The 71,669-nt window shown below is 40.4% G+C and overlaps 3 protein-coding genes across 3 annotated transcripts; 1 reads left to right on the forward strand and 2 right to left on the reverse strand.

The window, feature by feature from the left end:
• Positions 1-9,954: 9,954 nt before the first annotated feature.
• Positions 9,955-13,262, reverse strand: LOC125172008 (olfactory receptor 1361-like). Its single transcript, XM_047869403.1, has 3 exons — positions 13,229-13,262; positions 12,978-13,064; positions 9,955-10,889 (listed from the first exon to the last, which is right to left on the reverse strand). Exons 1-3 carry the CDS (start codon positions 13,260-13,262, stop codon positions 9,955-9,957), a joined length of 1,056 nt encoding a protein of 351 aa, XP_047725359.1.
• An 8,145-nt stretch (positions 13,263-21,407) lies between these two features.
• Positions 21,408-27,784, reverse strand: LOC125171105 (olfactory receptor 1361-like). Its single transcript, XM_047868228.1, has 3 exons — positions 27,751-27,784; positions 27,485-27,571; positions 21,408-22,351 (listed from the first exon to the last, which is right to left on the reverse strand). The coding sequence occupies exons 1-3, from the start codon at positions 27,782-27,784 to the stop codon at positions 21,408-21,410; spliced, it is 1,065 nt and encodes a 354-aa protein (XP_047724184.1).
• Positions 27,785-41,777: 13,993 nt separating this feature from the next.
• PROP1 (PROP paired-like homeobox 1) lies at positions 41,778-46,169 on the forward strand. Its single transcript, XM_047853773.1, has 4 exons — positions 41,778-41,910; positions 43,359-43,469; positions 44,663-44,895; positions 45,831-46,169. Exons 1-4 carry the CDS (start codon positions 41,778-41,780, stop codon positions 46,167-46,169), a joined length of 816 nt encoding a protein of 271 aa, XP_047709729.1.
• Positions 46,170-71,669: the final 25,500 nt, after the last annotated feature.

Here is a 71,669-nt window from a genome sequence, read left to right on the forward strand (position 1 = left end):
TGTCTCCCTCTCTCTCTGCCCCTCCCCCGTTCATGCTCTCTCTCTGTCCCAAAAATAAATAAACGTTGAAAAAAACATTTTTTTTAAAACACTCTATAAATCAGGATGGAAATCTGAAAATCTTAAGAGTAACCCACGAAATGACCAGAAAAGAGAAACAGAGGAACAAGAAGCAGGAAACAAACTGAAAACTAACTAAAATCCTTTGTCTCGCATTAATCAAATGGCTCTCAATAGGCTAAATACTGACTCTGTCCCAAGGTTTTTTGTTTTTCATTGCCTGATAAGAGTAATAATAATTGTGAAGAAAACATGCTGCTGTAATAAGCCAGTCACAGAAAGACAAATAGCCTATAAGTCTCCTTACATGAGGTACCTAAAGTGGTCATAATCATAGAAACAGAAAGTAGAATGGTGGTTACCAGGGGCTAGGAATGGGGAGTTAATGTTTAACCAGTACAGCATTTTAGTTTTGCAAGATGAAGAGTTGCGGTGATGGGTGGTGGTGATGGTTGCATAACACTATGAATGAATTTAAGACTACAGAACTGTACACTGAAAAGTAGTTAAGATTGTAAATTGTATTGTGTATTTTTATATTTGTAATTTACCACAATAAAAAACTTTTCAAAAAAAATTCTGCTGCTAAAAACATTCTGTACACACTGGTGTAACCTTCATAAGTTTTTCAAGGATTTGCAGATGACTATGGGTACATAAAGATTTTCCCTGGCACAAGAACAGACACTCAGATCAATGGAACAGAATAGAGAACCCAGAAATGGACCCAAAAACGTATGGCCAACTAATCTTTGACAAAGCAGGAAAGAATATCCAATGGAATAAAGACAGTCTCTTCAGCAAGTGGTGCTGGGAAAACTGGACAGCGACATGCAGAAGAATGAACCTGGACCACTTTCTTACACCAGACACAAAACTAAAGTCAAAATGGATGAAAGACCTCAATGTAAGACAGGAAGCCATCAAAATCCTCAAGGAGAAAGCAGGCAAAAATTCTTTGACCTTGGCCGCAGCAACTTCTTACTCAACATGTCTCCGGAGGCAAGGGAAACAAAAGCAAAAATGAACTATTGGGACCTCATCAAAAATAAAAAGCTTCTGCACAGCGAAGGAAATAATCAGCAAAAACTAAAAGGCAACTGACAGAATGGGAGAAGATATTTGCAAATGACATATCAGATAAAGGGTTAGTGTCCCAAATCTATAAAGAACTTATCAAACTCAACACCCAAAAAACAAATAATCCAGTGAAGAAATGGGCAAAAGACATGAATAGACACTTCTCCAAAGAAGACATCCAGATAGCCAACTGACACATGAAAAAATGCTCAACATCACTCATCATCAGGGAAATACAAATCAAAACCACAATGAGATACCACCTCACACCTGTCAGAATGGCTAACATTAACCACTCAGGCAACAACAGATGTTGCCGAGGATGTGGAGAAAGAGGATCTCTTTTGCATTGTTGGTGGGAATGCCAGCTGGTGCAGCCACCCTGGAAAACAGTATGGAGGTTCCTCAAAAAAACTAAAAATAGAACTACCCTACAACCCAGCAATTGCACTCCTAGGTATTTATCCAAGGGATACAGGTATGCTGTTTAGAAGGGTCACCTGCACCCCAAAATTTATAGCAGCACTATCCACAATAGCCCAAGTATGGAAAGAGCCCAGATGTCCATTGATGGATGAATGGATAAAGGAAATGTGGTATATATATCGAATGGAGTATTATTCGGCAATCAAAAAGAATGAAATCTTGCCATTTGCAACTACGTGCATGGAACTGGAGGGTATTATGCTAAGTGAAATTAGTCGGAGAAATACGGAAATCATATGACTTCACTCATATGAGGATTTTAAGAGACAAAACAGATGAACGTAAGGGAAGGGAAACAAAAATAATATAAAAACAGGGAGGGGGACAAACAGAAGAGACTCATAAATATGGAGAACAAACTGGGGGTTACTGGAGAGGGTGTGGGAGGGGGGATGGGCTAAATGGGTAAGGGGCACTAAGGAATCTACACCTGAAATCATTGTTACTCTATATGCTAATTTGGATGTAAATTTTAAATAAAATAGAATAAAATAAAATAAAATAATAGGTTAATTTTAAAAAATAAGTTAAAGAAACACTGAAAAAAAAGATTTTCCCAGGTGTACGTAGTTACTAGTTGTGTGGTTTTTTTTTAATTGAAGTATAGTTGACATACGATATTATATTAGTTTCAGGTGTATAGCAGTTAGTTGTGCAATGTTTATATAAGGAAGTGATCATATCATTATAAATCCAGTCTGACTTATTTCATTTAGCATAATGCCATCTAGATCCATCCATGTCACAATTTTGTTTGTGGTTGAGTAATATTCCATTGTATGTGTATACCACGTCTTTATCCATTCATCTATTGTTTCCATTTCTTGGACTATTGTAAATAATATTGAAATGAACATAGGAGTGTATATATCTTTTTTACTTAATGGGTTTTTTTTCCTTTGGATAAATACCCAGAAGTGGAATTTCTGGATAACATGGTAGTTCTATTTTTAATTTTTTGAGGAACCTTGTACTGTTTTCCACAGTGGCTGCTCCAGTTTACATTCCTACCAACAGAGCATAGGGTTCCCTTTTCTCAACATCCACACCAACACTTTTGTCTTTTTGATAATAGCCATTCTGACAGGTGTGAAGTGATATCTCATTGTGGTTTCGATTTGTAATTCCTTGATAATTAGTGATATTGAGCATCATTTCATGTGTCCGTTGGCCATCTATTTATCTTCTTCAGAGATATGTCTATTCAGGTACTCTGCCTATTTTTAAATTGGATTGTTTGTTTCTCTGATATTGAGCTGTGTGAGTTCTTTATATATTTTGGATATTAATCCCTTATTGGTTATATTATTTGCAAGTATTGTCTCCCATTCAGTAGGTTCCTTTTCATTTTGTTCATGGTTCTCTTTACTGTGAAAAATGTTTTTAGTTTGATGGGAGTCCCATTTGTTTATTTTTGCTTTTGTTGCCCTTGCCTGAGGAGACAAATCCAAAAAAATATTGCTAAGACCAGTGTCCAAGAGATTACTGCCTTTGTTGTCTTCCAAGAGTTTTCCAGTTTTCCAGCCTCAGACTTAGATCTTTAACCCATTTTGAGTTTATTTTTGTATATGGTATAAGAAAGTGGTGCAGTTTCATTCTTTTCCATGTAGTTGTTGAGTTTTCTGAACACCACTTATCAAAGAGACTGTCTTTTCCCCATTGCCTCCTTTATCGAAGATTAATTGGCTATATAAGTGTGGGATTATTTCTGGGGGTCTCTATTCTGTTCCATTTATCTGTGTATCTACATTTTATCTATGTTTTTGTGCCAGTCCCATGCTGTTTTGATTACTATAGCTTTGTAATATCGTTGGAAATCAGGGCATGAGATGCCTCCACCTCTGTTCTCTCTCAAGATTGCTTTGGCTATTTGAGGTTCCATACAAATTTTAGGATTATTTGTTCTTCTTCTGTGATAAATGATAGGGATTGCATTGAATCTGTTCACTGTTTTGTGTAGTATGTGCATTTTGACAATATTATTCTAATCCATGAATCTAGTCTACAGTATATCCTTCCATTTATTGATATCATCTTCAATTTTATCATTGTCTTATAGTCTTAGAGTACAGGTCTTTCACCTTGGCTAAATTTGTTCCTAGATGTTTTATTCTTTTTGATGCAATTGTAAATGGGATTGTTTTCTTAATCTCTTTCTGAGAGTTCATTATTAGTGTATAAAAGTGCAACAGATTTCTGTATATTAGTTTTGTATCCTGAAGCTTTACTGAATTCATTTATTATTTCTAAACTTTTTTGGTGGAGTCTTTAGGGTTTTGTATATATAGTATGTCATTTGAAAATAGTGACAGTTTTACTTCTTTAATTTGGATGCCTTTTATTTCTTTCTGTTGTATGATTGCTGTAGCTAGGACTTCTAACACTGTGTTCAGTGTAAGTGGCAAGAGTGGACATCCTTGTCTTGTTCCTGATTTTAGAGGAAAAGCTTTTAGTTTTCTCCCATTGAGTATGATGTTAGCCGTGGGTTTGTCATATATGGCCTTTATTATGTTTGGGTATGTTTCCTCTATACCCACTTTTTGAGCACTTTTTATTCATCTGTTGAGGTCATGATATGATTTTTATTCTTTTTATTAATATGGTATATCGTGTTGAATGATTTGTGGATATTGAACCATTCTTACATCCCTGGAATAAATCTTACTTGATCCTTGTAAGGATCTGTAATACTCTTCCTTGGATGTATTGTTGAAATCAGTTTGCTAATATTTTGTTGAGGATTTCTGCATCTATGTTCATTGGGGATATGGGCCTGTAATTTTCCTTTTGTGTGTTATCTTTGTTTGGTTTTAATATCAAGGTAATGGTGGCCTTGTAGAATGAGTTTGGAAGCATTCCTTCCTCTTCACATTTTTGGAATACTTTGAGAATGATAGGTACTAACTCTTCTTTAAATGTTAGGATAAATGTCCTATACTTTTGTTTGTTGGAAGTTTTTAAATTCAATTTTTGTTAGTAATTGGTCTGTTCAGATTGATCTTCTATTTTGATTTAGTCTAGGAAGATTTTATGTTTCTAGAAATTTACCCATTTCTTCTAGTTTGGCACATTTTTTGGTATATAATTTTTTATAGTAGTCTCTTATAATCCTTTGTGTTTCTGTTATGTTGGTTGTAACTTTTCTTCCATTTCTGATTTTATTTATTCGAGTTCTCTCTTTTTTCCTTCATTAGTCCAACCAAAAATTTATCAATTTTGTTTCTCTTTTCAAAGAATCAGCTCTTGTCTCATTGGTCATTTCTATTGTTTTTTCTTTAGTCTCTATTTCATTTATGTGTGCTCTGATCTGTATCAGCTCCTCAGTCTTTCCTTCTTTTTCATGACCTTTACACTTCTGAAGAGTTCTGGTCAGGTATTTTGTACAATGCCTTTCAGTTTTGGGTGTTAGAAATGTTCTCATGGTTAGGCTATCATTATGGCTTTGGGGGAAGAATCCCACAGAGGTGAAGGACCCTTCTCATCATGTCATATAGGGAGCACATGATATCATTGTGACTTTGAATGATGTTAACCTTGATTACTTGGTTAAGGCAGTATCATGGTCAGGTTTCTGTATTTTAAAGTTACTGTTTTCCCTTTTCTGTACGCTGGTCTTCGGAAGTAGGTCACTAAGTCCAGCCGCCATGAAGGAAGGGGAAGAGGATTAACTTCCACCTTTTGGCAAGTTGGGTTGGGAGAAGTATCTACATATAATACTTGGAGTTTTTCTGTAAGAAAAATGTACCCCTTCTCCCCCATTTATTTGTATATTCAATCATTTGTTTTTATTAGTATGGACTCATGTTTATTTACTTTATACTTTGGGTTATAATGCAGTACTACTTTATTTATTTGTTGCTTGACTTGCTCTAGTGTTGGTCATTGGGAGCTCTTTCTTGTTGCCTGCTATGTCTCTTTGTCATGCTCCCAACTTTTTTTTTTTTTTTAGCTTTTCCTTACTTTATTATTTTTTTAATGTTTATTTATTTTTGAGAGAGAGAGAACGCACAAGCAGGAGAGGGAGAGAGAGGAAGACACAGAATCTGAAGTGGGCTCTAGGCTCTGAGCTGTCAGCACAGAGTCCGACGAGGGGCTCAAACCCACGAACTGTGAGATCATGACCTGAGCCAAAGTCGGTCGCTTAACCGACTGAGCCACCCAGGCGCCCCTTTCTTACTTTCTTATACCTCATGTCATGTCTGCTGACAATTTCAGGAAACTGCTCTTTCAACTAAATTCTAAAAGGTATTAAATGGCAGATTGCATATCAACATCAGTTATGGGAAGTCTGTATTGTGCTTGCTTAAAATAACTTGGCTTAAAAGCTATTTATTTGTTTATACTCAAAGACCTAAGAAAGAATAAAAATAATGTCACATCCTTCTTGCCAGATATTTTCACAATACAGTAGCAGGGATCTGCCTACATATCACTGTATCTCACATTTAAAAATCAAGACACCCTGGGGCACCTGGGTGGCTCAGTTGGTTAAGTGGCCGACTTAAGCTCAGGTCTGATCTCACTGTTAGTGAGTTCGAGTCCCATGTTGGGCTCTGTACTGATAGCTCAGAGCCTGGAATCTGCTTCAGATTCTGTGTCTCCCTCTCTCTCTCTGTGACCCTCTCCTGCTCACACTCTGTCTCTCTGTCTCTCTTTCAAAAGTAAATAAACATTAAAAAAATTTTTTTAAGCTTTAAAAATCAAGACAAGCCTGGACCAGTAGTTTTTGGCCGTCAACATGATATGCCTAAAGTTTAGAGCAAATAAAAGATGGCCTGTCTCGAAAATGGGTTTGGCAAGATACTGATTCTTTGTGGCTCGTGAAAAGTTAGTATAGATAACTAGATTTATTAGGAATCAGAATTCATCAGTTAGGCCAAACTGGTTTTTAATATTCATGGGATAAAAGGACAAGGTCATCTACTGAAGGCCGATTGATGTTGTGAGAGACAAAGTCCACGTGAAGCTTAGCTTCTGGCCTCAAGCACAGGGAGACAAGATACTACATGCAGGACAGTAACAATCTTTATGAGGTTGCAATACCAGTGAAAGGCTTCAGCTCATAAGAGATAGTACCAGGCTCTCCTGGAAGGCTCCATGGGCTGGCATAGCCTTGGAGCAGACACTTGAAGCACAAGTTGGAGGGAGATGATCCCATGTCACTGGAAAACATCTCATTTGCAATGGCCAGTGTCTGGGGAAATATGCTGGGAAGAGGGATAAGCCTCTCTTTCAACATTCACTGAGCTGAAGTCAATTACCCAAGTTGTTTCAATTGTTTGCAAAAAGCTGGCCCCTAGTGGCTAATTAGTGCTGGATGGAAGTTGCCTATGAGGAAGGGGGATAGTGTCTGCTGGGAGTCCCACCTGCAGAGAAGAGGCCCTGGAGGGTGAATTCCCAGACAGATTCCTGATTTCCTGACTGCACCCAGGGTGGACTCTGCCAGCCTGGTCCTGCATCTGGTTCTATGGAGGAGAGGGCACTAGAGGCCCCAGATGATGCTGAGCTTTAATTTATGAGTTCAGAATTTCATGAGTTCATATCCTATGGGTGCCTCACATGCAAGAAACCACAATAAAGGCTGATTCTGCCCAGGCCCCTGGAGTAAACTCCTTTCACTGTCTCCCCTACAGTCCCCTTTTGTAGTCGGCCTGTGAAAAGTAATGCAGGGAGCCAGTGAAGATTCAGTAGAAGGTGGTCTGCAGAAGTAGGAAGATTAAAGTTCTGAGGCTCTGGTAAATTGACCAGCATATAACCTCTCATACCGTAGCCAGTCTGACCCAGACCAAGGCCTTTCCTCTTTCTGTTCACACCATGACGCTGACATTTTAGAGGATTCTTTTCCTCTTTAAGGCAAATTTGCTGTATGGTGAATGATGGCTTCTGCCCTAAGATGAATTGATGGGAACCATGTGGATACAGAGTGATCAGAGTCTGTACCATCTAGTATGTTCACTGACTTCCCTCTGTCTTCATCCTCCTTCTCATACCCAACCTTTGACTGAAAGTTGAGGGAGAGAGGGACTGAGGAATAAAACCATACCCCAAAACATGGCTCTTTCCATTCAACCCTGATGCCTCTTTGGGTCCTATAATTCAGTGAAATGTTTCCATGTTCCAGAGTAAATTTGTCAGTATTCTAGATCCCTAGATGTAAATTCTACTACTCTGATTTTTTGTGTCGAGGAATGTCCGCTTTCCAGTTTCCCATTACATTTGCCTACCACATCATCAATGATTTTTCAATACATGATTATTTGGGATGAAGAAAAGGTCTACTAAGCATTGTAGGGGATATGCCCATGCATAATCTATGGTACTTTCTTGAATAAGTGCATTGTGTGATAACCATATGAGACATGTATGCAGATAGATATGGGCAATGCAAAAAATATGATGAGCCTAAAATGGTCCTATAACCTTAAACACCAATGTTGGTCTGTTATATCTCGAACATTTGCACTAAACTACTTCTAAAGTCAAACTCCTAGTTCAGGAAGATACATCAGGTTTACCACATATAGTCAGGTTTCCATCAGCACCAACATACATTAGGAAGTCCACATGCTATATCTGAGAAGCACTATATTGTGTGCTCCATAAATGTCTGTGGGATGTGATCAGTAAATGGGTTCAGGGAAATGCACAAATATTTCAGTCTTAAAAAAATCTGGGGAGTCTTCCAGCAGAGAATGAAGGAAGGAAAGAGAAGGAAAATAGGAGAGACAAGTCATGGAACAGATGAATATGTGAGTTGATGACAAAATTGTAGGTATAGCTTGAGGCCAAATCATGTTAGACATTTTATTTGAAGGTAATATTTGGATTTATCCTGGCCTCTTCAGTATTTTATATAAGGACTGACTGAAAAATACAATCAATGATTTAGGGTGATCAGACAGATCCTGTGTGCAGGGTAGATGTGTAGGGAGAAGCAGGAGGCAGTCATATTTACCAGAAGGCTGTTGCTGTGGTCAAGGTAAGAGTTGGTCACTGTTAGGACCAAGTCAGAAAGGAGCTGATGGTGAGAACAATGAGTACTGATTAGCACTCAGTCCTATTGGAGTTTGGGGATTGGAGATTGGAGGAGTTTGGGAAAGGAGAGAAGCAAGGGCAAGAAGGCCAGTGAGGGGAGGAATATTGAAGATTGGCCACTGGAGATTAGATGAGTGCCCTCTGGACACCAGAAAAGAGGAGGTGGGAACTTCCTTGTGGGTTCTGAGCCCTCAGGTGTAGAGTAGAAGAGCTAGGACTCCTGGACACTTGGCCCCATGGAGTAGAACAAACTCTGGGCTTTGAATCAGAAGTCCTGGGTCCCAATCCAAATTCTATAATTAATTCATATTTTCATGTCCCTAAGATGCTATAGTAACTCTGGACACTTCAGCATCAAGGGATCCTAATTCCCTTAGCCCATTTTTAAAAAGGGTTTATATATTTATTTTGAGAGAGACAGAGAGAGTGCAAGCAGAGGAGGGGCAGAGACACAGGGAGAGAGAGAATCCCAAGCAGGCTTCACACTGTCAGCACAATGGAGCCCGATGCAGGGCTCCATCCCACAAACCATGAGATCATGACTTGAACCAAAATCAAGAGTCAGATGCTCAACTGACTGAGCCACCCAGGTGCCCCTTCCCTTAGACCATTTTGACTTTAAGGGATACCAAGAGTTCCGTGAGAAAGTGTAACTACTATCTGAAGTTTCCTGACTCCCATTCTGAGCAAAAAAGCACCAAAAATTTAGAATGGTAGTGAGGGAGAGTAGTGTACAGGTAGGGTTCTGAACTGTAAGAGGTTGGGAGATTGACTTAAGCCTAGGATAGAGGGAAAATTACCTAACTCAGTAACAACCAGTGACCCTGAGAGTCAACAGGACCATTCTGTAACCAACAATTACTAGTTGTACAGCCTTGGCAATGATAACCTTTCTGTGCCTCAGTAAATTGGGGATAATTTTAACATCTCCTAATGTGAAGCCAAGAGGGCATTGATTTAGAGCCAGCTCTAAAGTCCTCTGAAATTCCCAGACCATTGTGGTGGCCACTGTCTCATGGGGTTGCTGGAATCATCCCAAAACTATCCAAATATGTCTTGTCCTGAGTTTTTGGTTGTTGGTAAAATGAGTGTTTAGAATGAGCCCTTTTTATAATTAACAAACTTAACAGTTTTAGGACTTACAAGCAACTATCGGCCTCATATTAAAAGCATGAGCATGATCATGTATCATTAATTGGAGGAATAGTCATGAGTGAGTTTATATCTATCTGGGACTCAGTTTCTCTGTTTATAAAATGAAACAATGTATAATAGCCAAAAATCTTCTAAACGCTAAAATTTTCTAGAATTTGAGATCAGTTTCCTTAAGGCTCCCTTCATATCATGATTTCTCAGACTGTAGATGAAGGGATTGACCAGGGGAGTCACCACTGTGAAGATGACAGTGGCCACCGTGTCTTGGACTGAGTAGGAGGATGAAGGGCGCATATAGACCCCCAGGATTGCCCCATAGAAGAGGGACACCACAGTGAGATGGGATCCACATGTGGACAGGGATTTCCTTATTCCATGGGCAGATGGCAACTTCAGTACATTAGAGAGGATATACGCATATGAAATGATGATACATGTAAATGGTGTCAGAAATATCAGTCCACCCACAGTGAATACCATCAGGTCATTGATAAAAGTATCAGAAGAAGACAGCTTTAGAACTGCATAGGGGTCACAGAAAAAGTGATGCACAGTATTGTTGAAACAAAAGGTGAGTCGGACCATGAGAAGAGTGTGTAGGAGAGCATGCAGGTTTGTAATGACCCAAGAGACCACCACCAGAAGGATACAGAGTTTGGGCTTCATGATCATGCTGTAGTGGAGTGGGCAACAGATGGCTACATAACGGTCATAGGCCATCACACTCAGAAGGAACCCATCCATGTTGATGAAAGTGATGAAGAAGTAGATCTGGGTCATGCATTCCACATAAGAGATAGACTTGCTTCCCAGTATGTGATTCAGCAGCATCTTGGGGGTTGTGACTGATGAAAAGCAGATGTCGATGCAGGAGAGGTTAGCCAAGAAGAAGTACATGGGGGTATGGAGATGACTGTCACAGCTGATGGCCAGGATGATGAGAATGTTCCCAATGATGGTGACCAGGTACATCCACAAGAATAGCCCAAAGAGAATCTCTTCCTGCTTTGACTGCCCAGAGAGTCCCAGGAGAAGGAATTCTGTGACCGTAGTCTGGTTGTCTCTATCCATGTCTGCAGGGGAGAAAATATCATCATAGGGTTAGATCATATGTCAACATTTGAGCAAATATATTTTGGAACCACTTTTCCATTTGGTTGAGAATTACCTAAAGCTGAATAGTCTTTTTGACACTTTACTATTACAGGTTTACAGAAAAACCCTGGTTAATTTAAGAGTGTTGAATTACCAGTGGCTATAGTTTTATTTATTCTACTCTTATTTACTGAGTACCATATACAGATACTTTCATGTATGGTATTTAGCCTCATCTAATAATTGAGATATTTTATTTCACTTAACATATAAAAGAACTGAGGCTCAGGGAAGTTAAGTGATATTTCCAAATTCATGAGACAAGTTAGATATCCAAATTGGGTGAAATGCTTTTTTCTGTATGGTCTTTTTTGATTCGCTAACCATTTATTGTAAAAACTTAACCATGTGGCAGGTTCTGTACTAAATGCTGTATTACAAACCTGCAAATGTTATCTGTGGCATTTATATTTTCCCAAATTATGGAAAATTTGTTGGTTTTGAAAGACCTAGTTGGTGGTTTGTCCCTAAAATTTTAGCTGCTTTTAAGTTGACCTAAGCATAGATCACAGCTGTTGGGAAGGCTGACCTAAGCACACTGTTCAGGTTGCCGTGTGAAACATTCATCTGATTTCTGATAGAAGAACAAAGACAGATATATTTTTGAAAGTGATACACTCATGTGTGTATATATGTGTGTGTGTGTGTGTGTGTGTGTGTGTGTGTGTGTGTGTATAACCTTGGATGGTGAGTAATTTGTTCTGTGAGTGTTCTGCAAGACAAGCAAACATTTCTAATAAATTTTAACTTAATAAAGGAGCAATGTCTTGCAATACAAGTAGTACGTAAAGCCAAATGTCACATGATCACAACTGAGCCAATGGTTCTTGAAATTCACTTTGATATATGAGTGCTTTGGAATATAAGCATGTTTCTGAAATGATTTATGCTCGCAAACCAAGGTTTTACTGTGTGTATATGTATGTATACACACACACACAATAATTTAGTCAGATTATTTTTGCTATTGGACAAAAGGGATTTACTGATTGGTAAAGCAAATTCATGTGGTACCTCCAGCAGATAATCCCCGCACTAAGAAATCATTATAGGGAGGGAGGAGTCAAGTAAAGCACTGTGAATGAAATGTCCCTGGAAGAATTTATGGTATTGGAATAGTGAAGGAGAGGGAGTGCATTTGTTTGTCATGAGAACAAAGGCTTGAGGCAAAGGGAAGAAAGAGAGGCACGAACTGCTTTGTGATATGACTTGATGGCTAGGCCAGAGGATGTTGTAGGGAATATTCCTAGGAATTGGTTGTAGGATATATATAAAATGGAAAATCTCCATAGTGAGGTGCCTGCCACTGAGATTTCAATCCATAAAATCAAGGGAAAAGTGCTGAGACTGGAGGTTGTTTTTTACCTGGACTATTTCCCAGGACACAGGTAGGTAAAAGAGTACTAGACAGAAGCTCAAAGATGCTCCAGAAGGAACCTGGTTAATGTGGACTGGAGACGTTGAGGGGTGAGGGAGACCCGTCATCCAGAAGACAAGAGACTGGCTGGCCAGCGGATGTGAATATTCTGGTCTCAAAGACAGATAGTTTCCCATAATGGAAACAGAAGAGAAGATAAAAAAAAGGGATAACAGGATATTAAATGAGATTCTTCCTGTCATCTTTGAATTGCTACAAAGGCCAAATAGTGAGTAAAACAAGCTCAGAGTATCCCATGCTTCCTTGTTGTAGAGTTCCCCACTTCCAGCATTGGGAGTGTAGGTTACAGCCAAAAAAAAAAAAAAAAGAAAAAAAGAATTTCCCAGTTTAAACCTTCAAATTGAGACTCCCCAGGAAACCAGCCACATTTTAGTAGTCACCCACTGAATTCCTCTTACTATGAGTGGATATAGTGGGAGGAGGTAAGGTAGAGAGTAGGGGCAGCATGGGAGGGTCTTGAATGTCTGCCAGAAGAGTCTCTGTTGTGGGGAGGAAGGGGCAGCTCTTGGCCTGAGCTTCTGGACAGGATTTTTAGGAGCCTGCAGTCACTGACCCTAGCGCCACTAACCTGAACTGTCTCCTTCGTCTCCCACTGCTGCTTTTCCACGTCCTCCTTGGAAACGTGCCTGCTCAGTCCTGCAATGGGCAGCACGTCCTGAAAAGGGAAAGGCTTGTATGTGTCAAACCAGGACACATGCCCCCTTTGAACTTGGTCAGGTGCAGAGGGATTTCGTGTATCTGCTTATCTTCGTGTTTGTGTGCACATGAATCTGTTGTTGGAGGTCCCATGCCCTCACCTGCTTTTCCAGCCCTTCTTACCTGGCTGCTCTCTGCTGCTGTGAGATGTGGTCATGGTACCCCCATCTCCACTGGCTCCTTGCTTGACGCTGGATGATACAAAAGTGTCCGTCACGGCTGAGGCCTGAGGAATCTTTGTTGCTCTCCTAGGTCTGGTGTGGATGATTGGGAACAAACAAGCAGATCTTCCTTCCCTGGAGATTAGGACTTTCTTAGGGATCAGGGCAGAAATAGCTGCCAAGGTTGGGTGTCCCCAGGGTGGATTCCCCATAGAGACACACATTTTAAGTGTTTGTTTTTCATATTCTGTCCAGACACAAAAAATAGGAATGAGAGAGACTGGAATCTTGTTCAAATACTTGTTACACAATTTTGGATACTCACATCCTCCTTTCTTAGTCTGTTGTCTGTCTAGGAAATCAGTGACAGGAAGAGTGCTTTGTGATGATCAAATACATAATATACATAAACATTTAACCAATTAAGAAACTGTATGAAAAATATAACAAACACCATAACAGAAAAAGTCAAAAGCTCTTAAAAATACAAGAAAAAATTTACTAATTTACACTTTTATTAAAATACTTTATTATGCCTTTCTCAAAACTTAATGATTCTAGTAGGCAAAAATCATGTTAATCAGAGATTTGAATTACCAAATTTAAAGTATGATCTAGTAATTTTAAATAAGTATATATACACATATGCACAATTACACATACATAACATTTTTATATTAATTATATATAAGTAATTCCCTGAACCCAGGGAATATTAACTATTATTGAATATCTTATTGGTTATAAGAAAATTTGGGCACCTGGGTGGCTCAGTCAGTTAAGTGTCCGACTTCGGCTCAGGTCATGATCTCACAGTTTGTGGGTTTGAGCCCCATGTCAGGCTCTGTGCTGACTCTCAGAGCCTGGAGCCTGCTTTGGATTCTGTGTCTCCCTCTTTCTCTGCCCCTCTCCTGCTCATTCTCTGTCTCTCTCTGTCTCTCAAAAATAAATAAATGTTAAAAAATTAAAATAAAACTCTTAAAAATTTTCTTAAATCTAAACTTTGGAGACCACATTCTCTGGTCATAAAATAATAAAATTAGAACTCAACAAATATAATACAGAAAGAAAACGAGTTTTTGCTTGATTATTTTAAATTTAAGTATACTTTATATAGAGTAAAAATAATCTATTTTAGAGTACAGTTCTGCAAGTTTTTGACAAGTGCATCTAGTGTTGTGACCACCATGATAATCAAAATACCAAACGGTTTAATCATCCTTCAAAATTGCCTTGTGTTCTTTTATAGGTAACCCCTACCCAAACTCCAGCCCCCAGCAATCATGATATAAGTATATCAATATTGCTGTTCATTTTCCTGTTAAGTAATGTTTAATTGTTTTGATGTACCAGCATTTGTTAATCCATTCATTAGTTCAAGGACATTTGCACTGTTTTCTGTTTGATGGATTATGAATAAAGCCACTATAGTTGTTTGTATACAGGGTTTTCTGAACATAGCTTTTTATTTTACTTAAATAGATATCTAGGAGTATTGTAGACTGAATGTTTATGTCCCCCAAATTCATATGTTGGAGCCCTAACCCCACTGTGGCTGTATTTGGGGGTGTGTGTGTGTGTGTAAGCGAGTACTTAAGGTTAAATGAGGTCACAAGAGTACAGCCCTGTTTTTTTCAAAAAATTTTTTAATGTTTATTTATTTTTGAGAGAGAGAGAGACAGAGTGTGAGTGGGGGAGGGGCAGAGAGAAAGGGGGACAGAGGATCCAAAGGAGGCTCCAGGCTCTGAGCTGTCAGCACAGAGCCCAATATGGGGCTCGAACCCACAAACCGTGAGATCATGACCTGAGCTGAAATCAAGAGCCGGATGCTTAACCAATTGAGCCACCCAGGCACCCCAGGGTACAGCTCTGTTCTGATAGGATTATTGTCTTAGAAAAAGAGACCCCAAAGAACTCTCTTCCTCTTTCTGCACAGAGGCACTGAGGAAAGGCCATATGAGGACAGTGGAAAGGTAGTCATGGGCAAGCCAAGAAGATGGCTCTCCCCAGACACTGAATCTGCTGGAAACTTGATCCTGAACACATAACCTCCAGATCCGTGAGGCAATAAATTCTGTTTTTTTTTTTTTTCTAACGTTTATTTATTTTTGGGACAGAGAGAGACAGAGCATGAACGGGGGAGGGGCAGAGAGAGAGGGAGACACAGAATCGGAAACAGGCTCCAGGCTCTGAGCCATCAGCCCAGAGCCTGACACGGGGCTCGAACTCACGGACCGCGAGATCGTGACCTGGCTGAAGTCGGACGCTTAACCGACTGCGCCACCCAGGCGCCCCTAAATTCTGTTCTTTAAGCTACCCAGTCTGTGGTGGTGTGTGATGGCAGGACACCTGACTAATAAAGCAAGTGTATGTATAACTTTTTAAGAAACTCCATTTTCCAAAGTTGGTGTACCATTTACATTCTCACCAGCAATGAAAGTGAGTTGCTATTGCTCTGCACATCCATGATCTTTTCAGGGTTTGGTTTTTAGCAATCTAAAGGGCATGTAGAGTGATTTCATTGCGGTTTTAATTTGCAAGTCTGAATACTAATGAGGCAGGGCATCTTTTGCCCATACATCATCTGGGGTCAAGTGGTCTATTCAAATCTCCTACCCATTTGAAAAATTGAGCTGTTTTCTTATTTTCAAATTTTCAGACTTCTTCACATATTGTGTTTATTAAGCATTTATCAGATGTAGCGTTTGCAAATATTTTCTCTGAGTTTGTGGCTCGTCTTTTCATTTTCTTAAAAGTATCTTCAAAGAGCAAACATTTTACATTTTTCTGAAGTCTGATTTATAATTTTAAATCACATTATGGATCATGCTTATGTTGTCAGACCTACAAAATCTTTGTCTAACCTACGATCACAAAGATTTGTTCCTATGTTTTCCCCTAGAAATTTATAGTTTTTGTTTTACATTAATGTCCATTATCCATTTTGAGTTAATTTTGTGTATCATGTGAGATAAGGATCTGTTTAATTTTTTCTTTTTACTCTGCCTATCAAAATATTGCAGTTTATTAAAATATTGTAGTTTATTTATTAAAGAGATTATCTTTTCTACATTTAATTGCTTTGGCACCTTTTTCTAAAATCAATTTAACATAGATGAGTGGGTCTATTTCTGAGTCTATCATGTTACATTAATGTATGTGTCTATGCTGTGGTCAAAACTATTGTAACTTGATGTTAAGTCTTGAAATCAGGTAGTGTGAATCCTTCAACTTTGTTTTTCTCAAAATCGTTCATTTGCCTTGCCATATAAATTTTACAAGCAGTTGTTAATTTCTAAAAAATTTTTTAAATAGTCCATCAAATATTTTTATTTGACTTGTGATAAATCTGTAGGGTATTTGGAGAGCAGTTGGTTTCTTTCTAATATTTAGTCTTCCAATCTGTAAACATTGTGATAGTTTCCATTTCTATGTCTTCTTTGATTTTTTTCAAAAACATTTTATAGTTTTTAGCATAAGACTTTGCATGCACTCAGTCAGTTAAGTGGCCAACTCTTGGTTTTGCCTCAGGTCATGATCTCATGGTTCATGGGTTCGAGCCCTGCACCAAGCTCTGCACTGACAGCCCAGAGCCTGCTTGGGATTCTCTGTTCTCCCTCTCTCTCTGCCCCTCCCCTGCTCATGTTGCTCACATGCTAGCTCTCTCTGTCTCTCAAAAAAAAAAAAAAAAAAAAAAAGACTTGGCATATGTTTTAAAATTTAGACTTAAGTAGTTCATGTGTTTTGATATATTATAAATAATACTTTAAAAATTGTTGATTTCCAATTATTCATTGCCGAGATATAGAAATCTGATTGATTTTTATGTGTTGTATCCGATGACCTTGCTAAACTGTGTTCTAGGAGTTTTTTGTTTTCTTGTGAGATTTTTTTTTGTATATTTCTTGGAATTTTGTACCTGGGCAGTAATGTTATCTACCAGTGGGTTAGCTTTATTTTCTTCCTTTTCAATCTGTATGTATTTTTTTCCCCTGCTTCACTGCACTGGCTAGGACTTCCAGTACAATGTTGAATAGGAGTGGTAAGAGTGTGTATCTTTGCCTTGTTCCCAGTCTTAGAGGGGAGAACATTTAGTCTTTAACCATGAAATGTAGTATTGGCTTTAGGCTTTGTGTAGAAGCCTGTAGCAGACTGAGGGACTTCGCTTCTATTTGGAATTCACTGAGCTAGTTGGGTTTTGAATTTTGTCAAATGCTTTTTCTGCATCAACTAATAAGATCATATCATTTTTATTCCTTAGTCCATTTATATGATAGTTACATTAATTGGTCTGAGGTTCTTCTTTTCTATAATGTATTTGTCAGATTTGAGTATCAAAGTTACTTACGCTGGCCTAATACAATGAGTGGGAATAAGTTCCATCTTCCTGTATTTTCTGAAAGAGTTTGTAGAATACCAATATTGTTTTTTTCATTCAGTGTTTGATGGAATTCACCAGCACAACCATTTAGACATGGAGTTTTATTTTTGGAAAAGTTAAAAAAAATTTTTTTTAATGTTTATTCATTTTTGAAAGAGAGAGAGAAACAGAGAGAGAGAGAAAGCACAAGCAGGGGAGGTTCAGAGAGAGAGGGAGACGCAGAATCCGAAACAGGCTCCAGGCTCTGAGTTGTCAGCAATTCAGATCATGATCTGAGCTTAACTGACTGAGCCACGTGGGCACCCCTCTTTTTGGAAGGTTTAAAAAAAATTTTTTTTTAATGTTTATTTTTGACACACACAGAGAGAGACAGGGCATGAGCGGGGGAGGGGCAGAGAGAGAAGGATACACAGAATCCAAAGCAGGCTCCAGGCTCTGAGCTGTCAGCACAGAGACTGACACGGGGCTCGAACTCACAGACCACGAGATCATGACCTGAGCTGAAGTCAGACACTCAACCAACTGAGCCACCCAGGCGCCCCGTCTTTTTGGAAGATTTTTAATGAAGATTTCAATTTCTTTAATAGAAATAGAGCTGTTAATAGTTTTGTTTTATTGGGTCTGTTGTGGTAAGCAATATATATATATATATATATATATATATATATATATAGCTGGAATTTGTCCTTTTTACCTAAGTTGCCAACTTATTAGCATAGAGTTTTAATTGATATTTCTTTATTTTCCTTCAAAAGTCTCCAGGATGTGTAGTTATATTAACTCTATTATTCCTTATATAATGTGTTTTCTCTCTCTTTTTTAATTTTTTTAATGCTTTTATTTCTTTTTGAGACAGAGACAGAGCATGAGCAGGGGAGGGGCAGAGAGACGGGGAGACACAGAATCCGAAGCAGGGTCCAGGCTCTGAACTGGCAGCACAAAGCCTGACGTGGGGCCCGAACTCACGAACTGTGAGATCATGACCTGAGCTGAAGTCGGATGCTCAACCGACTGAGCCACCCAGGCGCCCTTCTCTTTTTTTTTGTAATTAATCTTGCTAGGGTTAACAAATGCATAATTTAACTGAACCTACTTTTGGTTTTATATTTGCTTTTCTTAGTCTGTATCTCACTGATTTCTGTTTTCGGCTTTATTATCTCCTTCATTCTAGTTCTTTTGGATATATTTTGCGTTCTTTTTTGCCCCTATATGTTTAAGCTGAAAGCATGGATCATTGATTACAAACTTTACTCCTTTTTTTTCTATTGTATCATTTTAAAGTTACAAATTTCCCTCTAAACATCCCACACATTATGATACAATTTATTTTCTTTTCCTTTTTTTTACCTCGTAAAAATCCATTCTAATTTAATGACAAATTGGGAAGCAAACACATGCTCTCTTTTTTTCTAGTATTATTTTGAAATAGTTGATATACATCACTGTATAAGTTTGAGGCATACAGCATGATGGTTTGATTTACATATATCATGAAATGATTTCCACAGTAAGTTCAGCTTACATCAATCATGTCATATAGATACAATATAAAGATATAACTTATTTTTATTATCATCCAGTTGAAAATAGTTACTCATTTCTATTCCATTCTTTGAGAATTAATTTTTCACCAATTGGTCTTTTTAAAAAAATGCTAAAGAATATTCTTTAAGTGGAGGGGAACTAGTACCAGAAGGGAATTTGGTGCTTCTGTAATCAAAAATAAGAACAAAAATAGTAAATATCTGAGTAAATAAATAGAGAACTTCTCTACCCTTTGTTCTTTAAATGTGTATGGTGGATGAAAGCAAAAATTATAACAGTGACTCATGATCATCAATATTAAAGACTTTTGCTCTGCAAAAGACTCTGTTAAAAGAATGGAAAGCCAGGTACAGGTACCTATGGGGAAAATATGGACATCACACATCTAACAAAGGACTTCTATCTAGGATATATACAGAACATCCAAAACTCAAAGGTAAAGCGAATTATTCCAACAAAAAATGGACAAAGGAGTTGAACAGACATTCCACCAAAGAAGGTATGTAGATAGCAAATAAGCACATGAAAAGCTGCTTAACACCCTTAGCAATTAGAAAAATTCAAACTTAGATCCCTTTGAAATAGCATTACACACCAACACCAAATGCTTGTGAGGATGTGGTGCAACTAGACCTACATTGCAGGTGTGAATCCAAAACATTACAGCCATGATGGAAGATGGCTTGGTAATTTCTTGCAAATTCAAATATGGAGTTACATATGACACGGGATTCTCCCTTTTAGGTATTTACCTGGAGAACAGAAACACAAAGCCTGTATGCTAATTTTTAGAGTAGCTTCACCCACTCAATGGAATTCTACTCAGCAATAAAAAAGGAACAAACTGGGGTGCCTGGGTGGCTCAGTTGGTTAAGCATCCGACTTCAGCTCAGGTCATGATGTCATGGTTCATGAGTTCGAGCCCCACGTTGGGCTCTGTGATGACAGCTCAGAGCCTGGAGCCTGCTTCAGTCTCTCTCTCTCTCTCTCTCTCTCTCTCTCTCTCTGCCCCTCCCATGCTCGTGCTCTCTGTCTCAAAAATATATAAACATTAGAAAAAAAATTTTAAAGGAAAAAATTATGGATATGTACAACAACATGGATGAATCTGTTGAATGAAAGAAAGCAAGACTGAAAAGGTTACATATATTATAATTCCAACCATATGACATTCTGGAAAAGGCACAACTCAAGAGGTGGAGAATCAATAGTTGCCAGGGGTTAGGAGTGGAGGGAGAGTTTGTCTATAAAGGGATGGCATGTGGGAACTATTTGAGGTAGTAGAGCTGTTCTTTTATCCTACTAGTTATGGTGGTTATACAAACCTGTAGATGTATTACAACTCATAGAACTGCATATCAAAAAGTGGTCAATTTTCCAAATGCAAATTAAAAATGATAAAAATCATTATAACAAACAAAAGTAAAAACAAAAATCAACAAATACTTTGAGAGGAAGTGGTATCACTCTGGTTCCAAACATTTGTTGTATGGGCTTGGCCAAGTTAACTTTTCTAGGACCTGGCCAAGTTAACTTCTCTAGGACCCAGTTTCCTCATAAAACGATAGGAATATTTGTAGTATCACCTCATGAGGTTGTGTGAGAGCTAAGTGAAATAATACAGAGATACTCCTTCCCATATTGGAATCACTCATTGTCAGTTGTAATTTGACTTATTATCAGTGGGCAGGATTGGTGAAACTTGAGTTGACCCATGTAGCTCTCAGTTGCCATAGATAGCCTGTTTTCAGGTTTTTCTGCTTCTGAGATCTCAAACCCAAATCAGTCTAAATGTGGATTCTTCACTTTTCACATGGAGACCATGTAGAGCAGTTGACTCTAAAAAGCCTGTGTCTAAAGTCATTCACAATTCCCAGTCCATCGTGGTGGCCAGCATCTTATAACATTGCTAGGCTCACCCTTAAGAAAAATGCATCTGGGTATCACTTGGGATCAATTATCTAATTCACCCAGGCCTCAGTCTAGTTTTTATCTGTGTAAGGAGGGTCACAGGATCAGCCCTTCTTATAGGTAACAAATGAATGATTTTATGACTTATGAGTACCTGTCAGTCTCATTTTAAAGCATGATTGTGGTCACTAATTAGAGAAATAGTTATGGGTGGATTTTGCACCCATCTGGGCCTCAGTAGCCTTTGCAAAATTAAGAAATGTATAATTTCCAGTAGACTTTTTGGCTCTAAAATTTTCTAATTCTAGAGTCTTGACAAAACTGGTCTCCTAATAATTAGCTTCCTTAAGGCTCCCTTCATGTCACGATTTCTCAGACTATAGATGAAGGGATTGACCAGGGGAGTCACCACTGTGAAGATGACAGTGGCCACCGTGTCTTGGACTGAGTAGGAGGATGAAGGGCGCATATAGACCCCCAGGATTGCCCCATAGAAGAGGGACACCACAGTGAGATGGGATCCACATGTGGACAGGGATTTCCTTATTCCCTGAAGAGATGGAAACTTTAACACGTTAGAGAAGATATAGGCATATGAAACAGTGATACATGTGAATGGTGTAATTGACATAAGCCCACCTGCAATGGATACCATCAACTCATTGATAAAGGTATCAGAACAAGACAGCTTTAGAACTGCATAGGGGTCACAGAAAAAGTGATGCACAGTATTGTTGAAACAAAAGGTGAGTCGGACCATGAGAAGAGTGTGTAGGAGAGCATGCAGGTTTGTAATGACCCAAGAGACCACCACCAGAAGGATACAGAGTTTGGGCTTCATGATCATGCTGTAGTGGAGTGGGCAACAGATGGCTACATAACGGTCATAGGCCATCACACTCAGAAGGAACCCATCCATGTTGATGAAAGTGATGAAGAAGTAGATCTGGGTCATGCATTCCACATAAGAGATAGACTTGCTTCCCAGTATGTGATTCAGCAGCATCTTGGGGGTTGTGACTGATGAAAAGCAGATGTCGATGCAGGAGAGGTTAGCCAAGAAGAAGTACATGGGGGTATGGAGATGACTGTCACAGCTGATGGCCAGGATGATGAGAATGTTCCCAATGATGGTGACCAGGTACATCCACAAGAATAGCCCAAAGAGAATCTCTTCCTGCTTTGACTGCCCAGAGAGTCCCAGGAGAAGGAATTCTGTGACCGTAGTCTGGTTGTCTCTATCCATGTCTGCAGGGGAGAAAATGTGGTCGAAATAAAAGGAAATATGGGGCACTTGGGTGGCTCCGTCGGTTAAGTGTCCAATTTCAACTTGGGTCATGATCTAATGGTTCATGGGTTCAAGCCCCGCATCAGGCTCCCTGCCGTCAGCACAGAGCCTGCTTCAGATCCTCTGTCCTCCTCTCTCTCTGCCCCTCCCCCTCTCATTCTCTCTCCCTCTCTCTCTCTAATATAAATAAACATTAAAAAAATTTTTTTAAGTAAAAGGAAATGTTTAATTGAGTTCCATTTACCATTTAGAGATTGTAATGTTTTAATGGTACCAGATCCAAAGTTTACTTCTTAATTAATCTCACTTTAAATATAAAAGTAGATAAACAATAATACATCATCATTTGAGTAAATTTTTTATGATACTGGTTTTGTCATTGATAACACACATTACATAATTCTACAGAGTTAGTTTTCCTGAAGTAAATAGCTGGTTAATTTCCATAATTTTAATTTATGTTTATTATCTTTGATTACATACAGCTTACTTCATACTTCACTAACATTCAATGAATATCCTGTATGTGGAGCTATTTTCCCACACATAATTTTTTAGTTTATGAATGATGAATTCAGTCATTCATAGATAGGAAGACTGAGAAGAGGAATCAGAGATAAAAACCCTGAGACTCAGAGAGATTCAGTGATAGCACATTAGAATGACAGAACTCATAACATTTAGTCCTAAAACAGTTAAATTCCCTTTTCTTCAAACTCCTCCTTAGTTTTACCTCTACATTTTGATTAACTACCATTTATGGAGAATACGACCAAGTGAAAAAACAACCAACATAGCCAGGCATCCAGACTCCTTCTTTACATGTAGTTCATCACTTTATCCTTATTAACATCTGTAAGTTTTAGGAATAACAAGCTTCATCAAACAGAAGGAATAAATAAAGCCAGGAGATTTAACCATTTGTTCAAGGCTACAAGTTCTTTTACCTGAATGTGGGGGGTAAGCTTAGGAATCCCCAGGGTTTACACCAATGGGTTAACAAAGCATAAAGAACTATAAAGTCATAAAATGCTCACACCCGAGTTTGGGTAAACCAGATTGGCACCCCAAGAATAGGGAATTGCAAAGACACCCCAAGAATAGGGAGGCACAAAGGTTCCAGGAATAGGGAGATGCGAAGGCACCCCAAAATAGAAAGGGGGTGCAGAGCCCCCAGAATAGAGAGGGAGAGGCAAACGCCTAAAATAAGAATGGTGCAAAGGTGTCCAATACATAGGTATATGAAATAAACAAGATTAGATATTCAGGGTGAAAGCACCCCAAATTTAGTACTATAGCGAAAAGCTGCTTTCACAGGAGGATAGGACGAGGTTAGGTAAATTGGTGAATTGGACTACGGACCACTGCGCTGCAGGCAAAACAGCCCAAAGCGGAGATGGTTAACAAAAGAAAAGGTGCCTTATTAACGCTGTGGTTATTCCCCCTGTCTCATCCCCTAGACTAGCAAAGATACACAGGCACGGTGCCTCCTGTCTGCTGTTAACAACCATCTCCCCATCTGTCCGGTGCCCGGATTTTGTTTTATATTGACCCAAACCCCAAACACTGTATACCTTCAAAACCCCCTTTTCCCTCACGTCCCCAAGTTAATGTCCATAGTTTCTTTGTCTTTTTGTACATGCCCATCACGTTTGTAAGCCTTCTGATCTGAATAAATATGGGGCAAGGACCCTTATTCAGGGCTCTTGTCTTTTTCCCAGAAATTAGCCATCTCTCACTTTAATCCTGCGTCTGCTCTTTTGCTGGCCAAAAGAGAACTTTAGCCTTAGAGTCAACGACACCTGAATAAAATGCTACTGTATACAACTCCTTCAAATTCTTTCTGGGTGTCTCCTACATTTTCCCAGGATTATTCTACTTTTAGGCTTTGAAGGATGTGCCTGGAGGTTTGTCCTCAATGTTGTGACTACATGGCATCAAAACGTCCTTGCTATCGCTCACAACTGTTGGCTTGGATAAGCTAAGTGTGCTGGTGCGGTCGCTGTGCACAGGATTTTGCAAAGAGACCTCTTTTCCCTCTTGTGCTAGCCAAACTGCAATCAGCTGGATTGTGGCACTTGGTATTATTTTTGAAGAGGAAGGCAAGTTCCTAGGGTGAAATTATGGGGTATATCTGAGTGACGTTCCTAGCATGAAGAAATTAGTATAGGCAGGAGGAGTCAGATAAAGCACTGTGGCTGTGATAGCCATGGAAGAATTCAGGGTTTGGATGGTAAAGAGGATGGGACATGGCCTTCCTGATTAATAACTAAAACCTGGGGTGGTAAGAAGAAGGAGGAAAGGGAGGAGACTCACAGGTTAAGTGGCTTGACTGGCTGGGGCAACAGATGTTACAGGTATAATTTTAGGGGGATTGGTTATAGGATGTTTGTAGTATAGCAACAGTGAAGTGTCCTAACACTTTCAGAGTTAAATTAGTAAAACCATTGTAAAATTCTGACATCTGAAGGCATTTTCTCATAAGTCATATCACAGGATAAAAGTGTAGAAAGGCAGTACCAGGTTGTAGCCAGAGTTACTGAAAGTAGGCGCTCCAGGGAAAGGATGCCTAATGGGGGACGTAGAAGTGGGAGGGCAGGGCTTGCGTCAAGGAAAACCCAAACCTGGGCACCTGGGTGGTGCAGTTGGTTAAACATCTGACTCTTGATCTTGGCTCAGGTCTTGATCTCACAGTTTGTGAGTTCCAGCCCCGCTTCAGGCTCTGTGCTGATCGCAGGGACTCTTGCTGGGGATTCTGTCTCTCCTCCTCTCTGCCCCTCCCCTCTTTCTCTCTCAAAATAAATAAGTAAACTTAAAAAATTAAAAAAAAAAGAATTGTTCGATCTCACTCTGAAATAGTTGTTTATAACAAAAAAAAAGTTGTATTTATGCAGCCTTTTTCCTTGTGTCTGAACAGCACATGTGAATATTCTGGTTTTAATTGCAGGCTGTTCCCCATAATGAAAATGGGAGTAAAAGCTGGAAGAGGTATAGCAGGATGGCAGTGGGGCTTTTCCTCTTGCCTGGGAACTGTGGAAAAGGTCCATAAGGGCCTTTTAGGTCAGTAGGCTCTAAATAACCCAAACTCTGTGCTGGGAAATCTGCCAGCATTAGGGTTAGCTCCTGCTGCCAGTGTTTGCTGGGATAATACTATCAGGAGCACAATTAATACTGCCCCCAAAACCCCAAGTCCTGTTGTGAGAGAGATAAGAGCAGAAAGAGCAATGATTCTGAAGAAAGTCTGTGCCCTCTCATTACACCCCACAGGGAGAGGGAAGTGGGCTTCCTGGTCCCCAACTCTGAGTGTGGAGACCTCCAAAAAAGTCCCACCAAAGACTGGAGATGCTTGTACCATGGGGAGACCATCCGTTGGTTTCCTGACTGGGCATATGGGCTTGCTGATCAGCCCTCCCTCTCCCAGAGCAGGGAAGAGAAAATGGGCAGAGATGGGAGAACGGAGAAAACGAAGAAGGCTGGCAGAGAAGCTAGCTGTGTGCCATTGCAAGGACGTGTGAGTTCCCCGAGCGCTGGTGGCCCCTGTGGAAGACATGTGACAGCTACTTCATAGGACAAAATCTGTGTCTTCCAGGAAAGGGGAGCTCTTCAGTAACATAAACACCGTTTGGGTGGGACTGGGGAAGGGGCGGGAGGTTACAGGGGTTGAGTGAGAGCTGAGACCCTCTCTGAGACCCTCTCTGACCCTCTCTGAGCCCGCTATGAGACCCTCTGGTAATCCCTGGAAAATCCCCTATGAGCAGCCCACAGAGATAAAAGCCCATAAGTGAGGAGCACCTGGGTGGCTCAGTAGGTTAAGCATCCAACTTCAGCTCAGGTCATGATCTCATGGTTCCTGAGTTCCTGAGTTTGAGCCCCGAGTTGGGCTCACTGCTGTCAGGGCAGAGCCTTCCTCGGATCTTCTATCTCCCTGTCTCTCTGCCCCTCCCTTGTTCGTGCTCTCTCTCTCTCAAAAATAAACAAACAACAACAACAAAGCCCATAAGTAAGACAGACAAGCCAGAAGAGCAGCAAATAGGAAGAGAGGAGAGACAGCTCCCTTACTTGGTCAAGGAGAGTACCCCTACTAGATTTCCCCCCTCTCTTTCTTTCTCCAAATCAGGAAGAGTACATCTACCAGCATCCCCCTCCCCTTCCGTACTCCAAGCCAAGGCACATTGTGAGAGAGTAGAACACAAGAGATCGAAGATTTAGACTGTTCTTGACCACTTAAAAGCACCATTTTTATAGTATGCAATGGCTTAAAATGAATGAATCTGGCCAGGATGTTTTTAGGAGACCCACCAATAGAAGATCAGTTACTAGAAAAAATAATCTCTTGTTTCATGGTTTAAACCCCAGCAGGTGGAGATTCCACAGTGAGTAGGTGATGTGGCAATTCCTCTTACTCTGAATGGATATTCACCACCCACCCCGTGAACATTCATTCAATCTCCCATGCAGCTTCCTGTTAACAAAAGAGTGCTAACTAATCTTTTTAAAAAGATTTTGTTTATTTATTTTTGAGAGAGAAAGAGAGAGAGTGTGTGCAAGCAAGGGAGGGGCAGAGAGAGAGGGAGACACAGAACCCAAAGCAGGCTCCTGGCTCTGAACTGTCAGCACAGAACCCGACTCGGGGCTCAAACTCAAGAACTGTGAGATCATGATCTGAGCCAAAGATGGATGCTTAACCAACTGAGCCACCCAGGCACCCCTATATAACTTACCTATGTGGATGCCTGGTTTCCTGCACTAATCTCTTCTGAGTCTTGGTAGCACATGGCTGTCTCTGAGACATCTGGTCTTCAGCATTGAGGGTTTGTGTTCCTGGACCTCAAAACCGGAGCTGCTGAGTGCCCAGACCCCAGCCCAAGCCAGCTCCCCTCTGTGGGCCTCTTTGTGGCATCCAAGGAGCTTCTCCTTCTGGGACACCTCAATTACGTGGTCATAGACAATAGTGGATGGACAAACACAAGGAAGCAACTGGCAGAAAGGTGCAGAGTAGGGACAGCATGGGAGGGTCTCAAATGTCTGCCAGAAGCCTCTCTGTTGTGGGGCTCTTTTAAGAGCCTGCAGTCACTGACCCTAGCGCCACTAACCTGAGCTGTCTCCTTCGTCTCCCACTGCTGCTTTCCTACGTCCTCCTTGGAAACGTGCCTGCTCTGTCCTGCAGTGGGCAGCACATCCTGAAAAGAGAAAGACTTGTACATGTCAAACCAGGACACATGCCCCCTTTGAACTTGGTCAGGTGCAAAGGGATTTTACGTGTCTGTTATTCCAAAGGTAAATCTATATGTTTATGTTCACGTGAATCTGTCTGTTGTTGGAGGTCCCGTGCCCACACCTGCTTTCCAGCCCTTCTTACCTGGCTGTTCTCTGTTGCTGTGAAATGTGGTCATGGAACCCCCATCTCCACTGGCTCCTTGCTTGACCCTGGATGATTGATTCAACAGTGTCAGCCAGGGCTGAAGACTGAGGAACCTGTTCTCACTGGAGGAGAATATTTAGAGTTAGATAGATAATGTGGTTCTCTCAGGTCTGGCTTGGATGATTGGGAACATATAAATAGATCTTCCTTCCCTGGAGGTTGAGACTCCCTTAGGGACCAGGGCAGCCATAGTTGCCAAGGTTGGGCATCCCCAGGGTGGATTCCCCCTGGCTCCACTAGAGGCGCACTTACCAACCACTCTGTTCCTATTCTCTCTGGACACAGCTATCTCTGCTTGAGGGGAACTCCGTTTAGTGCTCAGACTTGATGCTTCCCACTGCCTCAAGAATGTCTCCTCTCCTGCCTGTGTCACCTTGTATCTTGTTCTGTGCCCAAAGTAGACCTGAAGAAAAATTGTAGAACCAGTGAAATTGGCCCACATACATTGGTAGCATCTCTGTTCTGTACACTTTGCCCCTGAACTGACTCTTTTGTATAATCTGTAAGGTTTTAGGACCCTGGATTCTTTCTTCTTTCAAATACAAAGTTTGATCTGTTGGTTTGTACTAAGAAATTAATTATGGGTTTTGTTTAGAGAGAGAGAGAGAGAGATTGAATGTGCACAGGGGAGAGGCCGAGGGAGAAGGAGACATAGAACTGTAAGCAGGCTCCACGCCCAGCACGGAGCCTCATGCAGGGTTCCATCTCACAATCATGAGATCATGACCTGAGCCAAAATCAAGAGTCAGATGCTTAACTGACTGAGTCACCCAGATGCCCCCCTAAGAAAGTGAATATTAAGAGCAGAACCTCAAATCTGTATTTTAACATATAATAGTGACTGTATCCCTGGCACAGGAAATCAGAGGCATCACCTAGAGATATTTGCCTGAAGACAGAGGGTAGGGTATAGTGGGTATGGGCTGTGTATGAAGTCATTTAAATAGTTATCTACTGGCTATTGGAATTTGGGTGTGTATTTCTAAGTTTCCATTTGTATGTCCTACAAAAAGCAAAATTTTTAATTTTTTTAACGTTTATTTATTTTTGAGACAGAGAGAGACAGAGCATGAACGGGGGAGGGTCAGAGAGAGGGAGACACAGAATCTGAAACAGGCTCCGGGCTCCGAGTTGTCAACACAGAGCCTGACGCGGGGCTCGAACTCACGGACCGTGAGATCATGACCTGAGCCGAAGTCGGCCGCTTAACCGACTGAGCCACCCAGGCGCCCCCAAAAAGCAAAATTTTTAAAAGGTGAGTTTTCAAAATTCACCTTTAAAAAAAATTTTTTTTTAATGTTTATTTGTTTTTGAGAGAGACGGAGTGTGAGCTGGGAAGGGGCAGAGAGAGGGAGACACAGAATCCAAAGCAGGCTCCAGGCTCCGAGCTGTCAGCACAGAGCCCGACGTGGGGCTTGAACTCACGAACCATGAGATCATGACCTGAGCCGAAGTCAGACGCTTAACCGACTGAGCCACCCAGATGCCCCCACAAAACTTACCTTTTAAAAAAAGAAAAAAGAGGGGCACCTGGCAAACTCAGTACATAGAGTGTATAACTCTTCATCTTGGGGTTGTGAGTTCAAGCCCCATGTTAAGTGGAGAGATTACTTTAAAAAATAAAAACCTTTAAAACTATATAAATAATTTTAAAAAGTACACAAATATGAAGTTGGCCAGAGATGTTTACGTAAAAAATTAGAGAAAAAGAGTGACACGATTAATTACAGATAAAGCAGTAATAAAGTTAACCAGAAGCATAAATCATAAAAGAATAATATTTTATAATAGAGGAAAAACTCATAGAAACTCAAATGAAACATCAAATGAAGCAATGTAACAATAGTTTCCATAAAGCAAAAGCTCATAATGGCAAAGATTTTGTTTAAACAGTGAAGAAATTTTGATTTAAAATACATCCATGTCCACTCTGGAAATAGAGATTACACATTCTTTTTCAAGCCCAAGGAACAATCACAAATAGTGACCATTTTTTAGGCTACCACAAAAGCTATTAACAGAGTTTCCAAACAGTGATTTTATAGGCTACATTCTCTTACAGTCTCCATTACATAATCAAAAATTGGAAACCAAAAATCCAAATGTAAAAAGAAGTGTCCAGTTGATAAAGTTTAAAGCATTGTTTATAATTTTCATATCAAAAAGAATATTAAAACCAAATAATTTATAAATTAAATAAAACATTAATATAAAAACCTATGGGAAAATGGCCTTCAATGCTCTTGTTAATAATGAATATAAAAAATAAATAAATCAAGTATTTGGTGAAGCGTTTTTTAAAAGTTTAATTTATTTTTTTAGTAATCTCTGCACCCAACATGGGGTGCAAACTCATGACTCTGAGATCAAGAGTAGTGTGCTCTACCAACTGAGCCAGCCAGGCACCCCTCAAGCATTTTATTTTTTAAATTACTTTAGTCAAATAAATATATTAGTACAGCTTTGAAAGTTAAACAAGTCTTTAGATGGAAAACCCAGTTCCCTAATGTTCATCTCTCCACCCCTGGGTCCCACTGCCCAGTGTAAGCACTTTTATATTTTTCTGAATAGTATACCTATAATGCTACTTTTTATTGAAGTATAGGTGACACACAATGCTACATTAGTTTCAGGTATATAATGCTTCTTTAAAATTGTTTTATTTGGGGTGGGGGGGGGGGGGAGAATCCCAAATGGGCTCCGCACTGCACATGGGCTCCATCTTATGGCCCTGGGATCATGACCTGAGCCAAAGTCAAGAGTCAGACATTCAACTGACTGAGTCACCCAGGCACCCCTATAATGCTATCTTTGATTTTTGATTTGCAATCTTATCTATACCCTCTTCCCATTTGAAAGGGTGACTGTCCCATTTCCTCTTCCTCAAATCCTTTTAATACAGGCACATCACATTTTGGGGGCATGCCAATATTTATTATTGACATTCTGACTCTGTTATTCACTGTTGGTGTACTTATCTTAATTATTTTCCTGTACAACTTTTGAATGTCCCTGAAATTAATCATTGCCTAGTTTTTCATTTGTTTGATTTTTATGCCTTTATTCTTTCCCTATTCCAAAATTAGTTCTTTCTTACTTTGAGTTATATTTGATAGGCAATAAACATTACTCATTTAAGGGTACACTTGGATGACTTTTGATACTCGTGTGCATGACCACAATCAAGGTACAAAATGGTTCCATCATCCTAAAGGTTTTCTTGTTTCCCTTTACAGCTAGTACCCTTTCAGGACCACATAGGTTCTTTGAATTATTATATAAATTGTGATATCAGTTTGGCAATTTCTATGAGAAATCCTGGTGAAGTTTTGATTGAGATTGCATGGAATTTTATCAATTATGAATTGACAACTTGGGCGCCTGGGTGGCGCAGTCGGTTGAGCGTCTGACTTCAGCCAGGTCACGATCTCGCACTCCGTGAGTTCGAGCCCCACGTCGGGCTCTGGGCTGATGGCTCAGAGTCTGGAGCCTGTTTCCGATTCTGTGTCTCCCTCTCTCTCTGCCCCTCCCCTGTTCATGCTCTGTCTCTCTCTGTCCCAAAAAAATAAATAAACGTTGAAAAAAAAAATTAAAAAAAAAAAAGAATTGACAACTTAACAATATTTAGTCTCCTGGCCTAAGAGTACAGAATATTTCTACATTTTAAAAGGTTTTCTAAAAAAATAAATAAGAGGTTTTCTTTAATTTCTCTCATGAATGTTATTTTTAGTTTTTAGTGTACAGATTGCTCATATTTTTGACAACTTTAAACACTAAACATTTCACTTTTTAAAATGTTTTATTTATTTTTGAAAGAGAGAGAGAAAGACAGACAGAGAGAGAGGCAGAGACAGAGAGAGACAGAGAACGAGTAGGGGAGGGGCAGAGAGAGAGGGAGACACAGAATCCGAAGAAAGTTTCAGGCTCTGAGCTGTCAGCACAGAGCCCGATGTGACGCTTGAACCCACAAACCACAAATTCATGACCTGAGTCGAAGTCGATGTTCAACCAACTGAGCCACCCAGGCACCCCTAAATATTTCATATTTTTATGTTACTCTAAGTGGTACTAATTTTTAATTTGAATTTTTTATTATTTGTTTTTATATGATTTAAAAAATATTGATCTTGAATCCTGAAACTTTGTGAAATTAACTCTAGTAGATTGTTTATAATTCCACCAGAAATTCTACACGAATGATTATTGTTGCCACTCACACAGGCAATTTTACTTCTGTATTTCTAATCCAGTTGTGTTTTAATGAAGGTATTTTCTGCTCACAACACTTCTGATAACAAGTGTATGGGTTTTGTCTTGTTTTTTATTTTTTTCGCCCCACACTGACGACCAGTTCTCTAACCTAACCCTCAGGATACCAACGCAGTGTCCTATAATTAAATTCAGTGCTGACACTATCCTGACCTAGCACAGACCCCAGAGGTTAAGGGCTCCTTCCTACAAGGCTGACTTCAGATGCCAGTTACAATTAGTTGGTCCCCAGGTTACCCGCACTCTGTCTAATTTGGCTACAAATTGAGGTTTCCATGACCTCCTCCTCAGGGTAGATAATTTTCTCTAATGGCTTATAGAAATCAAGGAAACACTTTACTTACTGTTACTGGTTTATTATAAAGGACATTATAAAAGATACAAGTAAATAGCCAAATGGAGAAGCACCATAAGGAAAGGTCAAGGGTGGCCCTCATGCAGGAGCTTCTGCCCCCATGGAGTTTGGGGTGTGCCACCCTCCTGACACGCAGGTGCTCTCTGAAGCTCTCTGAATCCTGTTGTTTAGGAATTTTTATGGTGACTTCATTATGTAGGCATGAATAAATCATCGGCCGTTGGTGATTAACTCAATCTCTAGTGACTCCTCCCTCCCTGGAGTTGGGGATCTGGGGCTAAAAGTTCCAACTGTCCGGCACCTGGGTGGCTCAGTTAAGCATCCAACTCTTGGTTTCGACTCAGGTCATGATCTCATGGTTTGTGGGTTCAAGCCTCTCATGGGACTCTGTGCTGACGGTGTGGAGCCTGCTTGGGATTCTCTCTTGCCCTCTCTCTCTGCCCCTCCCCTCCCCTGTCACTCAAAATAAATGAATAAACATTTTTTAAAAAAGGTTTCAACTGTCTAATGACGTAGTTGGTTCCTCTGGCAACCAGCCCCCCATCTGGAGGCTATCTTGGGGCACACCAAGGGTCACTTCATTAGCATGCACTTAGGTAATATCCAAGGGGATTATTATGCATAACAAAATATGGTCCTTTCATCCCCATCACTCAGGAAATCCCAATGGTTTTCAAAGTTCATGTGCCAGGAACTAGGGAGGAAGATTAAATATATATGTCCAATTACATCACATTTTTATTTCTTTTTATTGCCTCATTATACTGGCTGGAACATCCAGTACAATGAAATGGAAGTGGTAAGAAGATACATCCCTGTCTTATTCCTGATTTTAAGGGGAAAATAGTCACCCTTTCACCACTAAGTATGATGTTAGCTGTAGGTTTTTCATATGTGACTTTAATCAAGTTGAGCAAATCTCCTTCTGTTCTTATTTTATTGAATGGTTTTATTATGAATGTATGCTGAATTTTGTCTATTGCATTTACTAGGGCTATTGGGATAGTTTTCCTTTTTAACTTTGTATTTTTTTAAAGTTTTTTAAAATTTATTTTGAGATAGAGAGCGTGCACACACACAGTCACTGGCAAGTGGGGGAGGGGCAGAGGGAGAGAATCCCAAGCAGGCTCTGCACTGTCAGCGCAGAGCCCCATGCAGGGCTTGAACTCATGAACCAGGAGATCATGACCTGAGCTGAAATTGGACTCTTAATGGACTTAGCCACACAGGTGCCCTGTTTTTTACTTTATTAATACAGTGAATTATACGGATTGAATTGCTAATGTTAATCCAAGTTTGCATTCTGGGGTAAAGCCCATATAGTCATATGTATTATCCAATTTAGATATGATGGGATTTGAGTTTCTAAAATTTTGTCTAGGATTATTGAATCTGTATTCATAAAGGACATTGGTCTGTTATTATAATGTTTTATAAAATGAATTGGGAAGCATTCACATCTTTTCAATTTTCTGAAAGAATTTGTGTAGGGTTTTATTATACATTTCTTAAAAGTTTGATAGAATTCAGCAGTTGAAGCCATCTGGGCATTAAGTGTTTTTGTGTGTGTGTGGGGGGGGGGATTTTTAACTACAAATTCCGTTATTAATTAGATATTGAGCTAGTTCAGTTATCTGTTGTTGAGTGAGCTTTGATACATTGTCTTTCATAAAATTGTCCATTTCATTGGGGCACCTGGGTGGCTTAGTTGGTTGAGCGTCCAATTTTGGCCCCAGTCATGATCTCAGTTTGTGGGGTCTTGCCCCACATTAGGCTCTGTGCTGGCATCTCAGAGCCTGGAGCCTGCTTCAGATTCTTTGTCTCCCTCTCTCTCTGCCCCTCCCCTGCTCATGCTTTGCCTCTCTGTCTCAAAAATAAACATTAAAAAATTTTTAAACTATCCATTTCATCTAATTTGTCAACTTTAGTGGAATAAAGTTGTTCATAATAATCTCTTATTATCCACTTGATATCTGTATAATCTATACTGATTTACCTCTGTCATTCTTTGTATTAGTCATTTCTGTCTTATTTTTTCCTGATTGACTTCGCTAGAGGTTTACTGGTGTTTTCATCTTCTTAGTGAACCAGCCTTCAGTTTTATTAATTCTCACTGTTACCTATCTGTTTTCTATTTCATGGATTCACACTGTCAAAGAAAAAATCAGAACTGGATGTTAATTAAAGTGGCAAAAACAGATTTTATTCAGGATTATTGCAATAGGGGGATAGAATCCTCAGTACAGAGCCAGGCTTAATTCAGAATACAGCATGAGCAAGTGGGAATTTATAGTCAAGGAGCAAGGTGAAGGGCAGTGGATGGAAAATTGCTAAGAGGAGACACCAGGTGTAATGGGGGACTCTAGTTAAGCTGAGCAAATGGGTGGGGGGTGGGCACCTGGGAGGTTCAGTCGGTTAAGCATCCAACTTCAGCTCAGGTCATAATCTCAGAGTTCGTGGATTCGAGCCCTGGGTCGGGCTCTGTGCTGACAACTTGGAGCCTGGAGCCTGCTTTGGATTCTGTGTCTCCATCTCTCTCTGCCCCTCCCCCGCTCATGCTCTGTCTCTCTCACTCACTCAAAAATGAATGAACATTAAAAATAAATAAACAAACAAACCGACTGAACAGGATTCTAGTTCAACCGACCGAACAGGATTGTTTGCTCAAGACAGGCCAGAGTGAGTAGACCTCACTTGGAGGATAATGGAAGATGAGGAACCCTACCAGTTATGGGGAGTGGCCAGATATCAAGGGTGGGAGATTCTGTTTAAACTGACTGTGCCTGGTTCTTGTAAAACTGGATTTTAGAAGGAAGTACACAAGTGGGCCTAAGAGAAGGTTCCAGATCCTGACTAAAGATTGGTCCAGGGAAAAATCTTTGTCAACAGTCGGATCTTTATTATGTTCTTTCTTCTGCTTACTTTGCAGAATGTCTGCAACTAGACATTCATGTGTTCAGTTTGTTAAGATAAAATTTAGGTGATTGATTTGAGACCTTTCTCTCTTTCTCTCTTGTCCAACTTTATTGAGGTATTAGTGATAAACTTATAAGATAAGGTGTAATTGGTGGTGACTTTATGTATGTATAGTTTTTCTTTTCTACTATAAGCAGCGTTTCACAGTTTGTAATATGCATCTTTTCCTTATCACATCCTACGTGAAATTGATACAAGACTAATTCATGCATAATACAAGAACCTTGTGCCAGTGTACTTCCACTTCTCCTCTCCTGATCTTTGTCATACATTTTGCTTTTACATATATTATAAGCCCCATGTTACATTGTTAATATTGTTGTTTTTACGACTATATTTTTTTAAATTTTTTTTTCAACGTTTATTTTATTTTTGGTACAGAGAGAGACAGAGCATAAACGGGGGAGGGGCAGAGAGAGAGGGAGACACAGAATTGGAAACAGCTCCAGGCTCTGAGCCATCAGCCCAGAGCCCGTCGCGGGGCTCGAACTCACGGACCGCGAGATCATGACCTGGTTGAAGTCGGATGCTTAACCGACTGCGCCACCCAGGCGCCCCTTAACGACTATATTTTAAAGAGATTTAAATCATAAGAGAACATTTTATGTAACCACGTAGTTATTTCCATGCTATAAAATGTGCAGTCAAATACATCATTACTATTGTTGCTTTAAACAAGTGACTATCTTTAATAGCAATTAAAAATAAGAAAAAAAAGACGCCTTTGCCTTCACTTAACTCCTTTTCCAGCACTCTTTATTTTTTTGTGCAGACCTAGGTTTCTGACTGATATCATGTGTCCCTTCCGTTTTGAAATAGTTGCTTTAACATTCCTACTGGACACTTATTTCATTCCTTTGTCTTTTTCAGTCTTTTATCATCCTGTCTTTAAGTTCATTGATTGTTTCTTTAGCTGCATCAAGTTGACTGATAAGACAATCAAAGACATCCTTCATTTCTGGTAATGTGTGTTGATTTCTAGCACTTCCATTTGATTCTTCTTTATAGTTTCCATCTGCCTCCTAAAATTACCCATCTGATCTTGCATTTTGTCTACCTTTTCCATTAGACCTTTAATTTAGTAATCATATTTATCTTAAACTCTCTAATACTTCTAATGTCTATGTTATGTCTGTTTATGATCATTGTTTTGTCTCTTCACATTGTGTTTTTTTCTTGCTTTTTGGATGCTTTGTAACTTTTTATTGAAAGCTGGACTGTGTTGTATAAAGTAGTAAATACTGAGGTAATAGGCTGTTAGTATGAGGATTTATGTTAATCTAGCCACAAGCTAGGTTGTGTTTGAGATTTGTTTTCCCAATGATTACCTGTTCTGAAAGTTGTTGTTGTTAGGGGAACTAGAAATTTTAAATTTCTCTAGTCTCTTTGTTTTTGTCTAACCTCTTGGGATCCCTTTTGTGTGGATCCTCAGAGAGAGTCTGTCCCTTGAATTCTCCCACCTGTCGTCCACAAATACTGCTTTTTTTAATGTTTTTATTCTTTTTTTTTTTTTTTAGAGAGAGAGACAGTGTGAGTGGGGGAGGGCAGAGAGAGAGGGAGACACAGACTCTGAAGCACGCTCCAGGCTCTGAGCTTGATGTGGGGCTCAAACTCATGAACTGTGAGATCTTGACTTGAGCCAAAGTAGGACGTTTAACTGACTGACCCACCCAGGTGCCCCTCCATAATTATTATTATTGGAGGTTTGTTACCATGATAATGGGGAAAGGAAGATCAGGGGGCATTCTCTAATGTTGAGATTAAGTCTCAGTGCTTGGAATACACAGTGGGTCTGTGTTTGGGTGATCTGGTCACAGTGTTTCTGCTCCTCTAGGATTAGAGCTTTTCCTGAAGTCCAATTATCTTTCTTACCAGTTTTATGCCTTGAGGCTCCTTTTGTTAATTTAGGTGAGATGGGGGTTAGGTCTGAGTGGAGTTTATCTCCCCAGCTGCAGTGGATTTCATCAATGCCCTCAGCTGGTGTCCTTCCCCTGCAGATTAAGACTCTTTTTTTTTTTCCATAAGGGAATTGGTCTGGGCAAATTTTGCAATGGTAATTGTTCCCCTTTCCAAGACAGCACTGTGGGGGAGCTCTCTCCAGATTGTCCCCATCCTCCCTGGGAGAGCCTGGTGGGGTTCCTGGAAGAAAAGCCTATGACAAAGTAGGAATTCCTCCCATGATTGTGGCCTCAGGGAGCTTCCCACTCTTGAGCTAGCCTACCCTCGGCCTCTAGCATCACATCAAAATTTCTAGTTTAATGTTTTGACTGGCTTATGAGGAGGGCAGCAACTTCTGTCCCAGGTAAAGAAAATGTCCCAGGTTCCATGTCTCATTGAAGGTGCCTCTCTCTCCCCAGATTTCAAGATGGCTGTTTGCGCCATCAGTGGTGACCTCAGTTTTTGGATGGGTTCTCAAGAAGTCATTAATTTCTGCCTGTCCACCTTTTGTTGTTATTGTTACGAGCATGGATGGAATGCATGTCTCTAGAGCTCTAAGCTGACACCTCAAGTTCTAAAATTCTTTTTAATTTTGCCTGAATCACCGTCTTTCCCACAGAAATATTTTTGCTGAATCTTTATCCAGCTGTCTTTTACTATAAAACCAAAATCTTGATGGGGACCCCACCTATATTGCAGATATTTAGATATTTTGATACCCAGGCCATTCACTGGTGACATAGACTCAAACCTTAGTCCTGCTCCATGAACCTTCTTCTAGGCCCATCTGTGTACTTCCTTATAAAAGCCAGTTTTCTCAAGAAACCTGCAAAGTCAGTCTAACCAGAACTCCCGGACCTTGATATCCTGTCACCCTCCAAATCTGATAGGATTCCTCATCCTTCATCATCTCCCAGATGATGTCTGATCACGCTGGCCTGTCTTCAGCAAGGATCCTGTTAGGTCAGTTTAGCTAGAATCTCCCACTCACGACCCCCGAGGTTTCTTCCTAGCAATTTTCCATTCGCTGCCCTCCACTCTGCTGCTTGGATATAAATTCCCATTTGCCCATACTGAATTTGGCCTTGAGCCCACTCTCTCTCCCCCACTGTGAAGTCCCATTGCAGTGGTCCCTACACCTATTCCAGTGGTTCTGGATAAAATCTGACTTACCACCTTTAGCAAGGGTCCTTGAATGTTTCTCTCTTTAACTCTGGTGATCTGCCTGGAGCTGGAGTGAGCCCATCTTGAAGACACTGCTTCTAAGCAGAACTGCTTACTTCATACTGGCAGCCTGGCACAGGAAGCTTATCATTTTAAAAGGACTGTTCTTGGGGTGCCTGGGTGGCTCAGTCGGTTAAGTGTCCTACTTCAGCTCAGGTCATGATCTCATCGTTCTTAAGTTCGAGCCCCATGTAGGGCTCTGTGCTGACAGTTCAGAGCCTGGAGCCTGCTTTGGATTCTGTGTCTTCCTCTCTCTCTGCCCCTCCCTTGCTCGTGCTCTATCTCTCTCTCTTTCTCAAAAATAAATAAAAAACATGAAAAAAAATTTTTTTAAAGAAGAATTATCACCTAATGGATTTGGGAGGTCCTGGTGGGCTGTCTGTGTGTGGGAGGGAGGGGGAAGTGGCAGTGAGTAGGGTACCTATTGAGAAGCCGGGGACTGAGAGAGTCAGAGTACCTGAGAAGGTTAGAGTACCAGTGGACATCACATGGTCAGGGTGCCTAGGCAGATCAGGATATGTCTTTACTTGGTCCAAATGTCCTATGGGTCAGCTGGTGTGTAGAGAATATCTCCTGGGTTGGGCTTTGGGGGCTGGGTGGTTTTTCAGTGTCAGCATGCCCTTTGCAAGATAAGAGCAAGGTGGGGGGGGGTGTTTCTGAATGGACTAGAGGGCAGGATTCCCTTGAGTGTCTGGATCCTTTGAGGCCAGGGAATATCCTTTTTTATTATTATTAAATTTTTAAAAACGTTTATTTATTTTTGACAGAGATAGAGACAGAGTACGAGTGGGCGAGGGGCAGAGAGAGAGAGGGAGACACAGAATCCAAAGCCAACTCCAGGGTCTGAGCTGTCAGCACAGAGCCTGATGCAAGGCTCAAACTCGTGAACTGTGAGATCATGACCTGAGTCAAAGTCGGATGCTTAACTGACTGAGCCACCCAGGTGCCCTAAGGTAAGGGAATATCTTATATGGTCAGAGTGTCCCAAACCTCACCACACCTTTGTCTGGACATGTCCAGGGTCTAGGTTCTGGGTGTCCTAAAAGGCTGTGAGGAACATCATGAATTCAGGCTATCATGCTGACTATAAGGTACAGAAGTCAAAACTTCTTGGAGGGCTCATGTGTCTGAGAGACTGAATTCAACCCTGTGCCCTAGGGACTCAGGAATCAGGTAAGGTCAGAATGACTCTGAGGGCTGGAGGCTCTTAGGGATGGTAGTAAAATTAGAATGACAATAAAGTAACATTTTTGACTGTGTTAATTATGTTCAAGGAACAGTCCTAAATGCTTCTCTTCCATTAACTCTCAATCATTGCGTCTTCACCACGTAGGTACAGTGGATCCTCATTTTTTGTGGATCCCACATTTGGGAAGTCACTGAGGGTTATTTGAAACCCCAAGGTCAGTACCCTTTTGCAGCACGCTTTGGCACTTGGATGGTCATTTGCAGCAATGCGCGTGGGCAGTGAGGCAAATACTTTGAGCTGCCGCGTTCCCAGCTGAGGTCAAACAGAGCAACTACTCTGGCTTCTTGTTTTAACTGTCATACTGTAAATAGATGTCTTTTTGCGGTCTCTTAAGTGCCGCCATTTCTCACATATTTGTGCTTTTCCTGGTAATTTCGCTGTTAAAGCAGCTTCCAAACATAGTGTTGAAGTGCTGTCCGGTGTTCTCAAGTGCAGGAAAGCCATGATGTGCTTCAGGGAGAAAATACATGTGTTAGACAACCCTCGTTCAGGCATGAGTCACAGTGTCATTGGCTGTGGGTTCAACGTTAATAAGTTGGCAATATACATTAAAATAAGATATCTTTAAACAGAAACACATACAACAAGGTTATGTATGGATCAGGTGATGAAAATGTTGTGGCCAGAGGCTCTCAGAAACCTATTTTTTGGAGTTATGGTTCAACACCCACTAATTCAGTGTTCGTAGTGACTTTATGAAACAGAACTACCTCAAATAAAGAGAATCAACCATATTACTTTCCCCAGATGATAAAGCAGAGGCACAGAGATATTAAGAAATGAGCCCAGGGGGCGCCTGGGTGGCTCAGTTGGTTAAGCATCCGACTTCGGCTCAGATCACGATCTCACAGTCGGTGAGTTCGAGCCCCGCGTCAGGCTCTGGGCTGATGGCTCAGAGCCTGGAGCCTGCTTCCGATTCTGTGTCTCCTTCTCTCTCTGCCCCTCCCCCATTCATGCTCTCTCTCTCTCTGTCTCAAAAATAAATAAAAACGTTAAAAAAAATTAAAAAAAAAAAAAAGAAATGAGCCCAGGATCACATAGCTTAGCAAGTGGTACAGCTGGGATTCGAACCTGGGGCAGTTTGGCTTCCGAACTTATACTCCTTCCTTCCACACTATTCTCCTTCTTGTGGGGTGAGAGGATCCTGGGTGTCAGGCTTCCTTGGGGGTCAGGATTGGGGGTTGGAATCAGGATGCCTGGAAGACCAAATGCCTCTAAGCCTTCCAGCCCCCTGAGGGGTTATGGTTCTCTGAAATGTCAAGTCAAACTTGCAGTGTCTCAGTGTCTTTGGGGAGCAGGGGTAATGGGTCAGAGTTTCTTTGTAATATCAGAGTACCCTGGGGGCAATTAGGCTGTACTAGATAGCTGGTCAGTTTCCTTGTAGAGTTAAGGTATCTTGAGGGTGCAGGATGTACTAGAATTCAGCACTTGCTTGTAGGTTCAAGTTGAATACATATTTCTGGGTCTTGGGAGATCAGAATGTCATGGGGGCTTGGGTTGCTCCAGGAGGTCATGGTATATGCTGGGGTAGAGGGAGAAAGGTTGGTGACTTCCATCAGTGCTTCTCAACTTTAATGCTCTTATGGATCAAAAGTTTGTGTGTCTCCTGCACCTCCATTCATGTGTTGAAGCCCTAATCCCAATGTGATGTCATTTGGAAGTGGGGCCTTTGGGAGGCAATTAGGGTTAGTTGAGATCTTGAGGGCAAGGGCCACATGATGGGATTAGTATCTATACAATAAGAGGAAGAGAGACCAAAGGTGGTTTTATTTCTGCCATGTGAAGACAAAGAAGACAGCTGTCTACATCCCAGGAATAGAACTTTCACCAGGAACTGAATCAGCTGACACCTTGACCTTGGCTTTTGCAGCTTCCAGACCTTGAGAAGTGTCTACTGTTTAAGCCACCCATCCTTTGGTATTTTGTTATGGCAGCCTGAGCTGGTGAAAATAAATGGATACCCGTTTATCCTGGGGATCTTGTTACAATGCAGATTCTGGTTCAGTAGGACTAAGGTGGACTCCAAGATTCTGCATTTCTAAGAAGCTTTCATGTGCTGCTGATGCTGCTGATTGTGGACCATACTGTAAGCATTAAGATCCTAGAGAATTTTTTTTTTTGGTCTTAAATTGTCAGGGTGCTTTTAAAAGGATGTGTGCGAAAGATAAGCATGACCGTGGTGATTCAGACTGTCCCTTCCATGAGGGGTAGGGTGTCCTGAGAAGTTAGAACCTCATGGCAGGGTTAGAGGGATCTTCTAGTAGAGGCAGAACATTCTGGGTTTCAGTGCGTCCTAGAGTATCCTAGAGTCCTGGGGTATCAGGTTGTCTTTAAAGGGTCAGGATCCCCTAGGGATGTCAGAATGTACTTTCTGGGTCTAAGTGATCTCAAGAAGCAGAATATTGTGGGTGTCAGGGTTTCCTGACTGCTCCGGGATCCTAGGTGCTTCAGCATTTCCTTGAAGACTCAGAATGTCAGGATGGCGTGGGCATCTCAGTGTCTCACAGAGTCCTAAAGTCCAAGCAGTCAGGATGTACCCAGAATTCCAAGGCTCTCGAGGGTCAGGGTTTTCTGAATGTCTGCATGACCCTGGAAGGTCTTGGAGTCCAAGGGGTTCTGAGTGAGTGAGGAGGTGACATTTGGGAGAGGAAAGCAGACAGCCCTTGAGAACTATGGTGTCCTGGAGATTCAGCCCATGGTTGAGGTTGTCCTGAGGTGGGGGAGGGTGTATCTAGTATATTCTGAGAATCAGGGTATCAAGGAGGGGCCAGAATGCACTTGTGTCTTTTAGTTTTTTAGTTACCTGGAAACAGATCCTTGGATATTCACCCACATGCTGAGATGCCAGGCAGGCCCTACTCCTGGCCCTCATTCTGGTACAATCCTGCACCCCCTCTCCCCACGGTGGGGTTCTGGGGAAGGGTCTTAGGAGGAATGCATTTTCTTCTTACCCTGCCTGCTCCCAGGAGGGGATTTAACAGGACAAAAGAACTTGGTCCTCTGGGAATACGAGCTCTTGGCCCCAGTCCCTGGACCCTCCAACTGAGCACCTTCCCTCATCCGGCTTGTGATCCTCCCCTGACGAAGGGGGCTCTGGTGACCAGGCAATGATTGGATGGGCCCCCAGGGGCGAGGGGCAGGTCACTCCTCCAAGGCTCAGGGAGAAAGAGGTGGTGTGGGATTGCAGGCTGGGAAAGTAGGCAGCTGAGAGCAAAGGGAGAGAGAGACAAGGGGCAGACAGTGGAAAGTAGAGGCCAAGACAGAGAAACAGGGTCGGGGCAAGGCAGAGAGAATGCTATGATACTCAAGCGAAGGAATGGGGAGTTAGGGAAAAAAATTAGAAAACAGGGGAGACAGTGAGAAGGACAAAGATATCCATCTGTATTTCCATACAGAGAGTGAGAGGCATAAACACAGGGAGAAGGAGCGAGATAAACAGGCAGAGAGGGGAACGACAGAACCAGAGAAAGACTGACCCAGGCTCAGAGACTCAGGGACACAGGAACCTGGACTGTTTTTGATCTTTGTTGTTAGCCATGGAAGCAGAAGGGAGGAGTGAGCAGGGTAAGCAGAAGAAGGGGCGACTTTGCAGCAGCCTCTGGCCCGAGGGCTACCCCGCCGCTGGGACTCTGACCTCCACGGTGGGTGAGTGAATCTCTGGGGTGGTCCTGAGGAGGCAGCAGGTGAGGGGGCTCCACGCTTAGGCTTCTGGGGGAGGGCATGGCTCCCCACAAGGAAGGCAAGAAGGGGAGATAAAAATCAGCCCCCAGAATGCTAAAAACCTTGGGCATCTTAGCAAGCACAGGGAGGGACAATGTCTTCGTTTGACAGACTGGACCCGCAGCCTTGGCATTGATGGACTGCTGAACAGCACACATGGTGGTGGGGCAGAGGCGAAGCTGAAATCTGGCTCCTCATCCCTGACCTCATGGTTTGCCCACTGCACTGCCTCCTCTGAGATGGGAATCTGGAGGGGCCAGGGCTTTGGATCCCAAGAGAGCAGGGGACCACCAGTGGCTCAATGCATGTGTCCCCAAGGTGGACAGTTGAGCCCCTGGTGGGAGCTGCTCCGTCGGTCCCCATGGGGATGGGTGCCTCAGCTCCAGACATCTCCTTTTCTCAGTGTGTGCCTTCCAGGTGTTTCCTTTCGCTCCGTGTCCTCTCTTCCCCGGCTGGCTCTCAGACTAATTAGTGTGGGGGCTTAGTGAGCCTGCAGGGAGGAGAGGCAAGCCTTTCCCACGAGCTCAGGTTCCTGCAGCCCGGTGGCCGGGCCAGGGCCGGGCCAGGGGAGAAGATGAAATGTAGGTGAGGGGAGGGTGTGTCTGAGCGGAAGAGGGAGGAATGTTTCATCTTCCCAGGTGAAGAAGGGTGGAGGAGGATGGGAGCAGTCTAGGGAACGTAGATGTTGAACATGAGCCTTGAGAGCAGGAAACAAGTCACAGGTGTCCTACAGACCCGGACAGTTTGTTACTGTGTCAGAGCAAATAAGAGCCCCAGAGGGTGAGACCCAGGAGGACAGTACATGCTCCCAGAGAGGCGAAAGGCACACGGAGGGACATGTGTTGCATGGGAATGTTCCATGGGCCTGGACTTACAGGAGGCAGAAGTGCCCAGGGTGAGAAGTGAGGCTCAGGGGTGACAATGTAGGTGGAGAGCCCAGGATAAGCGCACTCAGAGATGAAGTGGGGGCTCAGGCGGAGCCAGATCCAGCTCCTTACCAGAGCTGAGGGGTTTTGGGGGGTGGAAGGCAAAGGGGATCTGGGCGGACCGGCATCCGAGATTCTGGATGGACGGTTGGGTCCACCCCACACAACCTCTCCCCTCCCCTCCATCCTCAGACATGAGCCCTCGGCCCTACAGGAACCTTTCTGGTGTAGGAGTGCGGAGACCACGGCTTTCCCCACAAGGTGCACAGAGGGGTCGCCCGCACTCCAGGCGCCGCCACCGAACCACCTTCAGCCCAGCGCAGCTGGAACAGCTGGAGGCAGCCTTTGGGAGGAATCAGTACCCTGACATTTGGGCCCGAGAGGGCCTCGCCCGGGACACAGGCCTCAGTGAGGCGAGAATCCAGGTGATGCCCCAGGATCCCCCACTTCTCCTGGGAAGAAATGTAGATTTGGTGCTCAGGAGCTATTGGGGTATGAATTCTCATATGGCATTATAACCCAAACCTAAACGTTCCCCAGAACATGGCCTCGCCCAGCAGTCAACATAACCTCACCTAAAATGAGACTGTCCCTTGAATGTAACCCTAAGCTCTAACCTGATTTTCAACACCCTACCCTCAACCTTCATAGGAATGTGAATCCTGAGTGCTTGGATGGCCTAGTAGGTTAAGCCTCTGACCTTTGATTTCAGCTCAGGTCATGATCTCATGGTTTGTGGGTTCAAGCCCCAGGGCCTGCTTCAGATCCTCTGTCCCCCCCTCTCTCTCTGCCCCTTCCCCACTCTTTCTCTCTCTCAAAAATAAATAAAACATTTTTTAAAATAGTGATGTGAATTCCAACAGAAATTTAATCTTAAGTGTTTGCATGCATATGTACCCTTGTCCCTAACCATGGCCTTGAGACTCAGCCAGCCTGATGTGCCTTTCATCCGAACCATAGAAATCATCTTAAGTATAAAGCCGCCACCCTAAATCCAGCTGTCTATAACAGTAAAATTCGTCTCTAATAATCCTAGGGGAAGTTTCCTATTCTCTGTGGAGGGAAGATGCCATCGTGTCATATTGATCTCTTTCGTGTTGGAAGTTGATATTCTTAATTCACCCAAATTCATAGTATGGCAAATTTAGACATTTGTGGAGTGATGGTGTGGGTCTTGCTTTGTTAATCTAGGCCCAGCTGGCCTATGCCTTTGGGAAGAACTGTACTTCCTCTGCATGGTCAGAGAGGCTTATGCTCTGTACCTGAAGCTTCTGTCATTGAAGGGGAGGGGGGCTCTGATGTGACAGGGCCACCTATTTGAGAGAGAGGCGTTGATGTGGCTATTCTTCCCCTTCCTCAGGTCTGGTTCCAGAACCGCAGAGCTAAGCAGAGGAAGCAAGAGCGGTCACTGCTCCAGCCACTGGCCCAGCTGTCTCCTGCCACCTTCTCTGGTTTCTTGCCCGAGTCCCCTGCCTGCCCCTACTCCTACCCAACACCACCTGCACCCATGACCTGCTTCCCTCACCCCTACAACCATGCCCTTCCCTCTCAGCCCTCCACAGGCAGTTCCTTTGCTCGGCCCCACCAGTCTGAAGACTGGTACCCCGCCTTGCACCCAACTCCCACTGGTCATCTGCCTTGCCCCCCACCCCCAGCTATGCTTCCCCTTAGCCTTGAGCCACCAAAGTCCTGGAACTAAGATTGAACAGGAGCTGATAAGGTAATCTCCCAGCCTGTGGCCCTGGTGAAACTCAGGGAAAGCTGGGTGGCTTCCCTTCCTTCTAAGGATCAAGTAGAAATTTGGTGATGGGCAGCTCAGAGATAGGAATTTAAAAATGGGAGATCTGAAGAAGGCATCCTGAGGTGATTAGTTGAGGGAATGTGGGGAGGTGAGTCTACTAGAAGATACAGATAAAATGCTCAGTGGAGGTAACCAGGTAGAAGGGTGGTATTGACGATGGAAGCAATTGTTGCCACTGGTGAATGGAAATTAGTGAACGTGATACAACTTTCGGGGCTTCATTAATTGACATCACAATTGAAGATCTGCACCCAGCAGTTTCTAACTGATTTCAATACGGCTTTTGATTTAAAGTCTACCTGCTCTTCTTTCCCCCATCACCCACTCCCACCACCCAAATCAGTCATTAACTTTTGTTCATTAATGTTCTAGAAAGATCTCTTGAATTTCATCTTTCCTGGCCCCATATCTTCTAACTAATCCTCCTCAATAACTCCCTTAGCTCCAGCCTTTCCCATTGCCACCAGACCTTGCAAATCTGATCATCACGGATCCGCTCTCCAATGTCTTATAAAAAAAATAAGCAAATAAGATCTGAGTCTCCAACGTTACCTTCAACCTGACTCTTAAAATCAACCACGTGTCAGGGCGCCCGAGTGGCTTGGTCAGTTAAGCATCCCACTTTGGCTCAGGTCGCGATCTCATGGTTGGTGGCCTTGAGCCCTGCTTCGAGCTCTGTGCTGACAGCTCAGAGCCTGGAGTCTGCTTCGGATTCTGTGTCTCATTTCCCCTCCACTCCTCCCCCATTTGTGCTCTGTCTCTCAAAAATAAATTAATGTAAAACAAAATTTAATCGACCGCATGTCATAACGTATGTGGTTGCTGATAGAGAAGAAACATCTGATTTAGGGCTGATTTTCCAAAATGCCATTGTGAGTCTTAAGGCTCGCAAGAGGTCATTCCCAGGAAAAAAACCAGCGGTGAAGTGCCCTGACCTGAGCCCTCCTAATAGAAACGTGGTGTGGCCTAGCTGGTGGCACCATTTATATACCATATGGCTAATAATGTACTTATTTTACTCATAATTTACTTACTTATACATAAGCCTACCTCGCTTACTGTTAGACTTATAGAAAAATTCTGAGTACATAAGCCCCAAGGGCTTGGATATTCATGTTACTTGTAGTTTTATATATAAGCCTGGAGTAAAACCTCCTTATTATACTTTTGCTCTCCCATGTAACTACGCCCTTGGGCCAGACTGCCTTCCAGAAACATCATACCAGTTGGCACGCCTCCCAAAAGTACCCAAGTGTTGGTTTCAGCCCATCCTTGTTGGCCTTTACCATTTTTGACATTTTTATTCACTGAGAGTGATGTCTCCTTGGTGATTATTTGTATGTTTTCGTTGAATCGACTGCTAGTGAGAGTTAAACAGTTTCATGCTTATTGGCAATTTATATTTTTTCTGCATCACTTCTTGGAGGCATTTATGTGTTGATAGAGTCCTCTTTTATTAGCGATGGAGGCTTTTGTGCAGTAGGGATATAACTATCTGGTCATATGTGTTGCAGCTGTTTTTTGCCATTTGTTATTTTGTTTTAGCCTTTCATTTGTTGTTATTGTTGTTCTGATCCATGCGTTCTTTATTCCATGACCAACCACTGCTGCATCCAAGCCACAGTACACAAACCTCAACCAAGCCTTACAACAATCTGAGGTTTACAGTACATTTAAGGCTTTTACATTTGAAAAGAAAAGTTAAAATAAAACCAAAGAACACCCAAACCCAAGCCCCCAACCAGGATGAGTAGTGTAGCAATTTTTAAGCATCTTACATTTCTGATGCTTACTCAGTGCAACTCCAGTGTCAAAACACAAATAAGTCCTAAACTAGAAAGATTGGTTTAGTGATAAAATTTTTTTAAATTTTTTTTAATGTTTATTCATTTTTGAGAGACAGAGACAGAGCACAAGCAGGGGAGGGGCAGAGAGAGAAGGAGACACAGAATCTGAAAGCAGGCTCCAGGTCTGAGCTGACAGCACAAAGCCCAATGCAGGACTCAAACCCATGAACTATGAGGTCATAACCCGAGCCAAAGTTAGATGCTTAACTGAGTGAGCCACCCAGGGACCCCAGTTTAGTGAAATTTTAATTACATAAATTCTTCAAAGCATAAACTTGTAATTTTTTGTCTTGGAAATGTTATAAAAAATTTTAATAGCAAAATACAGGAATAAAAACATATAAACAAAATGTATTCAATCATTTACATTACAAACAAAGGATTTGCAGTTTGTTGTTGTAGCCTAATGTTTTGATTGTCTGGTTGGCCTAACACAGAGCCTAGCCCACTTTCCTTCTGTAAAGTTCTCCTTGTAGGCCTTTTTAAAGTACTGTACATATTTGCAATTATATTGTGCATAGATTCTTAATGGGTAGTTTTCTTTTGTGTTTTAGACTTTCTAAGCAAGGGTTTGTGAGAGAAGTAAGCCCATGCTCTAATGCTGTAGGTATCAATTGTATGTAGCTTCTGTTTTCAGCACCTAGAATAGTACTGATTATGTAGAATTGAGAAAGTATTCACCCAGTTCATTCTCTGTATTGTGTGGTTTGGATGAGGAACCCCAGGGGAGACATCTCCCTTTGTTTTTACTGGCTTCACCCACATTTTGTCCACCATTTGAGTCAAAAATATTACATCCTGGGGTGCCTGGGTGACTCAGCCGGTTGAGTGTCGGACTTTGGCTCAGGTCATGATCTCACAGTTTGTGAGTTTGAGCCCTGCGTCAGGCTTTGTGCTGACAGTTCAGAGCCTGAATCCTGCTTTGGATTCCATGTCTCCATCGCTCTCTGCCCCTCCCCTGCTTGCACTCTGTCTCTCTCTCAAAAATAAATAAAAATTAAAAAAATTAAAAAAATATATTATACCCTGAATCACCTGAAATTTATTTTAGGATGCTCAGTCATGCAAAATAGCCATGTAATTTCCTTTTGACCAGCTAGCTAGTCTTACCAATATAATCCATCCCATAGTCTAACACTGATTTGTAAAGTCCTATTTTTTCATACGTGAAGTTCTCATATATATACAAGACAGCTGTAGACACCTAATTCTCTTCCATCAATTAGCTTGTCTGTTCTGGCACCTCTACCATAGGGTTTTAATTGCCAAAACTTTAAGGATTATAGATATCTTTAAAATGTTAAATTGTCTTATCCAAACGCAGATGTGTCCTGTCATTTTTTCCAGACTTCTCTTGTGTCCCTCAGGAAAGTTCTTTATATATACACATGTATATATATAAAACAAATCTTGGGGCACCTGGGTGGGTCAGTCAGTTAAGCGTCCCACTTCAGCTTAGGTCATGATCTTGTAGTTAGTGAGTTCAAGCCCCGCTTCGGGCTCCGTGCTGACAGCTCAGAGCCTGAGCCTGCTTTGGATTCTGTGTCTCCCTCTCTCTCTGCCCCTCCCCTGCTTGCACTCTGCCTCTTTCTCAAAAATAAATAAACATTAAAAAAATTTTTTTAAATTAAAATGGTAACAACAAAATTCAGTATTTAGGTATAAATTTAATAAAATATGTGCAGGATCTGTATGCTGAAAACTATAAAATTCTAATGAACATAACTAGATAACACTTAAGTATACAGGATACCATTTTCATGGCTCAGAAAATTCAATATTCTGAGGTCAGTTTTCCCTAATTTGATCCAGAGATTCAGTGCAATTCTAATCGAAGTCTCTGCAGGCTGTTTGTTTGTAGATATTGACAAGCTGATGAAGAGTTGTAAGCAGCACTCTGAGAACCCTAGATCTGGAAACGTGAGGGTTGATTGGTGAACAAATTTTGCTTTCTCTCAACGTACTTGGTGTTTCCTGCACACTCGCAGACCACACCGCACCCACAGATGAACTTGGGCCAGAGCAACCCTGGCCCCTTGAGAGCAGACACTGGAACCAGTGAACCCATCACTTGGGAGGTTTTTTTTTTACCCTGCCCCGGCTCTACAGCTGGAGGGATTTGGGCCAGACCAGCTCCTCCCCCAAACCGGCCCTTCTGCGGACCAGATGAGCGTCAGTGCGCCAGAGCGCAAAAGGACTGCAATCCCCAGGATGCTCCGCGGCGTTTCCGCCTACACGCGGTTGCCTAGGGGAGCAGCCTCTGACTTGGAAAGAAGTTGGCTGGCTGGGGTTGATTCAGCTGCGGTCTTGGTGAGGAGGCGGCAGGTTTGGATCCCGCGGGGAAAGGCTTTGGTAGAGCCCGTCGGAGCAGCAGGGGAGAGACTCCCGCCCAGATGGGCTCCAAACCGGAACTCCAGAGGGCCCTTCTGATGTCCCTCAGTCCTCTCCTGACCTTGAGGATGCCTGTCCCATTTCAGAGGCGAAGCCACTGAGTCTCTGAGTCTCGCCGTCTTGGAACAGCTGCCCCGTGTCTGCTTATCTGGTTCATGCTTTCTAATTTTCAGGAAACGCTTGTAAGTTTCTCACGTGGCTTCTTAAAATTACTCCCAGGGATTTGCTTTTGTTGCTACGTTAATACGATGCCCTTCTCCCTCCCTCCACCACATTGTCTTGATTGTTTTATTAGTCACAAATAGGAAAGCTTCTGCTTATTCATGTATCAGTCACCTTGCTGAACGGTCTTCTGAATTCTTAACCATATTTGTGTATGTGTTCCTTGTTCCAGTAGTGTTGGAAAAGTTCAAGACATTTACCTCTCTTTTGGGGTTTCAAATTTAACTGCATTGGCAAACACTTCTCGAACCAGGTGGTGTAAAGGTGTTAATAAAGCAGCCTGATTTTGCACAGGTGGTGTGGAGATACCAATAGTGTTTGAACACCAAGGGTTTGCTTTAATTTAGATACTGTTTGACGTGAAGGGAAACGTCATCCTAGTCATGTTAGTGATATTTGTATATATACGTGCTCATTTATACATAAAGTCGGAAAATGTATGAGGTTTCAACCAAGGCTTAAGTTTAAATGGATCTTTTTCCTGTTTTGCCATTTAACATTATACGTAATATAGAATCCTTCACAGTGGACCCACTGTGAATCCCTGGGATAAATCCAACGTGATGTATTAGTCATTATTTAATATACCTTAGATTCTATTTGGTTATCTGATTTTATTTATTAGGATATTTTTCCTCCTCTTTATCAGGTTCAGGTATAGATCCCTTTGCATAATGAGCTAGATCGATATACATCTTTTGTGGTTTTTTTCCTAAAAAAAAAATTCTGTATGCAATGGAAATCATCTCTAAAATGTAAAACCATCTAGATTCAAAGCCTCTGGGGTATTATTCTTTGTTCCATTTTATTTATTTTTTGTTTTAACGTTGCTTCTTTCTGAATGTATTTTCTTCCATGTTGTCAATTTCGTTGGTGTTCTCAATTTTATGAGTAAATAAGAAGCCACAGTTGTTTTTTTGTTTGTTTACATTTTCTTTCACCAATGCTATATACACAATTCCTTTTTTTAATTTAATTTATTTTTTAAATTTACATCCAAATTAGCATATAGTGCAACAATGATTTCAAGAGTAGATTCCTTAATGCCTCTTACCCATTTAGCCCATCCCCCCTCCCACAACCCCTCCAGTAACCCTCTGTTTGTTCTCCATATTTAAGAGTCTCTTATGTTTTGTCCCCCTCCCTGTTTTTATATTATTTTTGCTTCTCTTCCCTTATGTTCATCTGTTTTGTACCTTAAAGTCCTCATATGAGTGAAGTCATATGATACTTGTCTTTCTCTAATTTCGCTTAGTATAATACTCTCTAGTTCCACCTACGTAGTTGCAAACGGCAAGATTTCATTCTTTTTGATTGCCGAGTAATACTCCATTCGAGATATATATATATATATATATATACACACACACACACACACACACACACATACATACCACATCTTCTTTATCCATTTATCCATTGATGGACATTTGGGCTCTTTCCATACTTTGGCTATTGTGGATAGTGCTGCTATAAATATTGGGGTGCAGGTGCCCTTTTGAAACAGCACACCTGTATCCCTTGGATAAATACCTAGTAGTGCAATTGCTGGGTTGTAGGGTAGTTCTATTTTTAATTTTTTGAGGAACCTCCGTACTGTTTTCCAGCATGGCTGCATCAGTTTGCATTCCCACCAGCAGTGCAAAAGAGATCCTCTTTCTCCGCATCCTCGCCAACGTCTATTGTTGCCTGAGTGGTTAATGTGAGCCATTCTGACAGGTGTGAAGTGGTATCTCATTGTGGTTTTGATTTGTGTTTCTCTGATGATGAGTGATGTTGGGCATTTTTCCATGTGTCGGTTGGCCATCTGGATGTCTTCTTTGGAGAAGTGTCTATTCATGTCTTTTGCCCATTTCTTCACTGGATTCTTTGTTTTTTGTGTGTGTTGAGTTTGATAAGTTCTTTATAGATCTTGGATACTAACCCTTTATCTGATATGTCATTTGCAAATGTCTTCTCCCATTCCATCAGTTGCCTTTTAGTTTTGCTGATTGTTTCCTTTGCTGTGCAGAAGCTTTTTATTTTGATGAGGTCCCAATAGTTCATTTTTGCTTTGGTTTCCCTTGCCTCTGGAGACGTGTTGAGTAAGAACTTGCTGCGGCCAAGGTCGAAGAGGTTTTTGCCTGCTTTCTCCTCGAGGATTTTGATGCCTTCCTGTCTTACATTGAGGTCTTTTATCCATTTTGAGTTTAGTTTTGTGTCTGGTGTAAGAAAGTGGTCCAGGTTCATTCTTCTGCATGTCGCTGTCCAGTTTTCCCAGCACCACTTGCTGAAGAGACTGTCTTTATTCCATTGGATATTCTTTCCTGCTTTGTCAAAGATTAGTTGGTTATACATTTGTGGGTCCATTTCTGGGTTCTCTATTCTGTTTCATTGATCTGAGTGTCTGTTTTTGTGCCAGTACCATACTGTCTTGATGATTACAGCTTTGTAATACAGCTTGAAATCCGTATATACACCATTCTTATGTAACATCTTTATTTCTTCTTTTCCTTCTACTCCTCTTCCTTCTTCATAAGAGAAACCTGAATTTTCTCTTTCTTTGCTCTCTACTCTCAGAGGAAGGCTAAAGGGCCCAGAGGGAAATTGGGATGTCAGAGGGCTAGCCATCAGAGAAGAGATTTTTCTCCTTTCTTGCTGGACTGCTTTTCCTCTACCTTATTCAAGAGGACCGTCAGAATTCCTTTTGTTATTGTTGTTTTTTGTTTTAATGTTTTTTGTTTGTTTGTTTCTTTTCAGTAATCTCTACACCCAACATGGTGCTCAAACTCACAACCCTGAGATCAAGAGTCACATGCTCTTCCAACCAAGCATCTGTATCCTAGAAATAAATTCCATTTGGTCCTGGTGGATAATCCTTTTAATGTACATTTGAATTTAGTTTGTTAATATTTTGTTGACAATATTTGCATCTATGTTCATCACTGGTATTGGTCTATAATTTTCTTGTAGTATCCTTATCTGGCTTTGGTATCAGAGTGATGCTGGCCTCCCAATATGAATTGGGAAGACTTGAGAAGAATTGGCATTAATTCTTCTTTAAATATTTGCTAGAATTAGCTGGGAAAGCTATCTGGTCCAGGGGCTTTATGTGTTGGGAGGTTTTGCTCACTGATTCAGTCTCTTTTGGCACTGTCTGTTCAGATTTTCTGTTTGTTCATAATTCAGTCTTGGTAGGTTGTAAGTTTCTAGGAATTTATCCATTTCTTCTAGGTTATCCAATTTTTTGTTATGTAATTGTTCACAGTACTCTTTTATGATCCTGTGTATTTCTGTAGTATCAGGTTTCTTTTATTTATTTTTTTTTTTTGAGAGAGAGAGCAGAGGAGGTGGAGAGAGAGAGAGGGAGACATAGAATCTGAAGCAGGCTCTGTGCTCCATTAGCACAGAGCCTGACGTGTGGCTCAAACCCACAAAACGTGGGGTCGTGACCTGAGCCAAAGTCGAATGCTTAACTAACTGAGCCACCCAAGTACCCCTCTGTAGTATCAGTTTTAATGTGTCTTATTTAATTTTATTTTTTAACAAGGTTAAATAGGAGTCATAAGAGTGGATATCTGTCCCTTCCTAGTCTTAGAAGTATTTAGTTTGTCATCATTAAGTGTGTTTACATAGATGTCCTTTATCATGTTGAGGAGGTTCCCCTTTATTCTTGTTGATTTTAATCATGAATGAGTGTTGGATTTTTTAAATGATTTTTATGCATTTATATATATGTGCTTCGTATGATTTTTCTTCTTTAGCCTGTTGATGTGATGAATTACATTAATTTTAAAATATTGTAGCAGCCTTGCATGCCTGGAATAAACCCCACTTATTCATGATGTATAATTTTTTAATACATTAAAATTTTTCCCCCAATGTTTATTTTTGAGAGAGAGAGAAAGAGCAAGTGAGCATGAGAGGGGGAGGGGCAGAGAGCGAGAGGGAGACACAGAATCTGATGCAGGTTCCAGGCTCTGAGCTGTCAGCACAGAGCCCAACGAGTGGTTCGAACTCCTGGACCTTGAGATCATGACCTGACCCGAAGTGGGACACTTAACCAACTGAGCAACCCAGGCGCCCCTACATTTTTTGATTCATTTGCTAACATTTTGTTGAGGATTTTTGCAACTATGTTCGTGAAAGATAGTGGTCTGTAGTTTTCTTTACTTGTAAAGTCTTCATATGGTTTTTGTTGTTAGGGTCATTCTGGCCTTGTAGAATGAGTTAGCAAGAGTTCTCTCTGCTATTTTCTGGAAGATATTGTAGAGAATCGGTATTATTTATTTCCCAATTGTGTGGTAAAACCATTACTGGTGAAACCATCTGCTTGTTGCTCTCTTTTTAGAAGGTTATTAATTATTGTTTCAGTTTCTTTATGAATTTCTCTATTACATGAGTTTTGTTTCTTTCAAAGAATTTTATTGAATCTATTAAATTTGGGGGCATGGAATTATTTGTAATATCTCTTTTTAATGTCTGTGAGATCAATAGTAGTGACCCTCTTTCATTTCCAATATTTGTGTATTTGTAACTTATGATTTCTCTCTCTTTTTTTTTCTTTGTTAACCCTGATAGAGTTGTATCAAAAAGCCAATGTTTAGTGTTCATTGATTTTTCTCTAGTGATTAACTGTTTTCAAATTCACTGACTTCTGTTCAAATTTTTATTATTTCTTCTGTTTGCTTTGAGTTTATAGTGCTCATTTTCCTCTGTTTTTCTAAGGTGGAAACTTAGATTATTGGTTTTAGAAATTTTAATTTTCTAGTTAAAAAAATTATTTTTCTAACGTATGGATTAATTGCTATAAATTTCCCTAATATGCATTGCTTTTACTTAAGCCTACCTACATGTTTTACTATGTTGTATTTTCATTTTCACTGAGTTAAATATATTTTGAAACTTCTCTTTTGGTTTCCTCTTTGACTCAAGTGTTATTTAAAAGTGTGTTGTTTAATCTCTAATTTTTTTGATATTTTCCAGCTATCTTTAGGTTACTGAGTTCCAGTTAAATTCCACTGTAGTCTGACTGCACTCTTGTAAGATTTTCAATTAAAAACATTGTTAAGGAAGTGCTTGGGTGGCTCAGTTGGTTGGGTGTCTGACTTTGGCTCAGGTCATGATCTCATTGCTCGTGAGTTCGAGCCCCGTGTTGGGCTCTGTGCTGAGGGCTCAGAGCCTGGAGTCTGCTTTGGATTCTGTGTCTCCCTGTCTCTCTGTCTCTCCCCTGCTCATGCTTTGTCTCTCTCTCCTTCAAAAATAAATAAACATTAAAAAATTTTTTTTAGAGATATTGTTAAAGTGTTTTTATGGCCCGGAGAGTGAAATATCCTGGTGAATGTTCCCAGTGAGCTTGAGAAGAATGTGTATGCTGCTGTGGTTGGATAAAATATTTTATAGAGGTCAAATAGATGTCCAATTGATTGGTGGTATTATGTAGTTAAACCCTATTCTCACTTATTTTCTACCAACTGGATAAGTCAGTTACTGATAGAGATGTTTTGAAGTCTCCAAGTATAATAGTGAATTTGTCTATTTGTTTTTGCAATTCTGTCAGTTTTTGTCTCACATAGTTTGATGCTCTGTTGTTAGGTGCATGCATGTTAAGGATTATTATTATGTCTTCTTGGAGAATTGATTCCTTTATCATGATGTAATGTCCCTCTTTGTCTCTTATAAATCCCTTGTTTTGAAGTTGGCTTTGAAATTAATATAGCTTGTCCATCTTTCTTTTGATTAGACTTAGCATGGTAATATCTTACTCCATCCCTTTACTGTTAATCTATATGTGTCTTTGTATTTATAGTGGGTTTCTTGTAGACAACATATAGTGGGTCTTTTCCTATTTTACTCTGACAGTCTCTGTCTTTTAATTGGTATATTTAGGCCACTCACATTTAAAGTAATTGGTATAGTTGGGTTAATATTTACCATGTTTATAAGTGTTTTTCATCTATTATATCTGTTCTTGTAAAAAATATTCCCATTTTCTGCTTTCTCTGTTGTTTTTTTTAAGTTTATTTATTTTGAGAGAGAGCATGTGTGCACATGCAGGGGAGGGACACACACACACACACACACACACAGGGAGAGAGAGAGAGAGAGAGAGAGAGAGAGAGAGAGAGAGAGAAAGAGAGAAAGAGAGAAAGAGAATATTAAGCAGGCTTTATATCCAGCACAGAGCCCAACACGGGGCTCAGTCTCACAACCATGACATGATGGCCTGAGCCAAAATCAAGAGTCAAATACTTAACTGACAGCCACCCAGGCAACCCTGCTTTCCCTGGTCGTAATTGAACATTTTATATGATTCCATTTTTTTTCTCCTTAGCATACTTCTTTAAAATTTTTAATGTTGCCCTAAATTTGAAATATACATTTTCAGCTAATATATGTCTACTTTCAGCTAATACTAGACTGCTTCATGGGTAGTGGGGGTACCTTAATAAGAATATTCCCAATTCCATATCTTATTCCTTATGACATTTTTGCATTTATGCAAAATGATTTGCATTTCCCTGATAATGATGTTGATCATCTTTTCATGTGTCAGTTGGCCATTTGTATGTCTTCTTTGGAAAAATGTTCATTCAGTTACTCTGCTCATTTTTTGATCTATTTGTGGGCTTTTTTTGTATGTGTTTATTCTTTATATATTTTGGATATTAATCCCCTACCAGATTAATTAATTATCGCATTCAGTAGGTTGCCTTGTCAGTTTGTTTATGGTTACCTTCATTGTGCAAACATTTTTTAGTTTGGTGTGGTCTCAACAGTTTATTTTTGCTTTTGTTTCCCTTGTGCAAGGAGACATATCCAAAAAAGTGTTGCTAAGGCTGATGTCAAAGAAATTATTGCTCTATGCTTTGTTTTAGGACTTTTATGATTTCAGGTCTCACATTTAGGTCTTTAATCCATTTTGTATATGTGCTGCCGAAGTAAGCACTCTTTAATCCATTTTGAATTTAATTGTATGGTATAAGAAATTGGTCCAATTTCATTTGTTTTTTGTTTTTTTAATTTCATTTTATTGTATGTAGCTGTCCACTTTTCCCAACACCATTTATTGAAGAGATTGTCTTTTCCCATTGTATATTCTTGCCTTTGTTTGTCATAGATTAATTGACCATATAAGTGTGGATTTATTTCTGGGCTCTCTTTTCTTTTCTATTGATCTGCATGTCTGTTTTTGTGCTAGGACCATAGTGTTTTGATTACTATAGCTTTGTAGTGTAGTTTGAAATCTAAGGTGGTGATATCTCCAACTTTGTTCTTTCCCGTGACTGCTTTGGCTATTCAGGGTTCTTTGTGGTTCTAGATGTATTTTAGAAGTATTTGTTCTAGTTACATGAAAATATAATTGGAATTTTGATAGGGCTTTTGCATTGAATCCTTAGATTGTTTAGGGTAGTGTGGACATTTTAACAATATAAATTCTTCCATTCCATGAGCATGGTATATCTTTGCATTTGTGCTGACTTCATTTTTTTCATCTATGTCTTATAGTTTTCAGAGTATGTCTTTTACCTCCTTGGCTAAATTTATTCCTAGGTATTTTATTCTTTTTGGTGCAATCATAAATGGGATTGTTTTCTTTATTTCTCTTTCTTTTACTTTTGTATTAGTGTATGGAAATGCAACAGATTTCCATATATCAATTTTGTATCTGCAATATTACTGAACTCACTTATTACTTCTAGTAGCTTTTTGGTGGGGTCTTTATGGTTTTCTATATATAGTATCAGCTGCAAATAGTGATAGTTTTACTTCTTTACCAATTTGAATGCCTTTTATTTTTTTCTTATCTCATTGCTGTGGCTAGGCTATATCGAGTAAAAGTGACAAGAGTGGACATGCTTATTCCTGATCCTAGAGAAGAAGGTTTCAGGTTTTCACCATCGAGTATGATGGTAGCTGTAGGTTTGCAATATGGCCCTTATTATGTTGAGGCATATTCCTTCTATACCCAGTTTGTTGACAATTTATATCATGAACACATATTGAATTTTGTCAGTGCTTTTTCTGCATCTGTTGAGATGATTATATGATTTTTATCCTTCATTTTGTTAATTGGATGTATCACGTTGATTGATTTGCAAATATTAGACATACTTGCATCCCTGGAATAATCTTTTAATGTATATTTCAGGTTAGTTTGCTGATATTTTCTTGAAGATATTTTCATCTATGTTCATCAAGGGTATTGGCTTGTAGTTTGACATTTTTGTAGTGTCTTTGCTTGTGGTATCAGGGTAGTGCTGAATTTGGAGATTTTCTTTGTCTTCTATTTTTTAGAATAGTTGGAAAGGGTAGGTATTACTTTTCTATAATTGTTTGGTAGAATTCACCTGTGAAGCAATCTGGTCTTGGACTTTGGAGTGTTTGTTTTGTTTTGTTTTTGTTTGTTTGTTTTTGTTTTTGTTTTGTTTTGTTTTACTCCTAACTCAATTTTGTTACTAGTAATTGGTCTGTTCAGACCAATTGATCTGTTCTCTATTTCTACCTGATTCTGTTTTATAAGATTATATGTTTCTATGAATTTATCCATTTCTTGTAGGTTGTCCACTTTGTTGGCATAAACTTTAGTAGAAGTCTTTTATAATCCTTTGTATTTCTGTGGTATTGATACTTCTTTTTCATTTCTGATTTTATTCATTTGTTCCTCTTCCTTTTTGCCTTGAATAGTCTGGCTAAAGGTTTATCAATTTGGTTTATTTTCTTTTCAAAGAATTAGCCTTGGTTTCATTGATTCTTTCTTTCTTTGACTCTTTCTTTCTTTCTCTCTCTCTCTCTCTCTCTCTCTCTCTTTCTCTCTTTCCTTTTAAGTCTTTTTCATTTATTTCCACCCTGATCTTCATTATTTCCTACCTTCCAACTTTGAGCTTTGTTCTTCTTTTCCTATTTCCTTTACTTGAAAGTTAGAATGCTAGTTTGAGATTTTTCTTGTTTCTTGAGGTAGGCCTGTATCACTATCAACTTCTTAAAACTGCTTTTGCTGTGTCCCAAAGATTTGAAACCATTGTTTTTCCATTTTAACTTGTCTCCGTGGTGGGTTTTTTTGTTTGTTTGGTTCGTTGGTTTGGTTTTAATTTCCTCTTTGATTTCTTCATTGACCCATTTAGAAACCTCTGCCTGTTGTTTTTTTTTTTTTTATTTCCACTTTTTCCTTGTAATTGATTTCTAGTTTCTTACTGTATGGTTGGAAAAAATGCTTGATATGATTTCCGTCTTCTTAAATTTATTGAGACTTGTTTTGTGGCCTAACATGTGATCTCTCCTGGAGAATGTTCCATGTGCACGTAAAAGGAATGTGTACTCTGTTGTTTGGGGATGGAATGTTCTGGATATATCTGTTCATTCCACCAGGTCTAATGTGTCATTTAGGTGCTCTTATGTTGGGTGCACAGATATTTACAATTGTTATATCCTCATGTTGGATAGATTCCTTTTTCATTATGAAATTCCCTTCCTTCTCTGTTGTTACAATTTTTGTTTTAAAGTCTTTTTTGTCTGACATAAGTATTGCTACCCCAGCTTTTTTTCTTTTCCATTTGCATGGGATATCTTTTTCCATTCCTTCACATTCAGTCTCTGTGTGTCTTTAGGTCTGAAGTGAGTCTCATTTTGGAACATATAGATGTATCTTGTTTTTGTTTTTTTGTTTTTTATCCATTCAGTAACCCTAGATCTCTAGGTTGGAGCATTATGTGAATGTTATACTTTTGTATAGCTGGACTTTTTGTCCAGCAGTTCTTGGATAGCTATTCTGTTTAAAAAAAAATTTTTTTTTTGCATTTAAGCTTGAGACATCTCTATTGACTTATCTTAAGCTCACTGATTATTTTTTCACCTCTGTTAATCTCTCTTACAGGGTCTTTTATTTCTAGTTTTATTTATTTATTTATGTATTTATGTATTTATTGGACACACGTGGAAGAGAGAATCTTTTTTTTTTTTTAATGTTGATTTTATTTTTGAGAGAGACAGAGAGTGAGAAGGGGAGGGGCAGAGAGAGAAAGAGAGACACAGAATCTGAAGCAGGCTCCAGGCTCTGAGCTGTCTGCACAGAGCCTGATGCAGGGCTCAAATCCATGAACTGTGAGATCATGACCTGAGCTGAAGGTCGGACACTTAACTGACTGAGCCATCCAGGTGCCCCAAGAGAGAATCTTAAGTGGGCTCCACGCCCAGCACAGACACCGACACAGGGCTTTATCTCACGACCCTGAGATCATGATCTGAGCTGAAATCAAGAGTTGGGTGCTTAACTGACTGAGCCACCCTGGCGTCCCAAATACTGTTTCCTTTCAATTCTTCAGGCTTCCATCTCTCTGCTCATATTATCCATCTGTTCTTGCCTGTTACCTACTTTTTCTATCAGAGTCCTTAACATATTAATCATAGTTATTTTAAAGTCCCTAACTGAGAATATAAAAATATATCATATCTTAGTCTGGTTATGATGCTTGCTTTGTCTCTTCAGACTATTTCTATAGCCTGTAGCAGGGCTTTATAGCTTTGTTGAAAACCAGACTTGATGTATCAGGTCATAGAAACTGAAGTAACTGACTTTTAGTGTGAAGTTTTGGGGGGGGCCTTGGGGGGTATGTTTACTGTTTGCTATAGTTGTAACTGCCAAAGGCTTCAGTTTTCTTATTTTCCCCCCTCCCCCGTTGTGTTGCTGTGACCTTTAGAAGCATTTCTTAGCTTTTTTCCCCCTCCCCTTATATGAGGCAGGAAAGCTAGAAATGTTTGGAGTTGCTTAATCGTCCTTCTCTCAGATCAAATAAAGTTCTGGTAGGGAGGTGGATGGGGGATTGGGGGGAAATAGGTGATGGGGATTAAGGAAGGCACCTGTTGTGATGAGCATCAGGTGATGTATGGAAATGTTGAAGCAACTAATATTACACTATATATTAACTGAAATTTAAATAAAAAATTAAAAATATACATAAGGTTCTGGCAAAGTGACTTCCCTTAGAGTGTATGCCTTTGCTATGGACAAAGCCCATATTTCAAAATGGTTACTTTCCCCTCCCTCTGCCCAAAACATAAGAGGATTTTTCTCTCTTCTCTGTGAGAACCTGGTGGGATTCCTGGAGATAAAACCCATGAAAGTCTGAGGGCCCCTCAAAGACTGGATTCCCAGGAGCTTTAAACTCTCAGTCTAGCCCACCACACTCGGCATCGGGTTCATCAGTTTCCATTTATGTGTGCCTATAAATACTAGCAGTCCTGTCAGTACAGTTCCTACACTACAAGATCAGGCAAACCGATCGTGCCTGGGATTCTCTGTGCAGATTTGTCCAGATTTTGGGGTGGCAGTGTGTCCTGTGACCTTAATTCTCTAATGAATCTAAGAAAACTCATTGAATTCCAGTGTGTTCAGCTTTTTCCTGTTGTGAGGACGGAAGTTGAAATTGAAATTGGAATTCTGGTAGATTTTAAAAATAATTTCTGAGTCTTTATTTTGGAATTTAAAGGAATTAATTGCCATGGAATCTCTTGTAATCCAATAACTCTGGACCTCCACTTACTGAAACAAAATCTATGCTTTCCTGTAGCACCTTTGCTGTGTTAGGAAAACATGATAACTCTGATTTAAAAAGTTAGACGTGAGTGGATAGATACCCCACAAAAGAATTTTGGATCCATGGAAAATGAGCAGAAGAGAATAGTGTTCATGTAAGCTAACAAAGGAATTTTACTGCCTTTTAGCAAAAGGGTTTGTATAATGTGGAAAGACTGTGGTTAAGGCTCTAATGCGTTTGGTTTGGAAAGGGCAGGATTACATTCATATTGGAGATCAGGGTGGTGTAAGCAATTTTTACCTAAAGGCTGACATGTGGATTGTCAGTCTGAATCCCAGTCCCCAACCTGCTCTCCTTCCCTGTCTTCTCCCCTAGAGCCACTCTCCTTTTTCTGATACCAAGTTTTGGCCTGGAGTGAGAAACAGACGCTGGATGAGCCTGCTCATTCTCTAGGGGAGCTCAAAGCTTCCTCCAGGGAGGGGAAGTTCCTTTTTAAAATTTTTAGTTTTTTATTAAGTCTTTAATTTTAATTCCAGTTAGTTAACATACAATGTAATATTAATTTCAGGTGTACAATATAGTGATTCACAGCCTCCATCCATCATCCAGTGCTCATCACAAGTGCACTACTTAATCCCCATCACCTATTTTTTTAAAAGTTTATTGGGGCGCCTGGGTGGTGCAGTCGGTTAAGCGTCCGACTTCAGCCAGGTCACGATCTCGTGGTGCGTGAGTTCGAGCCCCGCGTCAGGCTCTGGGCTGATGGCTCAAAGCCTGGAGCCTGTTTCCGATTCTGTGTCTCCCTCTCTCTCTGCCCCTCCCCCATTCATGCTCTGTCTCTCTCTGTCCCAAAAATAAATAAATGTTGAAAAAAAAATTTTTTTAAAGTTTATTTATTTATTTTAAGAGAGACAGAGACTGCGTGAGTTGGGGAGAGGGGAGAGAGAGAATTCCAAGCAGGCTCTGTATTGCCAGCGCAGAGCCCCATGCAGGGCTTGAACTCACAAAACCATGAGATCATGACCTGAACTGAAACTAGGAGTCAGATGCTTACTGACTGAGCCACCCAGGCACCGCAGTCACCATCACCTATTTAACCCATCACCCCACCCACCTCCCCTCAGGCAGCCATCAGTTTGTTCTCTATAGTTAAGAATCTGCATCTTCTCTCTCTTTTTTTCCTTTGCTCATTTGTTTCTTAAATTCCACATATAAGTGAAATTATATGGTATTTGTCTTTCTCTGACTTATGTGGCTTAGCATTATACTCTCTAGCTCTATCCATTTAGTTGCAAATGGCAACTTTTCATTCTTTTGTATGGCTGAGTAACATTCCATATTATATATATTCCATATTATATTATTCCATATTATATATATACATATGAATATATATACATATGAATATATATATATATATATATATATATATATATATGTACACACACACACACACCCCACATCTTCTTTATCCATTCATCTATCAGTGAACACTTAGGCTGCTTCCATAATTTGTCTCTTGTAAATAATACTGAAATAAACACAGGGATGCATGTATCCCTTTCATTTAGTGCTTCTGTAGTTTTTAGGTAAATACCTAGTAGTGTGATTGCTGGATCATAAGTAGTTGTACTTTTAACTTTTTGAGGAACCTCCATACTGCTTTCTGCAGTGGCTGCACCAATTTGCATTCCCATCAACTGGAAGGATGTTCCTTTTTCTCCGTATACTCACCAACATCTGTTGTTCCTTGTGGTTTTGATTTTAGTCATTCTGATGGGTGTGAGGTGATATCTCATTGTAGTTTTGATTTGCATTTCCCTGATGATAAGTGATGTTGAGCATCTTTTCATGTATCAGTTGGCCATCTGGATGTCTTTTTTGGAGAAATGTCTATTCATACCTTCTGCCTATTTTTAAATTGGATTGTTTTTTGGGTGTTGAGTTGCATTATTAGTTCTTTATATATTTTGGATGCTAACCAAATCAGATATGTCATTTGTAAACATCTTCTCCATTCTGTAGGTTGTCTTTTAACTTTGTTGATTGTTTCCTTCTCTGTGTAGAAGCTTTTCATTTTGATGTAGTTCTAATATTTTGTTTTTGCTTTTGTTTCCCTTGCCTCAGGAGATTTATCTAGAGAAATGTTGCTACCATCAATGTCAGAGAAATTTCTGCCTGTGCTTTCTTCTAGGATTTTTATGGTTTTAGATCTCACATTAGGTCTTAAATCCATTTTGAATTTATTTTTGTGTATGGTGTAAGAAAGTGGTCCAGGTTCTTTCGTTTGCATGTTGCTGTCCAGTTTTCCCAACATCATTTGTTGAAGAGACTTTTTTTCCCATTGGATATTCCTTCCTCCTGTGTCAAAGATTAATTGACCATATAACTGTGGTCTTGTTTCTGGGTTGTCTATTCTGTTCCATTGACCTAAGTGTCTGTTTTTGTGCTGAGAGAAGTTCTAATATAGGTGAAAACCAAGGACAGAATCTGTTCTAAGTGTCAGAGGACAAACCGGTCAATGAGGTTACAAAGACATTTTTTCTTAGAGGTGCCTTATTAATTCTTTATTGGCAAGAGGTCTCCTCTTCCCCTGAAGGCCATACTGGAACCAGAGTAGAACTCAAGGAAAAGAAGGCTTGGAATAGATACTTAGGCCTATGTTTGGTCCAGATCTTAAGCTAGATCAGCAGACAATGGTTGGTATCTCACAAAAGTACATGTGCCACATATGAAGATATATGGGGGAGTTTTGGCTGCCACACTGACCAAGATAGAGGGTGATATTGTTATCTGTAGCCCAGGAGCCAGAAATGCTGTCTTGTCATGCATGGCATTGCCCTACACAATGAAAAATAATTCATAATGAAGGAAAAATCATGCAGGAAAATGTTGAAGTTCACTAATAATCAAAAGAGTTTAAAGGGGAATCCAGGAGGTACTGTTTTGTTATTTTTGGTAGGAAAATATATTTTAATGACAATATGCAGTATGCATAGTGGTGCTGTAAAACTGTTGTAGTCTTGCCTATATTGATGATAATGTTAATTAACACAACCCTTTTGAAAAGTCCCTTGGTTATATGTAGCAATGGTCATAAATATTCATGTTCTTTCATGGAATACTTCAAGGAATCTATCATAAGGAGGAGAAAGCAAGTCAAATAACAATGACAACAACAAAAACAGTTTGAGGGTTCATTTAAGATTTTTTGTTTGTTTTTTGTTTGTTTACAAACATTTATTTCTCACAGTTTTAGAGGCTGGGAAGTCCGAGATCACAGAACCAGAATATTGGGTATCTAGTGAATTTGGTATCTGCTTCTTCACAGACAGCTGTTTTTTTTGCTGTGTCCTCTCATGACTACTCTTTTTTAAGCCCATTACTCCCATTCATGAGAACCTACCCCTCATGACTTTATCACTTCCCAAAGGCCCCATGAAGCTTTAATATAATTCACTAAAAATTAGAAGTTTCAAGGGAATGGTTAGTTAACCCATTATTAACCATTAATCAGCCATCAATACTTGGATTAGAATCCATGTACATTTATACAAGCATGGCATATGAGATGAGTAATCTCATCTCATATTAATGAGATTAATATTTAGCAGAGTGATCTTAGATAATAATACTGTATTGTATACTTGGAATTTGCTAAGAAAGTGGATCTTAAGGGTTCTCACTACACACACACAAAATGGTAACTATGTGAGTGATGGATTTGTTACTTAACTTGATTGTAGTAATCCTTCTGCAGTGTATACCTATATTAAATCATTTTGTACACCCTAAATATAGTTTTTAGATTTGTTAATTATACCTCAATAAGCCTGGATCACGATCTCGCGGTCCGGGAGTTCGAGCCCCGCGTCGGGCTCTGGGCTGATGGCTCAGAGCCTGGAGCCTGTTTCCGATTCTGTGTCTCCCTCTCTCTCTCTGCCCCTCCCCTGTTCATGCTCTGTCTCTCTCTGTCCCAAAAATAAATAAAACATTGAAAAAAAAATTTAATAAAAAAAAAAGCCTGGAAAGAAAAAAAATGAAACACTAAACACTCACTAAATTACACAGAAATACTCATTTAAAATGTGTTTCATTGACAGCTTTTAAACTTATGGCTGATAACTTTTATAATATTATAATTTTTTGTTTTTGATAAAAAGAGCATTTCAGGGGCACCTTGGTGGCTCAGTTGGTTCAGTGTCCCACTCTTGATTTCAGCTCATATCATGATCCCAGTGTCATGGGATTGATCCCTGCGTCAGGGTCTGTGTTGAGCATGGAGCCTGATTGGAATTCTCTCTCTCTCTCTCTCTCTCTCCCTCCCTCCCTCCCTCCCTCTGCCCCTCTCTTTCACTTGTGCTCTCTCTCTCTCTTTCAAACTGCATAAAATGAAAAAAAAAATTTTTTTAAAGAGCATTTGAGAAACTACTTGTAGCTGGTAGTATAACCCCTTCACCTAACGCCCCATGCAACTCCTGCATCATTTCTCATTTGTATGTCTCCCCTCACCGCCCCCCCCCCATTTTCCCCACTGGGACCCTGTCCTCACTTCCCCATCCTCTGTCATGGAAGCACTGACAGAGAGTGAACCGCTCTATATACCCTTCCGAACAAATTCTCTGCTCCTGACCACCTCTCCATTTCCCTATTACTGAGTATGGGGCAATCAAAAAAATGGACTAATGGGAAAAAATGAAAAAAAAAATCTCTGGACTAAAACTCAAAATGCCTGGGTTCTAAGCAAGCTTGGTGAGTTAGGAACTGTGTCAGGAACTTTAAGTTTCTGATTCTCAGCAATCTCACCATCAAAGCTAAGAGTAACTATACATTGTCTGGGCACCTTTAAAGAAATCAGCTTCTGATGAATATCAAGTGAGTGACAAGACTATAAAGAGTGCAGGAAATAATACATAAATAAATTAAGCAGGACCCCTACTACTACTAATAGCAACACTTTATTGAGCAAGAGTTTGCCAGGTGCTTCTTATCGGGTAACTCAGTCCTCGGGTAACTTGGGAGACAAATGGAATCATCACTGTCTTTTACAGATGAGGAAATGGGGACATGGGGAGCATAATAACTTGCTCAAGGCTTCACAGGTAATCAATGATAGATCTGGGATTAGAACCCAGTCACTCAGACATGCATTTCTTTTAGAGGCTGTCTCAACCAGTTAACCTTTCACCCCTTAGAGATGAGACCTCTGTGATGTCTCATGTATAGACATACACACACACACACACACACACACACACACACACACACAATTTCCTCTTCAATGTCCTACAGACACTGAAAACTTTAAAAAATAATTTTAAAAATTAATTGCAAGAAGAAATAGATTACCATTTACTCATTAGACTTTAATGAAACTAGTGACTGGAAATAAGATTTAAATAGATGAGCAGAGGCTAGAGCACTGAATTCCTGACTTTACCCTTGTGCCAAAAACATTAAAATACATAGTTATAACAATTAAAGTGTTATGGGTGATTTATGTTCCTAGCCCAGCATCTTAACAGTTTTATAATAGAAACCCACAAGTCATTCTTTTAAATTTGGTGAAAAATTTAAACAATTATGTTTTGGGTTTTTGGGGGGTTTTTTTTGTTTCGTTTTTTTTAGAGAGCGAGCATGAGCAATCAGGGGAGAGGGGCTGGGGGAGAAGGAAAGAGAATCTTAAGAAGATTCCACAGCAGGGGCTTGATGCGGAGTTCAATGTCACCACTGTGAGATCATGACCTGAGCCAAAATCAAGAGTTGGCTGCTTAATTGACTGAGCCACCCAGATGCCACACAGCAATTGTAGTTTGGGTTTTTTTTTTTTAGATATTTATTCATTTTTGAGAGAGAGAGCGCACGTGAGCGAGCATGAGCAGGGAAGGGGCAGAAAGAGAGGGAGACAGAATCTGAAGCAGGCTCCATGCTCTTAGCTGTCAGCACAGAGCCTGACGTGGGGCTGGAACCACCAACCGTGAGATCATGACCTGAGCCGAAGTCGGATGCTTAACTGACTGAGCCACCCAGGTGTCCTGCAATTGTGTTTTTTTTTAATTTTTTTAATGTTTATTTATTTCTGAGACAGAGACAGAGCATGAGTGGGGGAGGGGCAGAGAGAGAGGGAGACACAGAATCCGAAGCAGGCTCCAGGCTCTGAGCTGTCAGCACAGAGCAACGCAGGGCTCGAACTCACAAACCATGAGTTCATGACCTGAGCCGAAGTCAGTCGCTCAACCAACTGAGCCACTCAGACACTCCAATTGTGTTTTTTAAAAAAGCTTTATTGGGGCGCCTGGGTGGCTCAGTTAATTGTCAGACTTCAGCTCAGGTCATGATCTCACGGTTTGTGGGTTCGAGCCCCACGTCGGGTTCTGTGTTGACAGGTCAGAGCCTGGAGCCTGCTTCGGATTCTGTGTCTCCCTCTCTCTCCCCACCACCCCCCTTCAGCTTGTGCTCTATCTCTCAAAAATAAACATTAAAAAAAAAAGATAAAAAAGCTTTACTGAGATATAATTCGTATACCATAAAATGAACTCTTTAAAGTGTCAAATTCTATGGCATCTCATATATTCACAGAGTTGTGCAAACTATGGCCAGACTCTACTTTAAAAATATTTTCACCACCCCAGAAAGAAACCCTACACCAATTAACAGAAACTCTCATATCAGTCACTATCCATCCCCTGCCAGCCCTAGTCACTCGTCTAGTTCCTGTTTCTATAAACTTGTCTATTGGCATTTCATATAAATGGAATTATATAATACATGATATTTTTTTGTCTTTGCCAGTATATTTAACATAGGTTCACTGCAGGAATTATAATTTATAATAGTACCATTTCACAAGCCAGTGGTATGTAGGATAATGTCTCTTAATTAGCCATTAAAGCAATAACTTACTCCAAACCAATGATAAATTACACTGTTGTTCAAGGCAAAGGGGAGATGGAAGAAATAAAGTCCAAATTTAGTTGAAGTGGACCTTTCTACCAGTTGGTTCTCTGTGGAGTCACTCCTTCCAAGTAAAATCTGGGTATCAGCTGCTGGCTTGGTTCCCTTCACCCAAGGGCATGTAGCTAGCAGATGATAGCACCAGTGTTGACAGACCAGGTGGACTGCTCTGCCCATGAGGAGAAGCCTCGCTGGGAGGAACAGATGCCCTTCTCCTACTGAAACTGCTGTATGGTTTTACACCACTGCTCACTGAGGATGGCCTGGCCATGGCAGGAACAAATGTCTCAAGATATCTGGAGAGCTATTTAGGTCAGCAAAGAGTCACCTACCCCAGCCCAAACACACTCAGTGAGTTCTCACAATTCTTGGTATTTATTTTTATTTTCTTTTATTTTCAATCATTTTATCTTATCATGATAAGTGTATTTTTTATATGACATTTGCAAATATCTTGGCCCATTCTGTTCATTGCCTTTTAGTTTTGTTGATTGTTTCCTTCACTGTGCAGGAGATTTTTATCTTGATGAGCTCCCAATAGTTCTTGTTTGCTTTTGTTTCCCTTGCCTTCATCAATGCATCTAGTAAGAAGTTGCTAGGGGCGCCTGGGTGGCGCAGTCGGTTGGGCGTCCGACTTCAGCCAGGTCACGATCTCGCGGTCTGTGAGTTCGAGCCCCGCGTCGGGCTCTGGGCTGATGGCTCAGAGCCTGGAGCCTGTTTCCGATTCTGTCTCCCTCTCTCTCTGCCCCTCCCCCGTTCATGCTCTGTCTCTCTCTGTCCCAAAAAATAAATAAACGTTGAAAAAAAAAAAATATGTTTACCCCCTCTCATTTAAAAAAAAAAAAAAAAAAAAAAAAAAAAAAAAAAAAGAAGTTGCTATGGCTGAGGTCAAAGAGGTTGCTGCCTGTGTTCTCCTCTAGGATTTTGATGGTTTCCTGTCTCACATTTAGGTCTTTCATCCATTTTAACTTTATTTTTGTGTATGGTGTAAGAAAGTGGTCCAATTTCATTCTTCGGCATGTTGCCGTCCAGTTTTCCCAACACTATTTGTTGAAGAGGCTTTTTTCCATTGGATATTCTTTCCTGCTTTGTCAAAGATTAGTTGAGCATATAGTTGTTGTGGGGCCATTTCTGGGTTCTCTATTCTGCTCCATTGATCTATGTGTCTGGTTGTTGTTGTTGTTGTTTTTTTTTTGCCAGTTCCATACTGACTTGATGATTACACCTTTGTAATACAACTTAAAGTCTGGAATTGTGATGCCTCCAACTTTGCTTTTCTTTTTCAACATGACTGGCTATTTGGAGTCTTTTCTGGTTCCATACAAATGTTAGAATAATTTGTTGTAGCTCTGTGAAAAATGCTGGTGTTATTTTGGTAGGGATTGCATTGAATGTGTAGATTGCTTTGGCTAATATAAACATTTTAACAATATTTGTTCTTCCAATACATGAACATGGAATGTTTTTTTTTTCATTTCTTTGTGTTTTCTTCAGTTTCTTCCATAAGCGTTCTATAGTTTTTAGAGTACAAATCTTTTACCTCTTTGGTTAGATTTATTCCTAGGTATCTTGTGGTTTTTGGTGCAATTGTAAATGGGATTGAGTCCTTGATTTCTCTTTCTGCTGCTTTATTGGTGTATAGAAATGCAACAGATTTCTGTACTTTGATTTTATATATCCTGCAACTTTGTTGAATTCATGTACCAGTTCTAGCAATTTTTTGGTGGAGTCTTTCAGGTTTTCTACATAGAGTATCATGTCATCTACAAATAGTGAAAGTCTGACTTCTTCCTTGCTGATTTGGGTGCTTTTTATTTCTTTTTGTTGTTTGATGGCTGAGTCTAGGACTTCCAGTACTATGTTGAACAACAGTAGTGAGAGTGGACATCTCTGTCGTGTTCCTGACTTTAGGGGGGAAGCTCTCAATATTTCCCCATTGAGGATGGTATTAGCTATGGGTCTTTTGTTATATGGCCTTTATGATGTTGAAGTATGTTCCTTTGATCCCTACTTTCTTAAGGGTTTTTATCAAGAAAGGATGCTGTATTTTGTCAAGTGCTTTTTCTGCATCTATTAAGAGGATCATATGGTTCTTATCCTTTCCTTTATTGATGTGGTGTGTCACATTGATTTGCAGATATTGAGCCAGCCCTGAGCCTAGGAGTAAATCCCACCAGATTGTTGTGAATAATTCTTTTAATGGATTGTTGGATTAAATTTGTTAGTATCTTGTTGAGAATTTTTGCATCTATGTTCATCAGGGATATTGGTCTGTAATTCTTTTTTAGTGGGGCCTTTGTCTGATTTTGTAATCAAGGTAATGTTGGCCTCGTAGAGTGTGTTTGGAAGTTTTCCTTCCGTTTCTATTTTTTGGAACAGTTTCACAAGAATAGGTGTTAACTCTTCTTTAAATGTTTGGTAGAATTCCCCTGGGAAGCCATCTGGCCCAGGACTCTTGTTTGCTGGGAGAT

The sequence above is a fragment of the Prionailurus viverrinus genome, chromosome A1 (assembly GCF_022837055.1).
Source record: "Prionailurus viverrinus isolate Anna chromosome A1, UM_Priviv_1.0, whole genome shotgun sequence".
NCBI lineage: Eukaryota > Metazoa > Chordata > Mammalia > Carnivora > Felidae > Prionailurus > Prionailurus viverrinus.

Coding starts and splice junctions, on each gene's coding strand:
- LOC125172008 (XM_047869403.1), bottom strand. CDS start 13,262: ATGACCACATCTCACAGCAGCAGAGAGCAGCCAG. Junction 13,065..13,228: donor CAGCAGCAGAGAGCAGCCAG/GTAAGAAGGGCT, acceptor TTCCCTTTTCAG/GACGTGCTGCCCATTGCAGG. Junction 10,890..12,977: donor AGACGAAGGAGACAGTTCAG/GTTAGTGGCGCT, acceptor TCTCCCCTGCAG/ACATGGATAGAGACAACCAG.
- LOC125171105 (XM_047868228.1), bottom strand. CDS start 27,784: ATGACCACATTTCACAGCAACAGAGAACAGCCAG. Junction 27,572..27,750: donor CAGCAACAGAGAACAGCCAG/GTAAGAAGGGCT, acceptor TTCTCTTTTCAG/GATGTGCTGCCCACTGCAGG. Junction 22,352..27,484: donor AGACGAAGGAGACAGCTCAG/GTTAGTGGCGCT, acceptor TCTCCCCTGCAG/ACATGGATAGAGACAACCAG.
- PROP1 (XM_047853773.1), top strand. CDS start 41,778: ATGGATACCCGTTTATCCTGGGGATCTTGTTACAATGCAGATTCTGGT. Junction 43,470..44,662: donor GACTCTGACCTCCACGGTGG/GTGAGTGAATCT, acceptor CTCCATCCTCAG/ACATGAGCCCTCGGCCCTAC. Junction 44,896..45,830: donor TCAGTGAGGCGAGAATCCAG/GTGATGCCCCAG, acceptor CCCCTTCCTCAG/GTCTGGTTCCAGAACCGCAG.